Genomic DNA, 60948 nt, shown 5'->3' with positions numbered 1-60948 from the left:
GAAGGCCAGAAATCACCTGCTCTGAGCTGCCTTTCAAAGCCCTTGGCCGGTTAAAGCAGTGCTTTGTGTACTGTGCATCCTTCAGACCAAGAGCTGTGCTCTACCTGAGGAGGGAGAAAAGCAGGCTTATACTTTTGGACTGTTCTTTTCCTCATGAACTCTTAGTTCTTACTTGGGCCACCACCAAGGTGGAGGGCATGTGGCAGCTGCCTGCTGTACATGGAGTGTGAAAGCAGAAGAGATGAACTCAGCTTGGGTCCCCCTCAGTGCAGCAGATAACTGGTCACCATGGACAGGATTTCATGGACTCAGTGTGACAATAATGCCACGCTGTGCCTGCCCTCCCACTCCAACTGGTTAGACCAGAGCATTGTGTTCTACTTCACAAAAGGCTGCAGAGTTCACATCCACTAGCAAGTAAGAAATAAATGTGGTAGCCCTGTACAATCTAACTGCAAGTGTAAATGTTTCTGGATGAAAACTATGCATTTCTCTTCTGCATCTCTTAACTTTTTAACACAGATGTAGTTACTGTTGTATTTATCATTCAGTTTGGTGCTTCAGAGAAGCCACAGTGAGGGCACCTTGTACCACAGCTTTGTCTTGAAAGTAGTGTTTGTCACAAAAATCACAGCTACTCTGGCATTTGCAGGAATTTCTGGGCTGCAGCCGTTACTCCAGAGAACTTGGATGTAGCTGCATCCAAGGGAAGCTGAGAAACTGCAAGACCACCCCTGTCTCACTTAGGCACTGCAGCACCAATCACCTGACTGCCATCTACACTGTTTCCATCTTCACACTGATCTTAAACCTGACCCAGAGTAACAGAAGGAGACCAATATGGAGCTGCCTTTGCACAGAAGTTACAGGTTAAATTCACATTGCTTTCTCAAGGGGCTGATACAAAATTCCAACTCAATGCCAGTAAAAATGAAGAAGTTCAAGTATCCTTTATTCAAGGTTGAAAAATGTACCACACCACATTATTGCAAAAGTTCCTAGGTACAAAACACTTTGCAGCTGGTGAGAAGGCAATAAAAAGTTGTTTTCTTTAAAATCGTTACTATAAATTACTGTTACAGTACTTTGCAAATACAGAATTTCAAATTGCATCATTTGTATTTTTCTAAAATTGCCCACAGTACTAGAAATTCCTGAAGATAAGGCAGCTGTTTGTTTAAAAGAAGAGGTAGCTGGTGTCAAGGGATTTCCATTTCTCTTTCAATGCCCACATACTTAAGGGCATCAGCTTGGCTATATCTGAAATTAAAAAAAAAAAAAAAAAAAAAAAAAAAAACAACAACAACAAAATCACAAAAAGCCAGTATCATGGAACATTTCAGCTTCATTATTCTGACAGAATGGCACCACAGCCTGGAATACTCTTATCCTTAGATTTCCCATTATCTCCTCACCAGCTGGGGTGTTTCCTCTTTGTGTGAATTTGCAGGTGCATAATGCTGCTGACCCACAAGAAACTACTTTCAGAGGTGTTTGATCAAGAGGAGAAATCACTAAAATTCCATACTTTTTCACCTTGGCTCTCACAGTCCTGAAGTTCATTTTCAGTACTGGAAAGCAATCACATTTCTCCAGGTTGACCTACACAGTATTGCCAGTGGACAGCTTACTTTTTGCCAAGTAAGATGATTGTAGGGGGACAGTAAGGACACATTCTTAGCAAGCATTTGTCTGTAGGAATTCTGAAATTTCATTCTCTGAAATTCTTGCCTATTTCTGAATGATGGGGGAGTTAACTTGTACTGCTACCAAGGTAACCCAACCAGAGAAAGTCTATCCCCATTTGTCACTACACTTTGCTCTATGAGAACTGCTTTTCCAAGTTTGCAGGCTCTTAACCAGCTGCATTGCTCAAATCAGTCTTGCTATGGCATCTGCCTTAACAAAAGTAGTGTGGGGAGTGCTGCTTCTCAGCTGCTGAGACCTGAGGCTGCAGGGGCCAGGCAGGCACAGGCATTAACTCTGAGCTGCACAGATACTGGAAGCTAATCCCACCTGAAATCCATCTACCCACCTGTAGTCAAAGAACAGTTCTTCACCAGTCTGAATGGCTCTTTTAGCAAATATTCCTATTCTGTGATCACCATTAACCATCATAACTGTTTTAAAAGAAATTAGCTATGTTAGTACAAATACTGATAAAATGCATGTTAAAGAAATATCTCACAGTATTTCATACATTGATGAAAAGCAAGTAAATGTGAAACTTACCTTTTGCATAGCAGTTGGGATTTACTGAATGGTTTGCAAATCTAATTTTGTTGCCCTTGCGTGTTGCATCAACCACAAAATCTAGGGGGCAGAAAAAAACAACAAACCCCACAAATGTTGGATGGGTCACCTACAAACACATTTTTGAGTTTATTACCTAGTGTGCTTGGATCTTTGCAGCTGGAGAAGATAACTGAACATCTTCCCCATGGAAGAGCTGGCCCACCACCCTACAACAGCTGAACTCTGCTGTTCCACACGGTGCTTTTCCTTTACCTCCTGCCACAGTGGCACCACCTGAGCTGCTCACTGAAGCTTCTCTACCTTTATTCCACAAGGACAAGCTCCATAAATATGCTAAGTCAGCACTGACATAAAGCAGCAGGTTTTTTCCCCATTTCAACTATTTTCCAGTATTTTATGCTTGACACAGTGCAGTCTGTATTTTTCAAGTGGCAGTAGTTACATCATACCACTGTGGCTTTTTTCCCCCAACACAATTATCATCATAAATTACTGATTATTTAATTCAGTAAAATTACTTCAGACAACACTTCTTACATTCTTTAGTCTACTTAATGTCTATATATAATTTTACTCTGTGAAGTTCTACTCCTCTTGTACAATAGGCTCATCACTACATCTAGTTGACTAGCATTTAGAGCAAAAAATCCCAAAGACTAGCTATCAGCAGGATGAATCCACACACTGATAGAGAAAGATGTGTGGAAATAAGTTCTCATTGTTACCTGCTGTGTGCAGAAGAACAGGGCTGAACAAAATGCTAAGCATACATACTTTACTTATGCTGCCAAGGGTTGCAACTGATGCATACATACCATTATTCAAGTTAAACAGAAAGCTGCACATGTATTTGTCGTACACTTTTCCTCTTCTGTCTGCCTCATCCTGAGAGATAATCTGAAAGAAAGACCACTTGTAAAAGAGAGAAGCACTCCTCCATTGTGTAACCACAGCAGCTTAATGTCAACCCCTCCCCAGCCTTCTGAAAGACAGGTGGGAGTTTTTTTATTCTCTGGGATTCAAAGTATTTCCAAACAAAGTGTTGTTTTCAGGAAGCATTTTGCACTTAGCAAACATCCATGCTTTGCTTTTAGCATACATAAACTCTTTCAGAGCAGAAGAAAAGCAAGAATTGCTTCTCCTCTCAAAATCAGGGCTGCATACCGGACTCAGGGTTTTATTGCTACAGAATACAGCTTAGCAAAAGCTCCTACTGACTTTCAGTACTATACTAAATAATTTGCCACCAAATTCCAAGCATGTCTGAACTGAAATTCGTTCTGAGATAAAAAGGATATTCCAGCCTCTCCTTCTCACAAGAACCTGTTTCAAAATTTTTGTGACATTTCAATTGTGTAGCTCCTGGGGTCTGGGGAGTGACAGCAGTCACAGCCTGTGACACTGAGGCAGCCACATGGCTCTGTCTGAACGAGGTACCCGGTCACAGACAATGGCACCCAGGCTCAGTCCCTGTCAGTGCATAACTTTACCAACTAAGCTCATATCCAGTGTTCTCCATCCTTACCTCACCACAGTATTCAGAGATGAATTCATTCTTCTGTACAGGATCTTTGATAAAAATTCCCCAGCCTGCCACATCTGAAGGTGCCAATAGTAAGTGCTGTGGAATAGAAAAACCAAGAAGTTTTGATATGCCCGGCTTAGATTTGAGTTCAGTTTTTTTTTCCATTTTTTTTTGTATCACTTAGTGGAATGTATATGTTGGGACTCCACGAGTGCAGACAAATCCAGAGTCTTCTAATGATCAACACACACTAGAGTTACAGCTTGTGCATCAGAAGATGTATGTAAAAGAAAAATGACCAAGTATTTGAAAACTACTAAAAATTTTAGTTTAACCACCCCAAGACATCTTGAAATGACAGGATTACATAAAAATTCATTTACTAAAGACTTCAACCTCAAAAGGTCTGCAGACAGGAGCCCACTACTCATTATAGCTCAGTAATCAACTATTTTGTGAGAAAACATGCCAGAGTAGAAATAAACTTTGGCTTATTGATTTATTTGCCAGAACTGAATGGGCTTTCAGGACTTTAGTAGACTGTATACAAGTTTATACCTTTGAATCAACAACTGAAAAAAGAAATAGCTTCTAGACTCTGGGATAAACTTCTTTATGCTGATCTGGGGAAAGACTGCTGAGCTCTTTAAAACAGCAGCCTATTTGCAATTAAGAAGCAAAGCCTGAACAGGGAAAAAGAGATATTCTGCTGCTCTCCTGCACAGAACACACTAATTGGTACATGACAAAATGCAGATAGACTTAACAGCAGCACACGAGCAAGCTAACAAGTGACAACTCCTTTCCTTGCTGTTTGGTTTGTTGTTTTTTTTTCTTTTCCAGTTTGACAGTATGAAGGCAAAGAAATTCCATTCTCTGGCTTGAAAATATAAGAACACCTCTAGACCCAGGCAACAGGCCTGCAGTTGTATAACTCTGGACGTACTTTTTTGGATCCTCTCTGAATGCTGCAGTTCTTGCAAGAAACATTTTTGCTGTCCCAGTGGTCAGCTGCTCCACAGGTCAGGCAGAGGTCAGGGTCACACTCACGGACAGCCAGGTAACAGGGGCACTGCTTGGTGTTGCACTGTGCTTTACAACGACACCCAGGAAAACGATTTTGGCCTACAAAGGAATGTGTGGAAAAGAAAAACAGCAAATATGAAAATATACAGTGTAAAATTAAGACTGTGCAGATTATAGTGTATCAGAATATTGGTAACACAGCCACTGATATCTGCATTCAGGAGTACTGCAAATTCTTCCCTTCCCTGATTTTAATAACTCTTCCTTAATTTTAGGTCTGAAGGCTGCTTCTGACTTCATGCAATGGCCAATTACAAGGGCCAAATTGAACTGAACATGCTCACACTGTTGGACACAATTTGCTGCTCCTGGAACTGCCTGCAGCACGGACAGACTGGTAGGACAGAGCTCGTGGTGGACAGTGAGAGAAGTTTATGGATAACTTTTAAATGTTTTACTTACATTCTGAGCTGCACTGACAAAACTTCTCACAGAAGTTTTGAGCAATTACACATGGGCATGAGCTATCACAAGGCTGACGTGGGTGATCACATGGCTGATAGTTGTAAACGTGATTCGATGACCCATCTGAATAAAAATAGCAACATTTTGTAAAGTTGAAAGTTGCAGACAAACAACATACAGTTCCCTTCACTCTAAAGCAGAAATTCCCTTTTAGTCATTTAACTAAGAAAGCCCAAACATGAACAAAAAACCCAAACCCACAACAAGTGGGGCTGAAAACCCAAAAGACACAAAACCAGAACTGCAACATTAGTGAGGTGTTTTACACCATTAGCTCCCTTCCTAGTGCACCTCATTCTTCCACTGCTCAGCTGCTTTGAGTATTCAGAGCTGAAAGCTGTTTATGTGGAAAACTGAGAAACGAAACTACAATGGTATCATTTCCTGTCTGAACATGTTTTGGAATAGCACTGATATTATTCAGCAAAGTAAATTTGCTTAAATACTGGAAGCAATTTTTAATGTGGAACAACAGTCAACTTTCAAACAGGTAACACTGGTAATGTAATTCCATTATTATCATTATTATTATTACTATACCACTGTGCTTTCCCAAGTCAATTTTCCAGTACAGACAATGCTGAAGTCTTCTAGGCAAGAAAGGAACTACCAGGGACAAGTCTAGAGCTTTACCTATACAGCAGCTAGGAGAATTTGGTGCTATATAAATTATTTTTGCTATTAATACTCTTGAGCTTGTTTTGGGTTTGCATGAATTTGTAAATTTATAAAAATGCTCAAGCTAGCAATCAGCAACAAAAAATGAGAGAGACAAACAGATCAATTATTTAGGTTGCTACAAGTCCCAACTATTCTTAACAACTTTTCAGAGAACTATTTCTAAATTAAACTGGCTTACAAAAAAAAAAAAAAAAAGGCACTTTTTACTGCAGCTCTTATCCTTAATACCATTTTTATCTGTGCTTCAGTGAAGCCATACTGGAAAGACAGCAAACTCAGCCTCCTTTCCTTTTTATGTAATTATACAGAGCTCTTCCAGCTATGTAAACCAGAGAGTACCCTTTGTCCCTACAATACATGTAAGCAAGAGTTTACGTTTTTAATTTTCATTCCCCTAAAATCTCTAGCTCCCCACGGAACATACATAATGGCCTTACATTAGAAAAAAAAAATAACCAGCCCCCCCCCCAAACAACTAAAACAAAAAAAAGCAATAGTAGAATCTTAAAAGTTCAGGACATAAATTGAATGGAAAGATGCTAACCCTTTTTCAGCTGTATCTTTCTGCAATGAGCAGCCCACAACCTGCAAAAACACAAAACAAACAAGAAGGTTGACAGGAACTCCTCCTGCAGTGGGCTGGGAAAGGCAGCTGAATCTTGCTTAAGATGGGAAAGTTTCTGGAGACATGAACACCTGCTAACTGCACACGAGTGAGAGGGGCTGCAGCAGAACCACCCTGTCCCAGTCTAGGGCTGGCCAAGGCCAGAGCTCTGCAGGCTGCTCCCCCCGCTCCCCACACCATTCCTCCAGTCCCAGCATTGCACAGAGGAGCTGTCCCCACCCAGCCCAACCTAGAGATGCTTAAACTCAGATGCCCTTGAAGGAAGCCCTGCCAAGAGCAGCTGCTGGAGCTGCTTCTGGCAGGCAGGAGCAGCAGTGAGGGAAGGGAACGAAGGTGCAGATCTGGAGGGTCATGCCTGAACAGGGGCACAGAAATGGGGCAGCTGTTTGCTGCACAGGACTTGGCCCCAGCACCACTCTGGTTGTCCCCTACAGACCACAGCCAGGTCCTGCCCTTCACCAGAGGAGCTCCAAGTACCTGACAGGAGACAGTGCCTGCCTGCCACAGCCACACTGATGGGACCTCAGTATTCCTTCTGGCTGGACATGTTTCCCCAGTTGTCCTGGCTGGTGGTGCTGCACTGAGCCTTTCCCCTTCTGCCTCACAGCCCACACTCCTCTCTCTTATGTCCTTACAGTTTTCCTTCAGTGTCCCTTTCTCAGGCAGCTCAGCCAAGCACACCCTTTGCCAGAAGTGGTGTTCTTGTTGTGTGGTCGATTTTATTGTTTGTGTTTGTTGCTTTGCTGTGTTTTTTTAAGAGTAACGTGCTTTTTGGTTAGCATTCACTATACTTGAAAGTTCTTGCATGTTACATTTACCCCTTTATTTTGTATCCATTTCAGATTACAAGCTCTTCGGCCAGGGAATGTCAGCTATTCCATAAACGGTGTGTCAGAAACAATCAAGGAAAAACACCTGTCTGGACCTTTAGTACCAAAAGGAAAACCAGACTTTTAATTTCAGTAGCCTTAAAATTAAAGGAGAAATCAGTTGTTTTATTTTTCCTTCAATTCTATGCATTTTAATTACTACTTGTATATAGTAAACACACATAACAAAAAAATTAGATTAAGAATTTTCAAAGTTTATACTTCTTGGACTTCCTTAGTATATCATGTAACAACATGAAGACAATATGGGAGAAGCCTCATTCCCTGGCCAAGTAATACATTGCCAGCTGCGTCGAGCAACCTCACTTTCTCTGCAGATTTACCGAGCTGCCCAAAACACTCATGAGCACAGGTACTAAAAGATCCCCAGCACAGAACACCTACAAAAGCTATTCTGCCTTTCAGTGAATGCAACACTCCTCAGAAGTCTGCACTCTGAAAAAATATCTCCCACTGTAACTACTAAAATAGGACTTTTTAGCTGCTACTTCTTTCATAAAAGCATAGCAGCTTTTACTTCAACTAAATGGTGTGCAGTGCCCTCCAACAGCTTCAGATAAATAAGATTCTCTATAAAATTGCCCTTCTAAAGCATTACTATGAGATTTAACTCAATAACCAATTTTCTTACAAGCACTGAAGGAACCCATACAAGTTAGAAACTCACAAAGGCAGACTTGTCCAAGTAACTAAGGCTGAGAGGAAAGAAGAAGCCCAGAATTACAGAGTACTGTAATAAATAGATGAGATTCCTATTAAGAGTGATTCATGCTAGAAGAAAAGGCTACCAACATATATTTATGAATTATGAGACATTGACTCTGCAAGAGGACACTTCCCATATGCCTGAAAGGAGTGCAATTTTGACTTAAATTACTCTTATGCACACCAAACGACTTTCTTTCTTGTCTACCTGGTATTTGGAAAACATAACACGCCATATTTTTGAACCAGTCTTTCATAGAAACTTGTCTGTCACTCCAAGATAATAAGAACCTACCAGCACAGCAAACTCTTAAAAGCATTCTGTGGCCAGACTTGTTAAAATACTCTTTCATTAGCAATTAGCAGCTTCACATTTTCTCCTAAGGTAAGCACTCTCCTAATACTTTAGAAGCACACAAATGTGCATACACATCAAGAAAGCATTAATAGTAACAAGGCAAAGCAGAAGGAAAACTATAGGTGGCAGTCACAATGGGAAAGGCATCCATGTGCTCTGCCCCTCTTTCTTTTGGAGAGATTTTTGTCACAGGAGAGAGAGAGGGGCTGGAGACACAGTGGCAGCAGGAACTGTGGGCAATGACAAGACAACAGGGAGCAGGCTGCCAACACTGACCAACAGGAGTTTTCACTGGCACAATCCAAGAGTATTCACTGCCTTGTAACTTCCAAAAAACTGCCACAAAGCGCTCAAGTTCCGCCGGTTAGTGCACAAAGCTGGAGCCTGAGCAAGCACTACACTAAAGGCAGAGTCATTTTTGTATCTGCTCTATATAAATCTGCCATCTCAAACAGAAGCAAAAGGCAAGACCTGGTCCCATGCAGCAGGAAGCAAAGGCAAGGAAAAGACAAAGTTGAGAAAGCACTCACAACTTGAAGCTTCATTACAAAAAGCCAACTGGAAACTGCATAGCAAGTTTCCAAACAAGCCAGTGGATTTGTATGTCTGGTTGCTGACATCTGCAGGAGAGCCAGCTTAGAAAACAAGTGTTTCCAGAAGCATCATGACAGCAGCTGTCAAAGATATCATTCTTCTCTCCTGACAACCTACTAGACCTCTAAACTTTTGCCAGTGGTTCTGGGCAGCAGCAGTGTCAGCCAAGACAGCACTAAGAGCACCCTTTGGAAGAAGGTGCTCCAGGATTTCTTGCTTTGCACAGGGATACTCTGCTATCAGAAAGAGCACTAAAAATTCAAAATACATGCCAATTATGTCAAATATGTAGTTGAGTCTTTGCAGTGTTTGATTTTCTGGCATCACTCAAAGACTTCAGTCTCCCAGATCATCTTACCCACAGCCTCCCCACCACTCCAAGACTCAGCCTTCCAACTAGGTAGCACATCAGAGAATCTGTACCAATGCCTCAGCTGCACCTTTTGCCTGATAACAGTGAGACTTTAAATCCCTACAAAAAGGCATCCTGAACTCTTGGCAGAACTACAAAAGATATTCAAACACATACAGTGAACAGCAGTCCAGCAGAAGGAGGAGGAAAATGAGAAATTGGGGGGGAAAAATAAATTATTTTCAAATAAAATTACTAAGTGGCCTCTGAGTAGGGGATGAGGGAGAAGAGGAAAACCAAAATTATAAAGAAGCAGCTTTAAAATCAGTACCAAAATAGAGGAAGGAATGCTGATTAGTTAAAGCAAATTCAACTCAGCTCCCAGCAATGGAAGAAAAATATACACATGAAAGAATGAACAGTACCAAAGTACACTCTCCCTCCAGCATACACCCATGCTTTTCAGAATTCTTTCTTCATTCAGGTTTTTTACTGGCTTCTATGCAAAGTACTCACTTCTCATCAAGGCAGAGTTTTCTCAAAGTAACAGGTAAATCTGATACACAGGCCAGGCTCTGACACTTACTGGTTCTCCAAAAAGCAACTATATTAGAAGTCTACTTCTCCCACTGATCAGCCTTATTACAGCTATCTCAACAAAAATGTCACAGGAAGGAGGGGGACAAGACATTTCATTATCCAAGAGGAGTGCAGTCTTGCCAGCTAGTTGCTCATTATGCTCATAGGGCACCAAGATGATATGGGAAATAGGCAAAGTTGTGCAAGAAAAGACTTTATCTGCTCTCAAATTGGTTACAAGAGGCCAGCAAAAGCAGCTTTTTGCTGCTTTTCTCTCTGGTGTTGCTGCTTTAGCTCAAAGCCACATGCACACATGGACAACCTGCAGACAGGTAAGAGCCCTGCAAGGGAAAAGGGAAAAGGGCTCTAGGACTGGATTTACTCTAAGAGTGAGTAAACTCAACTAAAGAAAGGTAAGAAACAGAGAAAGTTTTCCAGATGGTTGTCCCAATTGCTGATTGTGGGAGAACTTCAACAGCAGGATGTAGGCAGGCTAAACTGCTTTCCTTTTTAAAAAGGCTACTGCCATAGAAGAATGGAGACAGCTTGATTGCCACATATTCTGAGACATTATATTTGTAAAATTATCTCCTTCCTTAAATATGAGTTTAAAGAATTAAAGGGCATTTCAAAACTAAATTGCTACCAATAAAGTTTTCAAATCGGCAACTAATAAAAAAGCAAATAAAGTCAAGAAACCCCATGCAATGGAGAGTGCTTTCATTTACTTGGGGAAAAAAAAAAAACTCCTAAACTAAAAAAAGTCTGAGAATTCTTCCAAAACAATGTCAGCCTGGTAATCATACAATCCATTTCAGCTGCAAAAATACGTTTGAACCTTTTAGCTGTTCTTTTAAGTAGATGTAGTGGCACCATTTTTATAGCAATTTGTGTGAATCTGACAGCAAGCTAATTCTCAGCTACATATTCCAAACTTGCACCATGGCTAATAACCTAAATTTAAACAGCCAAGCCCACCAAATGCCCAAACACTTGAAAACTGTGCCAAGAGCATTAAAATCAATAGCTTTTGCTGAGAACAAAATCTTTTCCAGATGCTCACTCAATCTTTTCCCAGCTCACGTTGCCTGCCTCTATGTTACTACAAAGCAGAAATATTCTACTCCACATCAACAGGATCTTTGAACCAGTTCAGGAATTTCACTAGGCCTGGAAATAATAAATAGACAAGCTAAGACAGCAGCAAGAAGAATTGATGGGAGAAGAACTGGAAGGACAAACTTGTGGGAAAATAAAGCAAGTTAAAGGGAGAAATAGGAAATTACATGGGAAAAAGTGTACTTATTGCTTGCTAAAGAAATGTTTTTGCTAATTTTCAGTCAGCTTTTATTGCTCCTATGTTCTTATCTCTCAGAATAAAAATAATCAATGCAGAGCTGCATTCTCCAAACCTCAGAATTCTAAAAGAAAAATGCATTTCACTGACAGACAGCAGCCACAAAGTTTTGCAATTTCAACAGAAATTGTGTCAAAAAATCGTTTGTTCTTCATTGCAGCTTCACTTCAAATAACAACCTGTTAACCTAGTTCTTTAGTTGGTGTTCTAGGTGCTAATGAAACTGGGGTGCCACAAAGGAATAGTCTCTCCTAGAGAAAAAGAAGGCAATCCTACTAGCTTGCTATCTGAAGCTTGCTAGAACACATTTCATCATTTAAAAAAAAATCAGTTTTAATTTTAAAATATTATATAATCATTACTCAATCCTACTGAAACACTCCTGAATTTAATGTTTATTGTTGTAAAAAATAATTATTCTACACTATCTTAAATGTTGCAACAAGCTGCATAGGTGATTTCTAATCTAAATGGAGTTTTGACAACTTGCATCAATACACCTACAAGAACCTGCCTGTTAAAGAACTTAAAAAGAAAGGAAAGGGAAAGAGAAGAGGAAGGTTATAGTTGCCAGTGCAGTAAAATTTTGTCTAAAACATCATTTTGTTTTATTGCTGCAACTTTTGGTTTTGGAAGCAAAAGAAGAGTTGCACAACTTTTCTTTCAATATACTTTCTGTTCTGATCCCCTGTATCTCCAATTTATTGTTATGCTAAGGGTATTTAGTAACAGATTTACCTGTGTTTCCTTTTCTTCTTTCTGGGAGGAGTATCAACATCTTCAGCAGGGACTGGTGCAATAATACTAGATTCCTTTACTCTAAACTCATACACCTAACAAGAGATACCATAACACATCCACGATAAATCTCTCACTAGTACAAAGTTGCTCATATTCTAAGTTAGTATGATTTCCTCCAACCAACAACTTACAGATTATATCCAGTCATAGTCTCTTTTCAATACATTTAAAGTTGATTATTTTTGTCATTTAAGAATTGATACTCTAATTTAAACCTCCTGTAAATTTAATTTTAAAACAGTTTTAAAACTAACTTCTATGTATTTGTGGTATGAATTCTGGACCATAGCATTCTTGGGAAAACCAAGAAAATTAATTATTTTCCCTTTTAGTAATCAATACTAGTATTTGTATACTTTAGCTTTAAAAGTAAATCACTTTGACCCTTAGCAAGTATCTTCCCTGCTTACCTGTCTGCACGTTTTGGTCCCAATCAGTCTGGCAATTGCACAGAAGTTGTCATAGTAGGTGCCAATAAGAACTCTAAACATTGAAGCTTCTGCACCACTCCATTCCACGTTCTCTGGAGGCTCAATATTCGGTTTCATCTTTATTGGTGTTTGACACCTAGAATTTGCTTCTGTAACAAATAATTGAGAGTAAGGCTATGTATCAAAATTTACTTTGCCCTTCACATTATGATTAACTGCAGTTAAAAAATCCCAGGTTTTTTGTTGTTTCCCAAGTGCCAGAAAAAACAAACATTTTCACATGCCTCTTACAGAAGCTAACAGCAGCTACTCAAATTAATGGCCTACATGTAAATTGAGACAATGCAGACATTCTCTTACAGTTTGACTAAACTCATTGTTCCAGATTGCAAGGCAAGATGTATTCTATTACCATCTGTATGGCAGTTGTCTTTTGTCAAGTGGACAGTTTGCCTTATCTCTCTCTCAGTGATCATAATCATCCCTCCTTCAGGAGGGGACATCTGCTGATAATGGGCTATTGAATGTCACTGCATGGCTGATAAGAACTACAGCATCCCATTGGGAGATGCTTCGCCCAGAGGGAGGAGCCAAGCATTCCTACCTGGATATAGTCTTGAGATTCTGGAACACCAGCACAGCTTCTCCACTGGATTTCCCAGAGGAACAGCAGCTGACTCTTCTTCCACTGGATCTTCAGAGGAAAACTACACCCCTTCTACAGGATCCCTGCTCCAACAGAACCACACCTGACACTCCAGGAGGACTGCAGCTACAATTCCAATGGGACTGCTACCAACACCCTGACCAACAGGGTGTCAGGTAGTGTTTCTAACTCTATCAGTGTTGTTTTGGTTTTACTGCATTGTTTATTTTATTCTTTTATTTTCTTCCCTATTAAAGAAGTGTTATTTCCTGCTCCCATAATTTTTGTTGCCTGAGAGCCTCTTAATTTAAAATTTATAGCAATTTGGAGGAGGGGGGGTTCATTTTCTCCATTTCAGGGGAGGCTCCTGCCTTCCTTAGCAGGCACCTGTCTTTCCAAGCCAAGACACTCATATTATTATTATTCTGTCTTTTCACTCAGTTCCATACATTCCAAACACACATTTTCTAGGATTGCACGGCTTGACTTGTTTTGGCTTTGTTGTTTTTGTAGCATTGGGTTTTTTGTAGTTTTGGTTCTGTTCACCCTCCAAGCACCGCAGCTCATTGAAGGAAGCAGCACTGACCATCCTTACCAGAGGAACTGGATGTTTCATCTTTCTTTTCTTCCTCCTCCTTGTCGTTGTTCTCCCCGCCGGTTTCGGTGCCGGCCTCGCGGTCGCTGTCGGTGTCCTTGGACTCCAGGACGTTGATGGTGGGTGTGCTGGGCCTGCTGGTGTTGTTGGGCAGCCGGCCCCGCCGCCGCCCGCCGGGGCGCTTCGGCGGCGTCTTGATGCGCTCCGCCGTCAGGGCAGCCGCAAACTCCTTCGCACCCTCCTGGACACAAAACAGCACAGTTTACAGCACAGAAATCCAGAAGTGGTTCCACTTGTGGGTCAGCACCTTCTGCTTGCATCCTGAGGAACTTCCCACTGCTCTACAAAATAATCACGTGCACCAAAGTTCCAGTTAAAGGCACACCAACCATGAACACAAGTACTTTTGATGCTACCATGAAAAACATCTACACTTACAAAGTACTCATGTCAATATTTCGGTTCCCCTTTTAATTTGGCTGCCAAGAGAAAAATAATTCAGCAGTAAATTGCTATTTTCCCAGATGACAGAAATAAATAAGAATTTCCCTACAGAAAACACCCATAAAAATACGAGAACTCTTCTTGCACATAGCACTTAGACAATATGTGTTCTACATTTTTTAAAATACAAGCATTGGTAACTTGTTTTCTAGTGAAAAGGGGAATGATATAGTGTAGCAAGTTTTCAGACAGGGAAAATTGCATAGTTTCTCATAGTAAAACACTTAGGGGCATTATGAGAGAGATTTGAAATTATATTACTAAAAAGATTTCACTTTATTAATTTCCATCCTATTACTTCTTAAGAGCAGAAGTCCCAGATGGACTCAGCCTTTGGCAAACTAAAAAAAAACTTTATAAGTAAGTTTTAGTTGTGATATAATTTACAAGAGCAAAGTCTGCAGTTCCTTGACTAGATTGGACAGAATAGCAGCAACACCATTATTAGGGGATAGTAATATTTCTTCCCTACAAATATCTCAGGCTACATCTACAAGTATTCCTACTTAAGATGATTGAAAGTTACTTTTTCTCTTGCAGCAGCTGAAGGTAACATACTTGACTGCAAATGGCCCACAAGCAGATGCACTATCCTAGGTCCAGCATGCCCTTAGTTTAAGTATCCCCCTATACTGCAGCCAGCACTAACACTCAGCAAATTGTGACATATAAAATTATCTTACCAGATGCTGATAACAGTGAGGTCCACAAGGCTTATTATCTAATGCTGTTTCTGTATTCTTTCGCTTATAAGTATTGGGAGTTGCATGGAATGCTGTTGAATCAAAACATCACATTTTTTAGTTTTCATATAAAATACATTAAATATGTAACCTCAAACTCTACCCAAAACACAAGGTTACCAAGACTTTACCAAAACCAGAATAAAATACTAATAAAGGGAATAAACAAATAAATAAATAATAAAAGAAACCCCATGTAGTGACATATGACTTACCACTTAAATACACAAAGACAGCACATAGGTAAGTTTCACATATCATGGAATGGTTTGGGTTGGAAGGGACCTTAAAAATCAACTCCTCTCTGCCATGGGCAGGGACACCTTCCACTAGACCAGGCTGACTAAACCCCATCTAGCCTAGCCTTGAACATTGTCAGGGATGAGGCAGCCACAGCTTCTCTGGGCAACCAGTTCCAGTGTCTCACTTCCCTCATGGTGAAGAATGTCTTCCTTACACCAAATGTAAATCTATCCTCTTCCACTTAAAAGCCATTCTGCCCTTTTACATCAACAAAGGCAGTCATCACATTTGCTTCATGTATCAAGGAAGATTTGGTGTATCACCCTTTCCAGCAAAAGAATAGATTTTACTTTGTTGTCATGTTAAACAGAATTATTCAGGGCTTCTCCTATTAGCGATCATCACTTCAATGTGTAAAATTCAGTTGTTAAATTTCTATCATGTCAAAAAATCCGACCTCATGCACGCTTTGCAAAGGTAATAGGACTCACTTTACATTTTCATCAGTGAGAAGGACACATAAGCATTTTTGCTCTATTAGTTTACCAGCACTCCAGCTAAGCTGGCAGGATATAAGAATTCAGTTCCTGTATCCCAGCTGCAGGGTAAAAACAAGTTAGCATTGCACAGTCACTGGATAAGTGAGCCAAGCCTGCACCTTGCAGAGAAGTGTCTGCTCCTGTACCTGAGGGACTCTGTACAGCTCTGAAAAAGCTGTAGAACAGTGACTCAAAAAGGAGCAGAGCTGGGTATGTTACACATGCAACATGAGCACCTTGGTAACAGGAGGGCAGAGTTTCCTACCTACTGTCTTTGCCAGAGCCAGCTCTCCTCACAGGCAACCCCTGTCTCCCAGCAGGGTGTTCTCAGGGAGACTGACTTCTCACAGCTTTCTGGAAGTCTCAGCAACTACTCTGTACCCCTTACAGAGCTTTTCTGAAGCCTGGAAAACCTGCCATTAGACTCTCACCAAAACTCATACATTCATCCACATTATATTCGGAGCTTTTTGAGATACTATCATTATTGTCTTTTTAAAAACAACTTGTCTGTGCTCAAGGAAAAAAATACTTTGTTTTTTAGAGAGAGAGGGAGAGAGAGAGATAGATATCAATAAATACTTTTTCCCTCTAAATGTGTAAACAGTGGCATACAGAACTGCAAGGAACAGAAATGAAGAATGGACTGAAATTTAAAAAAGAAGAGCAGTGCTAGCTGTCTGTTTGCTAATGCTCCACAAAGGCCCAGAAAAGATGCTCAACTTAAAATGTGCAATTTCCAAACTATGCAGAAGCACTTATGCTGCAGTTTTAGAGCAGCTGTAGTTGGGTAACTGTAACTTACAGTAAAGGTTATAAGAATTCAGTGAATAAAAAGCGCAAATATGTTCAAAATTAAAGAAGAAATCCCTCCCCTCCTTCCCATGTTAATCTAAAAGGGCTGTTCCACACCACCACTTCACACATCTCCTTCATTAAGCCATTTGCTATTCATTTTATTTCCAGATGAGGCTCAAGGCTTCTCTCTCTGTGCCCACTAAGCCTTAAAGACTCAAATTTTAAATGGACTTCCATCCCTGTTAAAGCACGTGGGCAGAGCTCATGTCTTCCCAGACAAGGCTATCAAAAGCAAACTTCATTTCAGTGGTCTGGTGTGCAGCAGCAAACACCTGCTTTGGCAGCAGTTGGGAGGGTGACCAGTTCCATCTTGGAACTTTGCAAACACATCATGTTTCCCCTCCCATAAAGGGGGGTGAGTTGAAAAATCAAATAATAATTTCTATAATATTGTGCCTGTATTAATGATAGCAGCAGGTGGGAACCCCACAGGAAAGAAGTGCACTCTTTCAAGGCTTTCTTAAAATGGTACAAATAAAATAAAAGTAACAATAAGTAAATATTGTATCCCATTCTCCAGACAAATATGTTATATTTTATAAATCTGGAAACACAAAAAAGCTTTAATTTGCTATATATGGGCATATAGATATGGGAAAATTATTTACAAGCAAGTATAGGAATGTAATTTATGTATATTGTTGCCATTAGTGCTCTTTCTTCCCCCAGATTAGTTAAAAGCTTTCATTGCTATGCCACTTCTCATGTTTCACATATCCTTCAAGTGTTCATGTATTCGGTAGGTAAAATATGTTACACTTTGTTACAGTAACAAGAAACCATGCAATTTAATGCCAAGTTATTTCACTTTTTTCCATCTTTTAAGAAACAATGAGATAATGGGAGCCATTTACCCAAAAGTGAAGGGGAAAACTCCCATGTTTTTCAACACTGCATCTTTAAATTTGCACAGTATACCATTTCATTCAAGATTTTTTTCCACTTAACTGTTTTACCTTCTCTTCATACCACAAGGAAAATAATTTTTCAGCAATGCAAAAGAACACTTAGACATTTGCAAGCCATGATCTATACCCGACTGCTGCAATGTACAGAAATCAAAGCTATTCTTCTTACATGTCACTTGCAGATGCAATCATTTCTCTCACAAATTAATTTGTGCAAGGTCCTAAAATGAGTGTTTTTTTACAAAGTGTTTTCCTTCAGAAAATGAAGAAATGCTTAACTTGTAATAGAATGAAACAAACCAACCTTTATTTTTTATTTTTAAACTGATGAGACCTCAAAAATAGACTACATATGATACTTAAAATTAGAATCATATATTTGTTCAACTATTTTAAAAACACCCAAAATGGTACAGTAAAGACAACTACAGTCAAAATCTACCACCTCTATTGTGAGGTATTTTTTTGGGAGGGTTGTTATAAAAAATGACCCAGAACAAGAATAAAACTATTTGTATCACTGTATTATGATTTTTTAAAATATCAGTAGTAATCTTTTTCAAATGAAAAATCACAGAAAACTTTGTAGAATTTCCTAATACCTAAAGTCTGTATTTCTTTAATGATTTCCTTAAGAGAAATCATTCTAAAATGGTGTCTCTGAGCACGTTTTCTGTCTTTGAGATTTATTATCTGCCTCATCCCCAATAGGCTCAACTCTCATTTTCAATAATGTGAAAGTACACAGGCAACAGTTTAGCCTGAAATGTACATTTGCTTCATAGTCAAGCTATTTGGGAAATTCTCCCTACCTGATATTTTTCCTTCTTCTAAATTCTTTGTTAGTCCAGACATTTAGGCATAATTCCTTGCTGTCAGCAAATGAAGTCCACAAGTACACAAGTTTTTTCAGTTATGTCATCACCTGCACATAAAGGGATTGCCAGGTCGTCAAGGGGACTTGACACGTTAAAAATCTAATGATAACTTTTCCTATATTTAACTCAAATGCTCTAGAACAAAGATTGGAAACTCCACAAAATAACTAATTGTTAACTAATCTTAATAAAAATGGAATCTAAGAGGGGGAAATATAAAAAGCAAAAACAGACCCAATAGAATTCCTGTTGTTTTTTTTTTAGTTCTCTGTTCCTTCTCCAGAGATTTACACCTTTCAAAGTACCAATGTGATCACTGTAGCCCACCACATTACCAAAGTAATTCATCAAAAATGTCATCTGCAGAAGCCAGGACATCATCCCACAGCACTTGGCAAGTGCATGAAACAGAACATAGAGGCAACTGTAGAAATGTAATAAAAGTTAAATTGTTGCAGAGACACTGAAAATTGCTACTACAGCCTTCCAATAACCAAAGCATTCTTTTTAATTTTTTTTTTTTTTTTGATGAGTTACTTATTCCAAGCTATGAGCTGGGTGAATTTTGACCAACAGTCTAAAGATTTCACAGAAAACACAGAGGCCAAACAACTGACTCTCTCCATTTTTAACAAAAAAATTCCGTGCTCTAGACAGACACGCAGACAGACAGACACGCAGACAGAAAACAATCCTCTTTCCTTGGTGTAACTACAAACAAAAGGAAAAGGAAGCAATGCATCCAAAGCAGCAGGCAGTCATTGTTGCAGTGGAATTTGGGTATGTTTTCAGGGAGTGGCAACTAAAGCATCAGTTGATGACATTCAGGGTCCAGCGTTGAGCCCACACAGCGAAGGTCAGAGATCTCTTTGCAGTGATTATGTATCAAACACATCATCATCAGTGACAACTGCTAAATTATCATCAGTGACAACTAATGAGCTGCACAGGCTGTCACAAAGAGCACTGTCATAGCCACTCATTGCACCCTCCACCTGACACAAAGTCCTAAATGCTACCACACTGAAAGTGCTACTCATCCCTCTTTCTGTCATGGCCCTGAAATCCTGAAGGGATGATTTAAAGTTTGGGCACTTTTAAGCATGAGGGACAGTTTAAATAAAGCCTTGGACATACACTGCTTTGGAAAGAACTGCAGCTTGCTTAAGGGACATATCAAAAGTCACCAGCAACAAGAACTTAGGCAATCTTTTAGTATAAACACTTTGTCTTCTATCTCAAGATTATGAACACAGAAAAAGAAGGCACAGAGCTTCTGGCTTAAAGGATGCTGCTGGTATGAGAGCTGAGGTCCTTCAAGCAGTGACATGGCTCAGGACATTCTCACCCAAGAACATGAGAAAAAGTCCAAGACTGTGAACCCATTCTTCACAGCACTTTTATAAAAAAAGTCTCTCAGAATTGGTGTCTGAAAACTGTGGTCTGGTAATGTAGAAGGTACCCAACAGGTAGTCACTTTTCAGTTGTTCTTCTATCAGTCTGCAAAAAGGACCATGAAAGGCAAATCTACATAGACTAACAAAATAGAGTAGTGAAATATATGTGTGTTTTTGAGGAGCAACCATCTCGACTGACAATTAAAAATTTATAAAATCATTGAGAAAAATGCCTAAAATCACTGCAGCAGAAACATTTCAAGTCTTCAGAGGTGCTGCTAGAGTAAGCCTGTCCTCACTATGTCCAGACAATGCTTTTTGGTTGACTTAATCAAAATTGGCATTCAATATCTCTGCTAGATACTATTGAGAGTGTCAAGAACTCCTAAAACCCCTGCCAGACAAATGGATTGCCAACAATCAGCATACAGCTTCATTTACCTGTCCTACAGACTACACACAGCACTTCCTGGAATGAGTGTCCAGGCAACTAAGACACCACAAGCCCTACAGCTTTGCAGAACACACTGTATTGAAGCTGGCTGGTCAAGGCAGCAGCTTACTCCAGAAACTTACTGTTCTTGAATATTATGCAGAAGTAACAGCTTCCTTTTATTTTTTATTTTGCATTTTCTAGCAAGGCCTGTCAACAGAATATAAGGAGAAAGTGAAACTAACAGACCTAACTCCAAAATGCTCAAGTACTAAAGGAACCAGGAACATGAAAAGCTTCCCCCCTCCCCACCATCTGAGAACAACTCCAATTCCTCCTCAAACTGAAAGGCAACCAAGGGATATGAAAAAGCAGCAGCACTGTGCAAAGCCTTCAGTGTGGAGTACAAACACAGGCAGATTGCATGTGTGCTGGATGGGGAGCTGCTGACAAAGCACAAGGATTCCCAAATGAACATGCATGAGCACTCACAGTGGAACATGCAAATGAACAGCTAAGTCAAAAGCAAAAATTAATTTGGTATATCACAGTATACGGCTACAAGTTGAAACCACTTCATATTTGGCTGTTAGTTTGCCCTTTACATTTAACTCTCTGTCCAGAATAATTGTCTCAAGTAGCACTTCAGAATCTCTTCACACTTTGCAAGTGAAAGCCAACATCACTGCTAAGTTCTTGTCAGCTTGTTGGCCCAAAAAGACAGGGCAACATGAAAGCAGTTATGGAGAATAGACATCACAATTTCTAAAACTCAACTCTGAAACAATTCTTCAAATAACCAAGTACAACTAATGTGGCTAGAAAGTAACATGGCAGAACAACAAAGAAAACTGCTCATGAGTGCTCATTCTCCCCAGTGGAAAATGAAGCAAGTCTGATAAATAACCAGGATTTTTTTATAGAAAAATACATCCCATTCTCCATGCACAAACTGAGAAAGTGTAACACAAACAATAGTAGAAAACAAAGTCGTTTTCTTGCAGACTATATAAAAAGAGAAGTGATGTTACAGATTTGGTCCAAGTCAGGAATTCTATACAAAGTCCTAAATGCAGAAAGGATAACAAACTACCCACACAGGCACATTCAGTTTTCTGAGGTAAATTTCCACTGCAAAATAATGTCAACATGTACAAGCTGTTTTCATAAACTTTAGGGATGTTCCTGGTTTTATTTTTCTTCTCTTTTCCTTCCCTCTGCATTGGATCCTATGGTACTTCTAAGTCTCCTGACTTACAAAAAAAAAAAAGTAAGACATTTAGGAGCACACTTTAATGGTACTTACGATGTAAGAAGCAATCATATTTAAAACAGCGCCTACAGAAGAGTGTGTGAAAGGAGTGCAGGCTTTGCTCCCTCTGAACAGATTTAGCATTTGGTCCATCTATGTTCGGTGTGCACTCAGGAGGAAGAGCTCCAGGAAGCTGCTGCTCAGTGAGTTCTTTGTATCTTTACAGCAAAATAATAGAAATCATTTATTGAATATAATTTTTTTAAATGAAAGTGGTTTTTATTCCAGTACTACTCTGCATTTTGAATGACAACTTTAAAAAATCCCTAAGAAATATGTGTCAGCTAAAAAGGCCAATCTGTTAGTGAAATGACAAATTATTAATTCCATACTCATTAATACAAATTGACTAGGAAATAATGCATTTGTTTTCAAGACCATCACAACCCCGTACATAGTATCATTAAAAAGGAGTAGTACCATCATCATAGTATCATCCAAAATGGAGATAAGATTTTTTTTTAGCAGTAGCTTTTATTTTGCAACCTCAAAAAATAACAGATTATTAGAGATATATAAGCACCCACTTTTCAATATTTTAAAGGGAAGGCTAATAAACACTTCTGTATTGTTTGACCTGGGGGAAAGAGCCAAGTCCCTTTCAGTGTCACTTGCAGAAGTTACACAAATGCCACAGAACTAGCTGCAAGGGGAACCATTCCTAATCAACCAATATTTACTGAAGGATTTATTTTATAGAGGAACCTTTGTTTCATAAAGCAACACAGCAATATACTGTAAGAAATACATTCTTACTTCTCTTTCAATTCTTCTGCTGTACCCTTGTCTGGAAACATTGAGGAAATGGCTTCAAATATCTTGTCAGAAGGAAATCTCCGAGGTGGGTGAGTTTCTTTCTCTGTCAAGGAAGCAAAAACATTTGGAAAACAAAAAAAATATATTTCTGCTTCTTTGCTACCTCAAGAAGGTGTTCAGAGAAAGGAGGTGTTCACCAAAATTCTAATGTAAAAAAGAAGTAAAGATTTTTATTTACAAATCACTTACAATTTTAACTGTGTTAAGTGATCTTTCCTGATGAGAAAAATCTACTAGTAAAATTTGGAGAAACCATTATTTCACCAGCAGATGGAGATGGAAATTCAGAACTCTGCCTGCTTTAGAATAATGATACATCATTTTCTGAGGAGTACCAAATCATTTATTAGACAGATACCTGACTGATTTTGGGTGTATTTGACTGTCTCAGTATGCCAATGAACAAAAACTGGCAAAAGTGCCTTTCATGGTGTTCTCAATAGAAATCTTGAACTAAATGACAAAGGAAATTAGGAAAATTATGCTACTTTAGACCTTAAACTATCACATAGGAAGATGGGTTTGAACAAACTTATTGAGTGGTTAAACAAAATGTTTTGGGTTTCATTTCTAAAGTCTGCAGACAGACGTACCTATCCTGTTACCTTCCCGATCTTTTTGCTTGTCATCTCTTTCATCAGGATTGTCATCTCCATCATCATCATCTTCATCATCACTATATTGACCAAGGGCATTGACCAACTCAACAAATATTTCATCATTGATAAATCCACATTCTGAAATCCAGCAAAAGTGGGAATAAACAAAAAAACACAAGGTGTATATCAGGTTTTTTTAATCCTCCCTACATTTTAATTAAACTAAGGCAAAGGCTGTCATTTATGAAAAGCAATTTCATAGTTTTCCCCTCTTAAATAGCAGTGTATAAACCAAGACCAGTTAAAAAAAGCTCATTATTCATTTCTTAGACTAACAACAGGGAATGAAAGAAGAAAAATTACCACAATTTTTTTTCCCAACTCCATGTGCTACATACATATATAAAGCTCTCTTCCTTGTAAGATAAAAAAATACTACCAGCTATATTATTTAAGAGATTTTATGCCAGAATCCCAGTTCCAACATGGTTAGGGTCAAGCCAGTCTGGAAATGCATGCTAACAGTCTATAAACTAATCCTTAGCCAGCTAAGGAATCTCCAGAGAGATTTTTGGTTGATTGTTCCTTAGCATCTACTTCCCACAATAGACCCCCCCCGGCTGAGTGATAAAAAATGAATACATTTATACACAAAAAATTCAAGAGAAAACTGAATTTTATATAAATATATTTATATTTATTATATATAAATATATAATAAATCTATTTATTAGATTATATTCTGCATATATCTATTTATTAGATTATATTCTGTTTTGACATTCAGATTGCAAAACAGATTAAACAATAAGGCATTTCTGCACAAAGGAAAAATCATAGTTAGTGCTGACAAGAGACTATTTTTACAAAAAAAAAAAAAAAACAAAAAGAAAAAAAACAACAAACATGATGAACTGTGTGGGAACTGTAGTGCTTATTACCATCCTTTTGAACCTGGACTGGGTTTGCATGTCAAAATAACTTGACAGAAAATAAAGACTTTTATTACTATGAAGACAATGAAAATACCACTCGGATGTTTTAAATAGACTCTTTATATACAGACATAGGTTAGTATAAATTGTCTCCCAAAAGTGCAATTACAGAGCTAGTTTAGAATTCTGACTCTTACATGGGAATGCCTCTGGATTACAGATTCCCACAGTATTTACATTTAATTACAGTCACACAATAGTTTTTATTGGGAGACTTCTTTTAGTCTCTTTACCTCTAATATATTTTACATATTATGGAGAACCCGTAGTAACAGTAATTGCCACCATAAACTTGCATCTCAGGATGCTCAAACAGGATTAATTTTAAAGCTAAACTCCTTTAATAATAAATTAAGTCAATAATAGAAGACATTTAGTAGTAACGCCATCATTTTGACATAACCAGTTTTCTGACAGGGAAATCAGCAATCAGGAAATGTTTAAAAATATCCAAAGGCCAAAGCCCATGAAACATTACATGTTTCTTATGAAATACAAAGGCACTAGCTATACTGAGGACATTAACAAGTCTCGTAGGGCTGAGTAGCATTTATTATTGAATCACAGGTTTAACTTCATGAATGGTACACGGTGAACTCAAAGTGTGGTTCTCTTTCTCAAATGCGTCAGCATTAACAGTAATATGACTCATTTTAAGAAGCTATTCTCTGTTTCAGAGAAGGGTGGAGTGTGTGGGTAATATCTCTGACAAGGGGGAATCACAGTAGTCAATAGAAGGCTCTACAAGGGAAGTTGAGGCTTGTGTAAGCCAGTTCTGAGGGAGCCCAGAGCAAGTGTAAAGTCACCACTTCACTGAGACTTTAGCAAAGTAAGGGACAGATATTACACTGCAGGTAGCCCAGCTCCCACACAGGAGAACAGATAAACTACACCTCAGAATAAATACATGTAATGCTTCTGTACCAATAGAAGGATACAACTTTGCTCTATAAGCTGATTTACAGAGAGGGGGTTTTTAAATAGCTGGCAAGTTCCTTAAAGAAAAGAAGGAAATAAAACCCCACAAACCTACAAGAGGTTATTCTGTTGAATCACATTTGCAAATGTTGTCATTATCAGAGTTTTGCATAATCATCCTGCCACTTTCTGCTAAGCAGGATACATACACACATCACAATATCATATTCCAATGCTCTGAGCACAAAATTGAATACAATCACTGTATGGCATAAGGAAAAAGTTAATGTGCTTAATTTTTCCACACTACTGCTTAAAACTTTTCAGCCTAATGAAAATGCAGAACAACACCTTTAAATAAGGAAGCCTGTTATACCCAATATTTACACAAAACAGTAGTATCTCTACAACTTCTGCAACAATCACACATCAAGCCTTAAGCAACACTACAACAATAATTTATATAGGAAAAAATGATTAGTATACCTGAGTGTTTGGGCTCACCTCTGTCTCCATGCACCTTCCCATCATAATTCTTGATCAGTTCTTCAATAAAAGTACCATCCTGGTCAAGCACTTCATCTCCCATATACGGAATGTTATGTAAAACAGTTTCATCCTCTACCTAGGAACAACAGTGATAATCAAATCACTTTAAATTGTGTTGCCAAGTGACCATTTCTGCATTGTTTTTCACTATCTAGAGGAATCTGCCTACAACAGTAAATTAACTAGCTTCACTGCTTTAGCACATTTACCATTAACTAGAAAAACAAAACAAAACCCTCAACAATTTTTTGCATTCTCGGTGGCTGGCTCAAAATATTAACACCAGCTCCTAATCTTAAGGTTAGCAGAGCATTTCCAAGAAGTTTCTAATATGGAAACTCATTAAGTTATCTGGCTTTGGGAAGCTTGCATTTGGAAAATTCATTTGTCCTCCCTCAGTTCTCTCTTACAGTATTGTAGGAAAGCACAATGGGAACCACCCTTTCATTGTTTGGCCAGAGATAAGAAAATATGCTACAAAAAGACTCTAAATTAAAGTTGCCTAAAGAGCAAACAGAGAAACATGCCTGAAAATTTAATCTGAACTCCACTGTTCTTTTTTTTTGACTGTATATAGACTAAACGCATTAATACTCCCATGTTTTATAAATAGAATTTACGGACCTTGATACTCAGCTGCATCTTCCAATACTACAAAAGAACCTTCTCTTGTTAAAAAATTAAACTTTCCTCCTGATCATGATTCTGTACCCACCCAGAATATCCAAACACTCTTGAATTGAAAGCAAGGAGAAAAAGGTGTGAAAAAACTGTGTATGTATACAGATTAAAAAAACTGTTGTTTAACCACTTCATAGTAATTATTACCAAAATAACTAGTCAGCAAAGGTGGTCATATACAAAATGATGTGATAAAGATTTGCAATAAGCTAAGATTTTCAGAAAGTCAAATACCTATATCAGAAATATAATGCTATGGCTTCTGCACACAGTGAAATTAATCTGGAAAAAAAAAAGCACACTCAGATATGAGAATGACCAAGATGTGGGGGAACTATTTCAGGATTTAGTGCCCTTTATTCCACAAGAATTACTATTCTGTTACAAATATGCTGGTTGATTGTCTTATAGTAAAGCATTCATATCCCTCAGAAAACATTTCTCACTACACTAATTTGATACTTTCAAATAAAACTACATTTGTTAACGGCCACAAAAGACAATAGGTCACCTGAATTAAATAAACTTTACAGCAAAGATAATAAACTTTAAAGCAAGATTTTGGAGATACTTAGGTACATTGAGGACAGAGATTCAGTTTGCAAAGTTACCTTTCTATTTATTTTATTTGGAGGAGCTTATTTCTGATGATTACTGCCCTGTTACCAACATCTAAAGTAGGGAGGGTAATTGGCAATAGATTTTGCTGGCATACTTCTAAAATTAACACCTCCCTTTTCTCCAAACTTTTCTTCTCCCTACACTTGTTTAAACTTACCATAAAATTCTGTTGAAGGGGAGACCAAGAGTACATTATAGGCACAGAAGCAACAGCATTGAGAGTCTTCAGTGGGATGACTTGTTTTGGAAAATCAATATCACTGGTAACAGAGCACTGAAATAAGAAGTTGAAGTTACACTTACATAGCAACATCAGGAAAAAACCAAATAAAAATAAATCAGAGAACACGCTACAATGTACAAAATTCAAAGAGTTCCTCAAAATTAGCCATATCAACCTTTGAAAAATACATCAATTTTTCAAGGCCTAATAGGAAAAAATAGTTTTAGCAAGAGAAAAGAACCTCAAGAATTATTTCTATGTCAATATATTCATTCATAGATCATGATGGCATTCTTCCACTTATTATTAAGTGGTTGTGATAGTATTTTACTCAGACTATTCAACCTACAATACAAATTAGGTTTGGTATCTCAAAACTGATTTAGTACCTGTTGCTGCTGCTACACTGATGTTAGTGTATTCACTCAGGCCATCTGAGGGGCAAGTGAATTCCCCTGGCTTCAGATCAATACACTGCAGAAATCATGTATTATTTATGTTATAAAAATAAATAAAATTTTACTTTAATGCTAGCTAGACACCTTATAGAAATAAAAACTCCATATGTCTTTTTAATTCCTGCCTTGTTTCCCAATTATTGTCTGTTTATCCTATCCTCAAGTCTTTCATTATGCTCACTGCTTGCAAAGGAAAAATGAAAATTAATTCTTAGTATGGATACATCAATGAATTTTTCAGCTACAGGACTTCTGTTTTGGATAGTCAGAGACTTATGTAGCCTTCAAAGGATAAACAATCCATAGAAATACAGACAACAATTAGGTTATTCTTGCATTTAATAATCAATGGTTAACAAACATAGATCAACTTTTCTCAAATACTTGGACTGCAGTATGAAGAACTCTGGGAAAAAAGTTACAAGTAAAAGCAGACAGGAACAGAAAAAGCTTGGGGAAGTACAACAGAGAAGATTTGGAGGTAGGTAAAACAAAGTTTAGAACAGCTATCATAGCTACCTGAAAGGAAAAAAGGAAGTGGAGACAAAAGATCTTTCTCCTTTCCAGAAGGGAAAGATGAACAGAGCTTCACATTTCTAAAGAAATACACAAAGTAATGTAACAAACAATATACAGAAACAGTACCCCGGCAGAATGACACAAGCCAGGTTTATTTCTTTTCTTTTTAATCTGCAGCAAATGAAATCAGATTTTTGCTGTGTATATTAATATTCTAGACACCATCCTATGCTACTGCTTCATTCCCATTTCAGGTTAATGTTAAATTTTCTAGCTAGCAGCCACCTAGCATATTTTTCATGTATTTTTAAAGCAAAATACAAAAGTAAAAGAATTAATTACTTTTATCTTTGGAACTAGAAGTCTCAGGCTGACAAATGGGCTACGTCAAAGTGCCTCAGTTTGGTACTAAGCCTCAGTTACACTGCTCTGTTGTCCTGGTATGGAACTCAGGTTGATGTCTGGGGGGCATGCAATGGTCTCCATTTGATGCTGACTGTGACCAGCAATGCCCTGCACTCTTCACCAAACACAGGGAGGCTCTCACACAACCTTTCTATTTCTAGCCAGTGTCTTATGCAACTCTGAAGAAATTCAGTATATTAAGAAGATTTTAAAGTAATATTTTAAAGTCCCCAGCATTTTTTCATCTCGCTTCTCTCACTATAAATTATGGCAACCTTAAATGAAGCATTAGAGTTCTGATTCATGAGACAGAGACTGGATTGAATGTAGTAATTAGTGTGCTCTATCAATACAGGCAGGAAATTAACATAAAGAATAGTGAACACCACGCTTGAAAGAAAAGAAAAAAGAAAGAGGAACAATCTTCTACTAACAAAAAAAAGTGAAAATTGGATGTGTACCTGTGTCAATTATTATCAGTTCTGATCCCAGACAATAGCTATAGAGCTGTACATGAGTAATTGCATATTCAAGCACATTTAAAAGATAACACATGAAGGTCCTCTCCTCCTTGCATTTGAACATGCATGCACACAAATGCACCTGTGTGACACACTCCCACTCCCCAGTTCTCCACTGAAATTTTAAGGAAAAGAAACTCTGCAAATTTATTTGCAGATGAAGTTCTTTGGTTTGCTTTTTTTAACCTATTCACAGTAAAGTCTTTTCATTCTCACCCTACTGAAAAGAGTTCGCTTTTCAGATTATTACAAACATCTTTAAACTTCTTGAGTGTGAAGAAGTGCCTAAAGAGCAACTTAAAAATAAGGTAAATTAAGCTGGGATGAATATAGAGAGCTGGAATGGGCTTAAATCACTGTTGAAGCTACCACAACACAGAATGCAAGCTCTAGGACGACCCTGCTTGACCAGGAAAGCTGCACTAGATGACATCCAGTGGTCCCTTTCAACCTTACCAATTCTGTAGAAACCATTTTAGGTTTAGGCATTTAGCTCAAATTATGCCACAACTATGGAAATGTTTTTCCCAAATTTAGCATCCAGTCTGCTTGTGCAACACAAGAATTCAGTAATGTAACTCCAACAGGAGCAGGAGTAAACTCCCAGTACCACAGAGACAGACCAGTTTTATTAAAGGATGCTGAGGTATGGTCCAGTCATTATAAGAAATAAAGAAGTTTCACTTTTTTGTGTCATTCAGAGCCAGGTAGCCTGGTACATATTTATTCCTTTGCAGAAGTCATATGATCAAAGTACACAATAAATAAATCCTTTAAGACACTCATACAAAACACATTGGGCTGCCAAGTCATATCATGCTGAAAAAAAAATACAAAGAACAGCCAACTTTACAGCAATAAAATGAAAACGTGCTAACAACCTTGTAAGTGGAATTACCACAACACATGTTAACCAACCTCCCTGGTCCCGCGCAATGAGCTCACAGAAGTCATGATGTGGACAGGCTGTATCCTACGTTGTTTCCATTCTTGATTTAAGATTTCAGTTCTTTCCAGTATCTTCTGACGATTAGAATTAAACATACTCTAAAAATTAACCACAACATTATAAATAAATGAAAGACTCTAAATTCATCTGCTAGCATCTTAAGGCATTCTAACATTTAACCAGACATGTTATAACAAAGAAAAGTGCTCAAAACATACAAATTTAGTTTAAACGTCAGCGAGCTTCAATATAGTTCACTGTCTCTTTCTTCAATTCATACCATGTTCTCACATTTAGTCACACATTTAGCATGGAACTAAATTCTAAATTGAATTTGAAAGAATGTGCAGCTAAAGTTGCCATATTAGCTCTCCACAACCTCTTCTGATACTTAACATTCTTGACCCAATCACATATAAATGTATCATACATGTTTATAAGACCACAGAGTGAAGACAAGTTCTCAGTAGGTTGACAAAGTATTCAATGAAATTGTTATAGCAAGTGTTAACTGTAGGACACATACTACAGAAAATAATCAATACTTGTAAAATTTAATAAGCAATAGAAGCAAAAGATAAAGTACCTTTACTTCATCAGCACGTCGGAACCTCTTGAGCTGCCTCAGTCTCATATATTCTGATTTTACACGTTTTCTCCAACAAATTGGTCCCTTCTCAGATTTTTTTCCGGTTTGACCCATGATTATCCTACAAGAGACGACAGCATGTTTGTATTACCAAATCTGACACCACTGCTTACAGAAATTAGATAGGAAAGCAACATTCCTTTAATATCTTTCATATCTAATTCCTTTCAATATGTTTCATATCTAATTCCTTTCAATCACACACTTGCAATACCATCCCAATCCAAGAGAAAAAAAATTAAAACATATTTAAGTGATAGGCACCAGAAAACAGTAATTTTAATTGCAAATCAGTGGACCCTTCACATTTGCACTTCTAATGCCTCGATACAAAAAGGCATCTGATGGATTTAAAAGGGTGAAGAGGAACAAATCCAGATTCCAAGTAGCCTTGTAAATTAACTTCTGGAGAACTATGTTCACAGCAGACAAACCTTTTCCTCCTTGCAGGCAGGATCATCTTCACTAAGACACCAACTCCTACAACAGACTTCTGCAGTTGACCTCAAGTACAGAGGTACCCCCAGGAGTACTCAGTCCCCCACAGTCAGCCACTCAAGCATGAAAAAATTGTAGAAATTCAGGCAACAAGCTTTGAAACAGCCAAACACTTGAGAAAAGAGACTTTGCTCTTTTCTCAAGTATTCTATAAGACCACAAGCTGCCCACTGATTCCACTTTACTGATCACCCTCCTAGTGCCAAGTGGTTCATTTTTACATTACAGGACTGTTGGCAATGAAGTTGTATTTTTATGTTATAATCCAAATGCCTTGCTAGAATATGCCAATCTGCTCCGTATTTTTCAAAATCAAGGACCGTATGCTACAGCTATGCTGGCAATGACTATTTTGACAGCATCCTGAAACCAAACCACTACATCAAAGACTGGCTTCTTCTCAAGAGCTGCATTGTAAAACCTACAATATTTCACTGAATAGCTCAAAATATCATTCACATGGACTGAAAGGCTGAAACATCCGGTTGCCCAGGGCTAAAACATTCTCAAGCAAGCAAAATCAGTTTGAGCAGAAACAATTCTAGCCCTTCTAATTATCAAGGCAGGTCAACGTGAACACAGGTGTCATCTCTGGCCTCAAATGCAATGCCCAGTGCTACCTTCATGGCACACACTAGAGCTCCCGTAACAGTCATAAGTACAGCTTTATCCAAGTTACTGGAAGCTTACTGCTCTATCTTCAGCAGTTCTGTAGAGGTCAGATTTGAGTTCTACCAGACTTTATGATGATGATCAGAGGTAGAAATCAATACAGAACCTGTTTATTCTCAAGACTATGCATTCATTTACAGTGAACAAAAAGGTAGTAAGTCTATAAAAGCCTGAACCCATTTTCATGCAAGACTTAGTAAGATTTAAAATAATATTTTGCAAGAAAAAATGCTGGGGTTTTAGATTTAGGATGAAAAAATAATTGACAAACAGATAGCAGAATTTCCAACCCAAATCATGGAAAACATCCTATGAGGAAAAAAGACGCAGGATACAAATAACTACATGATGCACCTGACTAGACAGAGGGTGAGGACATTTATCTCACCATGGGGAGATAAATCTAGAACAAAGCATCAAACACAGTTACCTTGCTTCCATGCACAAGACAGCAAGTAAAAACCACCTGTACCTCATTCACCACAACCCTAGCGGTTACAAAAGACAAAAAAATAAAATTATACTTAAAAAAATAATCCTAGGCCATTCATGTTCGAACACAGACAAGATAATCAGTGATTCAAAGTGCACTATGATACTGATTAAAGAGCAGCATAAAAGCATTATGAAGTATAGAAAAAAACACTATCATATACTAAACTAGGCAAAGTAAAAATACTGAAAAACAACCTGTTAACTGGAAATAAATTAGACATAGAATAAGTACCATTAAATAACAGACAACCTCAATTTGTAACAGTACAGAACATCAAAATTGCTTCAGTTATGATTTAGCCAAAAGACATGGAAAAAACATCAATGTACTCAAAAGATAAATGAAAGCTCAACTGATGATACTGAAATAATATAGCCCATAAAACTGAAACACAAATTACATTTACTTACTCTAATATTGCCCCAACCACAGCTCTTCTTATTCTAGTTTCCTGGATAATAACAAATGACTCCAGCTTTAAAAAAAAGCTTTCTTAACTGAAATTAAATTGCCAGATACGCCCTGCTCATCAGAAGTAGATCTATACAGAAGTCACATATAATTGGATTAAAAAGCAATAAACAAACAAACCCAACAGAATTTCCATCTTTCTTTCACACAACTTAAGTACAGTCCCAAGAAGACCTGAGAGAAATACAACCCCATTAAAAAAATTTAAAAAAACAAAGCCAATATATTCAATTTCCCAGTAATGAACATCATTGCTACCTGTTGTATTAAAATGGTAACAAAATAATATTCTTAAGATTAGTAGTTCCTTTCAAAACAGCCTAACTTACACTCAGGTTATTCATCTGAAAACAAACATAACTTTTAAGAATACTCTCCTCTTGCACTAGCTTCAAGTTGCTATCTGGGGTACAGCACAGACAACCTAATGGTCAAGGCACCAAAACATGTGATAGAATATGAAAAAATCTGTGCTGTTGCTTACATCAAGTTACAGGAAGAAAAAGTTCTCCTACATAAAGCCAAAATGTTAATGTGCAACAGTCAGTGGGATATACATCATACATTCAGTCCAATGTGCATAAACTACAGAAAATACATCTTAAATGGTAAATCCATATTAAGAGACAAAGCACTTAGTGGAAAGGAAGCATATGCACAGAAAAAAAAATTATAGCTAGGGAAAAAAAAGTGTCTTGGATGCATGTTTGTAAAAAATTTTCAGAGATTGTCAAAATTAATATATTACTGGTCTCTGAGCAGAGCCAAGTGAACCGTGTTTGTATGTTTTTGGCAGTCTAACGTAACCAAAGTAGAATTACTGTGTTGCTAACACATGTACTGTGGTAGGAGACAATTAATTGGTTTTGTGTCCCAAATCTCAGAAGAAAGTACAGAATAAAAATAAACCAAGGCAGGGGGCAGGGCAGGAAAAGCGTATTCACAGAGTTAATACTCATACTGCTATTGATAATCTTCACATTAGGACTACAGATAAATGCCATTGATGATTTCTCATGTCAGTTCAAAGGTCATCCCCAAAACTTTAAATTTAAGAAGCTAGACCTGAGAAACAGGGATAAGAAGTTTCGCGGGCAAACACAGCCAGTGTTGGGGAGCAAAAAACAACAACTATGAAAGCAGGGTGCTGTACTCTACTTCCCATCCCCGAAAGCAAAAGTAATTTGGAGAATTAAAAGACTTCAGGGAAACATCAACATAATCTCTGGGGCAAGTTCAGGGTTGTAGATGCTGTCTCAAGCCTACTAGTGGTCTACTTGCCTAGAGCCTGTGTGTAAGACAAACCTCTCCCAAATCACTTTCTTGTGCACATAAACAGTAGAACTGGTGAAAGAACTCTGAACTGTAACACACTACACTATTCCCACTTTGCTAGGTAAGACAAAAATTGCACATTTTCCTTAAACTGTATTGTATGGGAGTCACAGCTAGGACTGCAGAGCAGAGAAACTTGTCAATGTTAAGCTCAATTTGTCAGAACTAGCCAACTTTTCACATAAAGTTTCAGAATACTCCCTACAGGAGCCGAAGTGGCACAAGCTAAATCCCATCTGTCTGAGAATAGTTAAGTCGATCTTAAGACAGCACAGTTTGAAACAGTTTCCATTTAATAAATAAAACATGATACTGATTATCTTAGTGCAATGGTCCGACTCCGAGAGCCCTTAGGCCTTGTCCCTCTTCTCCGTTCCCATTTCCCCTTCTGAATCCCATCAGTTGTTTGTATTGTTTTGAAATCTTATTCTTTCCCATTTTTTTTTAAATCCTTTTGATTAAAATGGTCCATAGAAACCATCTAACTGCCAAAAAGCCAAGTCCTGAGAAGTTCTATCCAAAAAACAGAAAAGAAAAAAGTATGTAGCAGCCAAGTAAGTTATTTATGGGCAGAGTATTGCCTCTCCAGAAGAGATACAAAGAAAGCAAGCATAACTCCACGGCAGTGATACTGTTTCTAGAGAAAGCTCTTCTCCCAAAGTGCACTAGGACTTCCACGCACAACCTCAGCTAACCCGGACAGATCTCACCTGGCATCACAGTAAGGAGGGAAACCTTGCCATAACTCCCTGGACCCTCTTTGCAGAATAGAGAATGCTGTGGGCTGTCTCATTCCAACTGGGCAATCACCCCAATGCCATGACAAAAAAGGAGATAATTATACTAACAAGAGGACCAATGCTATTCCAGACCCCCACCAAGTACAAAATATAACAATTGTTCTCTTAAGGAGAACAATAAGGGGCTACTAGGAATGTGACATACTAAAGCCACCTAAACAGAAATTTAAAAGAAAAACCTACAGGAAAAACGAAACAAAGACATAGGTGTTCTTTTCAGTTTCTACTCATTCTTGCATAGCTGGAAATGAAAAACAAAAAAAGGCAGTGTCCTAAAGCATATACATTTATTTTTTTAAAGAAACCCTGCTGAGCATTTCATAATTCTGTACAAGACCCACATCTTTACAGTAAGTTTTTAAGAAAATTCATGCCTATAAGTTTAAATCAGGCAACCTTTACTTTCAGCAGACAAATTGTATACAATACATCTAGGATTCACAATGAGACAAAGAAGTGTAGAAAAATTTCAGCTCAATTTGCTCCTGTTTTGCCTACAAAACATAGAAATAGCCTTATTTAAAGACAACGTCCTATTTTTCTTTGATCATTTTGGCAATATCCATCAGTAACAGACAAGCACACAGATAATTCTCTAAATTAGGCAGTCTATTCAAACAGTCATACAGCTGTCAAAAACTATATTTAAGCTCCTCTGGCTCCCATGCCAAATTTCAGGAAAAAAGATAAATTAATGAAAATTTTCAACTAAGAAGCATGGGAGAACAAATGAGGGGGTCTGCCCTTTTAATAGAACACTATTAGTTTGCAATTGCGCTTAATATTACACAATATTTTAAACTGTATTTGATATTACATTATCTTCCCACTACTTGTATATGATATTACATTATCTTCCCACTACTTGTATATGATATTACATTATCTTCCCACTACTCAGGATCCCTATTTGGAGATTATTTATGAATCAAAACATATTTTGTACAGTACAGTATAATTTACAAGTTCTTTATTTGTGAATTAATCTACTCATATGGTTATTCACATACTTTAAATATATGGTAATATAATACAGTACTTCAGAGCACTCTTAACTACCAGTTTCAGTGCAAGGGGTGAGGGGACAGTGAGGTTGGAGGAGAACATAAAACCCACTGGAGAAACTGCATTTGAAATCTGATGCAAATAGAATAATGAAAGAAGTAATCATGGGGTTGTGATGCCTGGAGTAGTGGGAGAGTAACGAAGGTATAAAATAAATCAGATGGGGCACGGGTAGGCAGGGGAGAAGTACTGCTTCTATCTCCCACAAAGCCAAGTGCTTTCACACTCAGAAGCTGAGGTCCAAAGGAATGTATTTAAGTGCAGGACCCAGCTCAATGCTGCTTGACAACACAGTGCTGCTTGATCTCCCTTCCAGCTCTCCATCAGCACTGCCCACTGGAGCCCTGTGTACAGTGACAGTACTGACACTGCTGGAAAAGCCGTCACTGGCTCCAGGAGCTGCCATTTCAAATACCACACCCTTACTAATCTAGAGTCAACACTACATCATGAAGGTCCTCACAAAGTAACTTCCTCAGCAGCAATGGCACCTTACCATCATCTCACCCTTCCCAACTCTTTATTTTCACCCCCGTACAGCTCATTAACCAGATACAACTGACTATGGATAAACAAAACCTCATGATTGCACTTGCTTTCAGAAACACAGATGAGTTTCACGATCCCATCCACAGCTGTGGCATCCTCTGCACAACTATAAAGCAGGAGGAATTTTATAGAAAATCAGGCCAACACTAGACAAAAACTAGAGCAGGCAGTGAAACCACAAACGGGCACTGGTTTCATACATCAGTGTGCTCTGGAGTGGCAGGCATGCTCTTTAGCTGTAAGCTGTTATCAGATCCAGACAGCATACAAGTCTTTCAGCCTGAGCTTATGCAATCTTACTAATGGACAAATTATTATATAATAAACCCTACCTGAAGCCAACACACAACTCTTTCAAACATCTACAGAACATAAAGAGAAAGAAGAAAAAAAAAACCAAAGAAAACCAACCACACCCTATCACACCCTTCTATGCTTATTCACAAACCAAAAAAAACTTTTTACTTGGGCAGCAGAATTTAGGACAACTTTCACATTCAACCCAAAAATGCAGGATTTTAGCAACAGAAGGGATTAACAACATTTTTCCACAAGCCTGCAGAAAAATTCAGTACTTGCTAGAAAAGAGGAAAAAAACAAATATCCCCATTAAGAATGCATTTCAAGTGTCAAAATTCAATGAGTTAAGCTTAGACCTGAAGTTGTTAACTTTACCAAACTACCTCATAAAGAACTAATAAAATCTTTTTGTTACAGGATTTTACACAGCACAATACAATAAAATGATTGTTCAACTGCAGCTAACTATTTTTCAGATATGTAAAACTAAACTTTACCTCTTAGAAATTTCCTTTTAGCATTCTGTTTCAAGCACCCTAAATGCCAAAACAAGATAATACAGTCCATGAACCTATCCTAAATCTTTCCAGAGTAAACAGTTTCCAACACTCTAACTACATCTACCAAGCACCTGAAAAAAAGAAAACAACAACAAACCAATAAAACATACACATATAGCCAGACTTCAAAAAAACTAACTTGAAAATAGATTATAAATTAATGTTTTAATCTACCAGATCTGTCTTCTACATTTATATCAAACTTTTTTAATAGCACAGCAAGATTCATAGAAAAAAAATATGTTCAAATCCCAATATTCTTTTTTTGGATTAAATAAGAAAAACTGTTCAGTTGTGATTTCAGAGCTGCTAAGTCTTTCACATTAAGTTATGCAAGCTGTACGTGGGTGGGGGGGAAATGACACTCACAGAAACTCAAAGGGCTTTTTACCTGTGCTATTACAGCAAACACAAAAAAAGATATGACCAGAAGTTTTATAGTTGCCACTCTGCTTTCTGGATTTTCTAAAGCAAAACAAAACATGGTTTTCTTTCAAACTTATCTATGTAAAATACCACATTCTCATTTCCATGGGAAGAAAAATATTCCCAAGGCCACTGTCAACTTGGGTATTTCAGAGCCCAAACTAGACCAACTAACAAGAATCTCTGAAATACAACATAGGAAAGATTAATACAGTTTATTAATAATATTTTATAAAAATAACTACAGTACATTTAATCTTTTACAGAAATAATCAGAGAAATAGATGGGAATAAACTGTAGTGTGTTTTTACTATTTTATATCACAGAAATGTGGTATTTAAAGTCTGTAGTACAGTTCAACCTATTTTTAAACAAGAAATACCTAAAAATATTTATATATTAAATTTATATCATGTTGTTATTCCATATGCTGAAGTACTGTGTCATTAAAGGCTGTTTACATTTCAAGAAATAACTTACATCAAATGCTACCATCAGTTCAACTACCTTCCTCAAATGCTATTTGGTGTCAGTTTGACCTGGAAAAGACATCATCTGTCCACTGTATCAATGGTCACTCATTTCTACTTCTACACAGCCTTCTCTACTGTGAGTGCTTAAGTGCTTATGATTCTGTAATCAAACTAGGTCAGGCAGGGGAAAAAAAATCTGTCTGAACAGCCCAGAAAATGAACATACTTGGTTTTTAAATACATTTTTTCAACAAAACCAGCTCCACATGCTGGTTTGTTCAGCAGCCACGGATTTGTTCAATGTGTTCAAGCCATGAATTCTTTAATCCACGCAAGGGACAGAGGGGTGACATAGGGGCAAAAACAAGAGGCAAAGAACTAAAACAGGAGAGGGCAACAGCTCAGGCTTCAACACAAGTGTTTGTGAAACCATGTCATCCCTCTGATACTCAGTTTTCCTGGTACAGAAAAAATATTCTTAAAAACAGAAACAGGAAGCATTTATTAAGGTATCCATGCCAGCTGTGCCACTCTTTGGACAGATAAAGGCCAGCAGCTTGTATTTGCCTACAAAGGCTTAACCAGTACAGGTTCTCTTTGGGAGTATCTAAAAGAAAAGGATCAGTTAACTGATCTAAGCAGGTAACTCCAAACATGTCATCTTGTTTTCCTCACTCTGACAGGCTTCAGTGGTTGTGGATGATGTAGGTTAACAAAACACTCATGGTCAGTTCTGACAAGATCACATGTTCTGCAAGAATGTTCTTGATCACTCAGGAGATGGAAACTTCTACAGGCTATTATCAAAGACAAAACTATTAACTAACTAATCTGATGGAAGGAGGAGAACCATCAACAGCCTCAGATGTACCAATGACAACCCCAAACTGAGGAGCAATGACTGTGTGTGAATATTCAGACTATTTCCTCTTTTTCCTCCTCAAGTTAGCAGAAAACTCCTGGCTTGCAAGCAGAATTAAAAACCTATTCTGTAGCATGGGTAACAATCACATCCAAGACATTTCAGTGTCAGCCCTTACACCAACACAGACTGATACTGGCTATAGGCTTTCCAGGTAATATGGCAGCTCCAAAACTAAAGGTCTGCTGCTATAAATAGTCATGCTTTTATTATAAGCAGTCTCATTATAAGTAAGCGCCTATTATTGTGACAGCTATTTATTTGTAATTACTATTTGCAACACTAAAATACACTTCAATTAGTAGAATCCCTTTTACACTACCCTGTCACTACAATATTGTAGGGTTATGTACCACCAACCTGAAGATTTTGCTTCCACTGAAACTGCTGTTAAAACCAAGGCCAGTGTACTTTTTCCTTCCTGATATAAACAATGGTTACTAGCTTATTAGCAACTACCTAACAGAATTTCACTTTGAAGAACAACATTTCAACCAAAACTAAACAGCACATACACTTACACATACACTTACCTGTTTGCTTTTGGAAGCTGATAACAAATACATCCTAGTGCACTGCTCAACTAGAAGTAGGAAAGGAAGTGGGATCTTAAAATGGCATTTATTTCCTCTCTTCATTGTCTGTCTACACTACCTCAGCATCCCAGACAGACCTTACATAGCAAATATGGTAAGTTTGATTGTGCTGATCAGTTACTTCAAATTACATATTTTCTGCACTCAAAAGCATAGTTTTCTAACTGGACCAGAGCTGTTCATGCTGGCATCATAAATATCCAAACTGGCAAGGAAGAAGCGGAACCATGAAACCAGAGTCAAGGGAAAGCAGAAAAAAACCTCTCCTCTTCAATGCAAGCAAACCATTCCAGCATATCATCCACTTGTCTTAGACTAGAACATTTATCTTCCACATCATGTAAAACATATCATTCACACTGTGTAGTTTTTTGTTCTTTACAGCACTTTGCACAATCAATGCAGTTAATGTGTTAACTACTTCTGCAAGAGTAGCTTTCAAGAAGCTGCTTCCTGCTATCTCTTGATCAACGAAAGATTGCTCTGAAAAGATGTAGTCAGTGGCAAACAATAGCAGCAAACTTGTCTACATCACTTGCCAGTGCAAGACAGATGAAAAGCTTGTGTAGGTTCCTTCAATTGCATTCTGCCACATACATTTCACATCCCACTACAGCCACTCAACGAGCATTAGCACAAGGCAAAGGCTTCAAGGCACATTCTATTTATTCCCACAAATACTCTTTTACAATATCTCATGTAAGCTCCCCAAACTCCTGAGCACACTCTTAAGAATGTGTCATACTTCTGTCTGTTTCTGGGCCTTATCAAAATTGAACAAGTCACTCTGAGAATTTCAACCACTACATAATGGAATTAACTCCCTGAATAACTTGCTTTCCTACACAAATCAGAGCTAAACCCAGACAATCACAGAATTTGAGCACTGTTCTAGCTCTTCTACTGAAACATGCTAATCTATGCTAAAATGAAAATACAAGAGACAACAGACAAGACTCAGAGAAGGGATTTCATTTTAATATAGCAAGAAAATTCTTCCCAGTGAGTGTGGTCCAGCATAGAAATGTATTAAACAGAGGTGTCAGAATCTCCATTCTTGAAAACATCTTAAAAGTGATCTAGAAAATATTATTTCAGTGTTGGCCTAACCCAAGTTGGAGACTAGATCAGAGGACTTCTAGATCTAAAACTATTCTACAAGTCAATATATCTCTCAGCTGGGCCCAACATCTCAAAACCAGGACCACACTATTTCTAAAGCTCATGCCAGGGAGTTTGTTTGCCTTTTAAATTTCAGTTAATATTCAAAAGATGAAAACAATGAGCACTAACACTCTCAGTACTTCAATCTGTTACAGACACAATGTGAAAAACACTATTCTTAAAGGAACAATAATTTGTGAATTAAAATGCTTAAGAGCTTAATTAGACTAAACTCTTAGGTTTGGTGTACAATCACTGATTCTTATAATCAGTAGAAACATTAGTCTCCTTTAAAAACTAGCTAGTTCACACACTCTTTTCCACTACTATTCCATGTGTTGGTTCATTTGAAAGATGCCTTGTCTGGTTAACAGTACAGTTAGAACTTTCAGCTCTCTCTCTTAGAAACTGTAATTAAATGAGATTGGAAAACTCTTCACTAATTAAGAAAGCAGTCCAACTAGAATGCTTAAACTGAACATTATGTTTAAAATAAATAAAAGACCACATATAAGGGCTGTTATTTTCAAATTAGTTGTCTTCATATCCTAATGGGGTTCTGCTTCTCTTATAGCCCAATCTTTGTGCCTTTGAAGTGTCACTTCTTTCAGACCTTTTACTTTCTGCCATTTAAGTGACTACAGCCTTAGCTTGCACTTGACACACTTAAGATCAGAAGGCTGATCTCTACCCTGGTATACTAAATGGCTGGTTGTCTTCTGGTTCAGGGTTTGTTTTGGCTTTTTTCCACTTTTTCTTTTTTAACTTAAACATATTCTAGAAGAAATCACTGAGTCAAGTGGTAGACACATTCACAATAAGCAACTATTCTATTTGCTTCTCCAAAATATGTTGAAATATGTGCCACCTCAACTATTTCTTCCCAAACACAGTGTTTTGTTGGGCCTTGTTACTACCCCACTAGCTCTTTAAGTTAATAGCCACCAATTCATATTTCAGGATACTAATGAGATGATTTCCTGTATCTTTTGAGTAAGAATTTCAGCTAATTTTAAAACAGGCTTATAGAAAAAAAAAAAATCCCCATTTTATGGCAATTTCACACCTGGTCATGATGTGCTACCTTCATCTATGATATACAAAATGACTATGCACAGCCTTAGCCACTTGTACATAGCTGTAAGAGCAATCTCAGTGAACTAAGAGTACAGTTTCATGGCATATTTAATCCAATTAAACTACTTATTTGTAGTAGTACTACTATGAAGCTAACTTATTACCTATTTTAATGACTATATTTTTACTTGCAGGATTATTTCCCAAACCAAAACTAGTTACCACTGGAGGGATTATTAAAATATTATAACATAGGTAATACCTTGAATCTGAGCTAAGCAGCGTGTCAGAATTTCCTCTAAATGGTTGACTTTTAGCCTTCTTGTGATAACAAGGCTGATGAACCCCTCTGCATACATACTCTACAAGAACTTCTGATGCAAATGGTAAACATAAATCAAATGTGACATGGTTTACTGTCCTGTAAGTTACATATATGTTCTGCAACAGTTTCATGAAGGACTACAAGTGCTCTGGCATAATGAAAAACTTCAGCATGAACATATATTCTATGAAAAATAACAACCTTAAAGAGATTAGGGAAGTCATTAAAAAGGAAATTACTAGGGGGAAACACCACTTAGGGCTGCAGACACTGATGTGTCAACAGAGAGCAGCCCCTACCAAGCAATGCCACTGCAGCCAACCACCATTCCAAAGACTCACTTGTCACTGCTCTCTACTCCAGTATGTAACATAATTACATACAGTATTTTACAGCAGCTACAATCCTGCACTGTACACCTAGATGTTGCTAGGGAATGCTCCTATCTTAGATATTTGTCCAGATTTGGTAGGAGCACCTGTTTGCCCTCCATGTATTCAACTCCTGACTTAGGCTTGCCTAGATCATAACACATACTTTCCTTCATCAATTACTGTTTCCAGTCTGTTTTTAACAGTTGAAGTAATCTCTCCAAACACAGCTCCTCATTACTGCCCAAACATATCAGACAAAAACTGCCAGCTTTGACTTTCAAGCATCACCCCTACTTTATGCTGGCATTGCTACAAAAAGAAGCTCTTTTACTAGCACCTGTGCTATCATTTCCCTCCTGACAGCAGGAGCATTTTTGCAGCCATTGACAGAAGCAAGGAAGTTCTCTGGCTGAAAATATCTTGCTGCTTTTGACTGAAGAAAGTGAGCATCCAGCCATTCTGGCCCCACCTAAGGACACTGAGCCATGGCCTTAGGCCTTCCAATTTTCAGCTCCTTGTGACAGTATTAAATGCCTGTGTCTGCAGATCAGTTTCTGGATGTGCTCAGTTCATACCACTTATTTTTGTAAATGCTCTCCTCACTTAGTAAGGCAGAGTAGTTCAGTTTTACTGACACACAAGACAGGAGGGGAACATGTCAGCTCGAGGGCTCACAGAATTCAGGTTTTCTTCAATGATGCTCCCCATCTGATTTTTTTTTAAATTATAAATGTTAGTTTGCCTGCTACAGCGTTTTGTTTCTTGCCTTCTCCCCTAACAGTTCACATACATAGTTTAACACTATGCTGCATTAAAATCCTCTCAGGAGTTTCTACCATTACTATATACTGACCAGGCAGATACTAAAAACTCCTTCAGACAAGGAAGAAAGAAAGGAAAGAATGAAGTGTCAATAAGCTCTTGGATATTAAATAGAAAGAAATGGTCCTTCACTCTCTTTTGCTTCCTGGAAAAACATGAGAAATCTTAATTTATCTTCTTGCTCTTTTTAAATGAGACTCTTCTATTTTTCTGCATTAGAAAACTAACAAAGCAAAGCAACTGCCAGTATTCAACACCCCTTACTCTATCTGCCAGCATGTTAAAAACTTTGCAGCTCAGAGTTTACAAGTAACTCTCGATCTTCCAGAAGCATTTCAGAAAATAATCAAATTCATGTTCCTTAACATCTAAAATAATCTTAAACAATCTGCTTCAGAAATTTAAGTAAAAATCATTAAGAAAACCCACAAGAACTCATCTGATCATGACAAAACCCCCCAACAATTTTAAAAGTTTTTGTAACTAATTATAGGTTGATTAAACATGAAGTGCCTGAGCAAGATCCCACAACAGCACTGGCCTAAGCTTATTTCAGATTTTCTCTGAGACAAGGAAGGAGAGCATCAATTTGATCACTTCTTTTTTCCTAATAGCAAACTGCCTTCAGATTTATTTTGACATTATCTCATTTTGTGGGAGTTCTTCATTTAGAACATTTACTCTTTCAGAAACACTGGTATGGATTCTTCTCAGTTTCATTCTCTTCAGTAGAGAAAAACAAAAATGTTATGTCTGTTTATAAGAAAACAAGATTTCGATACAAATAATTAGTTTTTCAATACATTTCCCTAAACAAATAAAACAGTAGAATACAAAAAGTAACAGAACATAATTTGTTTTCAGACAGCCCTTAAAGAAAAAGATAAATCCGTACTGGAGTGTTCTATCTGAATAAGCAAGCCTGCAAATTTCAAAGCTATTCTTCCCTTCAAAAAAATCTTTCTGTGTCCCCACTTCAGGATTTAGAGAAGTAAAAACAGACATTAAATCATTACTGAACACCACTTAAGGAGTAAGAGTAACCCATTTAAAAGAAAAAAACTTCTGAATTCCCTCCATTACCACTTTCTTCCAGCATATTTCAACATTTGATACTTTTAGAAAAATACTGGTTTGGAAATAAAAACAAGAAGTTCAAGTACTTGTCCACTTGGGTGGGGGGAGGGGAAAGGGAGACCAGGGAGATCATAACCAAATATTTTATATTAAAGACTGAACCAAATTGGCAGTAACTGAAACTGACTGACATCTCATTTCACTTTGGGCAATGTGAGCCTTACACCGTGCACCAGGTAATGCAACTACTTGCTTTTCACTTGGATATCTGCATCTATAAATATTTCTAACATTTGCATGGATGAGTAAGATTATTTGGCTCAAAAAACAAATAAAACATTTTAAAACTCCAAGTAGCACCGCAGCAACAAAAAGTTTCAAGCCCAAATTTGATCATACTTTTTACAAGTCACAATTAAAACCATCCCACGTTCCTCACAGCAAACCAAGCCTGGCTAATTGTCAGGAGAGAGTTTTATGCATCAAGCTTGAGCTTCACCTTTGAGTTGCTCAAATGCATACCTCCAGAATTACTCTTTTCACACTCATTCACAGACACCCAGAGGAGTTAGATGACTCCCACACACATTCCAATTAACCTCTATTGCCTAACACCTCCAACTCTTAAAAATTTAGCTTTTTGATATCCTGGATAAATCTGGCAGAAAAAGTAACACTTGCTAGGAACACTTAAGACATGTCTCCACAAGCAAAATAATTTATGATGAGAATTTGAAGAGCATAGTCTATTCCACCTGAACTTGTTTTGTGGACACACCTTTTATACTCTAAAAACTAAAATAGCCATAGGTTCTTCTGTTCAACCCATACTTGCAAAAGCAACGTACATTCCACACAGGAAAAATCCTGAAGCACAACAATTCAGGTTCAATAGTTATTCCCTACTCCTTCCCTGCTTAGGCAAATAGCCTAAAAGCTTAACTTTGAAAGACATTACACTTCCATGTATGCAGAATTTACTGTAGAGCAGTGTGGCAAACTGAAGCTGAACTGGTATTTGCCATTTGCCTGAATAATTCCAAAATGAGTTTCAAATAATGAAAGTAACCACAAGAGTTATTTTAAAAACAATAATTTAAAAATTCACAAAATAACTGGGTCTAACGTATGGCATCCTTATTCTGTAAGGTATACAGCAATAAATCCACCTGCACATTATATTAGATGTTGCTTAAAAAGGAAAAAAAACCACAGATACAGATACTGCTTTTCCAGAAGCTTGACTTAATACAGAAAACTAATTAGAAACAGTTTATCTTGGAAAAAAACACAGAAAAAAGGTAAAAGAAAAAAAAAAACCCAACATGCAACCCCCAAAAATTCTACCAACCTTCAGTGAAAAACATCTCCCTTAGGCTGTGGAAGAGAACTGCAAATACTAAATAAGGTCTTGGGACCGTATTTCTCCCCACTTCAAAGCAACCATGTACATACATTGTTTTATTCTTAACCTAGTTTAACCACCATGAATGGTTAAACTAGGTTAAGAATAAAACAATGTATGTCGACCTCTTCCTCCAATACTTACTGGATTTAGCTTTGCACTAAACACATTGGCAATAAATACTCACTAGAAACGTGGCACAAACTAGTCATACAACAGGAAGAAGTTATCACAAAGGACACAATTTACACTGTCCTGGTTATATACTGTAACACTAAAAAAGAGACTACAATACCGACTTTAATCCCGTAATTTGCCATGGTACAGTTCCACGGGTAAATCAAGTATCTATAACACACATCCATACGACTTCTTACAGAAGCAGCAAAATTAATTCCAGCTCTGGAATTTTTTCTTATTAGTAAAAACGAAATCAGACTACACACCAAAAATATAAAGCTTGCCAGATCCACTCATGCTAAGAAACACGGAAAGGAAACCAGCACACACTAAAAAAAATTAAAATTATATATGGGTTATAAGATTTGAGTTTCCTTCCTTTCAAACGCTTTGTTTCTTTAAATTACATCTGATGGCTTTGGGATTTAAACCGAACATGCAGGCTGTGAATAGAGAATGCATGTCAGGAAAAACTGAACTAACCATGTAAAAGGCAGAATGGAAAGGAGCCAGATACAACAAATAACTGACAAGGGAAATAGGCCTGGTTCTAGATCAAAAAACAATTTAAAAATATAAAGAAATCATACCCTCCTGTACAGATTTATTTTCAGTTCACATCCAAAAAAGCTTAGGATGTGAACTGCAATTTGTACTACTTTGCTAGCATAATTACACATACAATGTTATTCAAGTAGGCACCATATGTATATACAAAAAAAGAAAACTAATAGCAAATTCTGCAGTATTCTGTAATTGTGTATCAAGGAAGTCTTTATTTGCACACAGTAAGACACCAGTTTTACCTCATTTGCTAATGAAACCATATATATATCCCAATTAGAAGCTTTGGAAGTACTACATCACATTTTCAAGCAAATGACAACACTATGCTGATCCCCTCACATCATTACACTGTTATTTTTATCCACAGCATTCAGATCACGCACAGTATGTATCTAAATGTCCAAATGGCCTTCTTACTTTAAGAATACTACTGATTTTACCACTAGATAGGAAGCAGAGAATGCATTATAAATCATTCCAAGTCAACAGCAGTTTTTACAAACAGAGCAGAGGCACAATAAATGAAAAATCATATGTCCAAGCTTCAGCCAGGTAGCCAAAAGCTTTCTTAAATAAGAGCATGATCCACACTAATTTGAGGGCGAGTGCTGTTTGGTTGGTTGGTGGTTTTTTCTGTGGACACAGCAAGGGCATTCATAGATATCCTCTTCTCTCCCAATATTTTTAAATTACAATCCATTTACAAACCTGTGGCTAAATATTTATTATATATTTAAAAATTCCTTTCTTTTGAAGTATTTTTAAGAAAGCTTAATTTGTCAATTTTGTATGCAAATTACACCTTTCACTCTTCTTCTTAATAGTTGCCTCTACTCAAGTTTAGTAATGTTACTTTACCTTTTAATTCAGAACCAAGTCCACAGCCTGACCCATCTTAGTGGAAATCTAGGTGTATAACCAAACTGCCTATTACTATCAGTTACAGAAAGCAGCATGTTTTAGAAAACTTCTGTGTTTCTTGCTTGGAGGGAAATAGAACCGTCCCTCAATAAATTTTATTTTTAGTTTCACCTCATCCATAAATAGATCTACACACTATCATCCCAAAGTCTTTAACTGATCTCTGTGAGAACAGATAGAATACCTGCTTAGTAATTCTGTACATTGTTTTCCTTTTAATCTTTAGCTCAACAAAACCCTTGGGCATATACTCAGCTAAAAAATAAGCCTGAGCGTTTGACTAACTTGTAACAAGTGTTGTCACCATTCCCCTGTGAAGCACCCCTCTCTCTTCTGCATACAACTTATTACAAGATTTTGCTGGTTTGGGTACATTTTATACAAGATTTTAGTTTGCCTCACTCTTCTCCTCTCAGACATAGTTTAAGGAATAATTTTAGTTAAAGTAGCTATGTCAGTGCAGGAGTAACTCATCCATTTAAAGACTGACTTAGCCACTCCAGAACAGTTGTACAAGTCATACACTTAGGTGTTAAATGTGTAGATACATTTATAGATAGATACATTTACAGATGCTGTCTTCAATCAGACACCACTTCAACAGGCCCAGCACAGCTCTCCATGGACCCTGCTGACGGAAGGAACAGAAGGCTGGAAGCAGCTTCAACTTTAAAATAAACCTCCTGTTACTGTCCTACAGCTCCTGTTAACAGTGGGCTCGTTTGTTAATGTAAGTGTTACGCAAACGCCTCCATCAAATCATTAGGAATTGTATTTACAGTATGCAGCCCATTTCCTTCACTTTAAAAAATCTGGTAAAGTGAATTTTGCTTGGATAAGTAATACTGCCAAAATTACTTTATCGATTCAGTGAACTTCTTTGCTTAGTAAAGGCCAGGTTCTGGTTCTGTTCCTGAGATTTTCAGCATCCCTGCTGGGGAAAATGTTATTCTCCCTAAAGCTTCACAGACACTTTTCCTCAAGTCACCTAAGATCCATCTGTAGGTATTAACAGTGGAATTACAGAACTTCCAAATTACAGCCAACACTAAAGTTTTTCCACAGCACTTGTCCTCAAACACAATGTAAAGCAGACATTTATTAAATGTGCCTTCTGTCAGTATTGCAGCCATTTTTAAAAACAACTCTCACTGTTCAATCACATGAATATAGAACTATCACCTAAAATTGTTATTCAGTTTTACCATTACAGCTGTGAACTTACTAAAATGCATCCATGATCTATACAGCTACAGAAGCTGAACTGTCTCGTGAATGGTGACAGAACACTTCTTTTGACTAATTGCAAGAGGAATTTTAGAGTGCACCAACTTTCCTGGGAGCACTGTTGGCCTGCACTGGATTCTGGATGCAGTTAATTCTGACACAAGCTTTTTTACAGAAAGGGGCTTGCACTCTCTCCATATCTAATACAGCCCATGCATACAATTAATACACTAAAATTCCCTTCTCCCTAAGCCAAAGTTTCTTTGCAGGTAAGAAGTAGCACAGGAACATTTACATCTCACCTATGAAGGTTGCAATGTTACAGAACAAACAAAAACCAATTTGAAAGCATGTCTTCAAAGAAATCACCATATTTCAGCCTGTTGGCAGTTTTAGGAAGAAAGGAAAAAAACACAGCAGGGGGGAAAAAAGTTGAGCTTGAATTTCAAGTCTCTGGCCTAAGCTTACACACCACCTCTTCAGCTCATTTTAAACTGAGCAGTGACATTTTAAGACTATTTGAAGGTGCAGATTTCCAGCGTCTGCCACTTTTCAAGGTGAAATTACATATTAAAAAATCTATGAAAGAACCCAAAAGTTTTTCCCAATTTTCCTTCTAAATTTAAGTCTTGAATCCTTCCAAAGTTCCAGACAAAAATAGCAGTTGGCATCTCATGGAACATTATACTGTCACAGATTTCTGCACAGGTTGTTTAACTTTAATTGTTACTTTCATTTCTCATGGAGGCGGAGGAAGGAAAAAAATATTTTTCCTTTTTTTTTTTCTTGTAAAGGAAACTCCTGAACAAGAAATGTGACTTTTTTATCCAGGACTTTGTAAAGTACTAGCTCTTAAAAATATTCAACGCATCACAGAAAACTTTTGAGTCACATCTCCTAAAATACTGGCAGTGTGTTTTCTGAAAGACTTAGTAGCTTTCAAATATTCACATTTTAATAATCACAAGTGAGACTAGTTATACTACTATGTACAAGTAATACTCACCCTTCTGCAGATGCTTTATTGTTACCACAAAAAAAACATTCCCCGGACTCTCAATTTGATATAGACACTGGGGACAAACAAAGAATGACCTTTAATTTTTTATTAATTGGATAAAGAATCTGAATGTGCCAACCCTAAAAAAATTAACCTTTCTTTGAGAAAAATCCCCACTTAGATGTGAAGATTACACTAAACGTGCTGGTAAAAACTCTTCACTGAAATCTGTATTAGTAAGAACCAAACTCACAATAGCTGAAACTAGAGTTGCTAGACTTAAGCAAAGACAAACCTATCCTGCTAGAACTAAATTAGCGTCTCCAAACTGTTAAATGCTTCTCATCAGAGAGAACAAGAATCTGAACTTCCAGCTTTAAAAATGAAAAACTTTTCTCTTGCTCCAATAAAATCAGTATGGTGTTTTGTAAGTTAGAAATAAGTATCTCGAGTAATGTACAAGTCTGTTGTCCCATTCCTGCCACACATTTGTGCACACACAGCCTTTCTTTCGTGTATGAATAACAATTTTGCAATCACCACGAAGACCTGGTAATGTTAAATACACGTGCATGATGCCACAACACACCGATTTCTTTATCCAGCCACACATTTGTTGCTCATGGACGGCTCAGCCCGGTACTCTCTTTCGCACCTCCCCAGACACCCTAGCTTTATACAGCGCTCCGTATCGCCGTGCTTGGCGATATGGGACCCGAACCCCCACAATTTCCAGCTATCGATGAACTTTCTTGCGGCGCTCTGGAAGATCGGGATCGCACGGAGTTCTCCACGATGGGGAAGTTGGCAGGAGCGGCCGCCAGACTGAGCTCCCCCCCGGCCCCTCCCGAGCTCCCTCCCCGAGCCCGGGGCGCCCCAAAGCCGAGGCGGGAGCCCCCAGCCCAGCCCCGCCGTCCCGCCTGGGGCGCGCTCAGCCTCCCCGCCCGGCCGGCCCCGGCTTCCGGGAGCCCGGGCGGACCTGTCCCAGCCTCCCTCCCGGGAGGAGAGGGACGAGCTGCGTGCCGCGCTGCCCACAGCGGGCACACGGATTTCCCCTCATTTCACACACACACACACACACACACACACAGAGACACGGGCACACACACAGACACGCACACCTCCCTCTGCCCGCGCCGGAGCCGCCGCCGCCGCGTGCCGCCGGCTGGAGCCGAGACGAAGGGAAGGGAATCGCCGCCGGGTCTGCCCCCCGTTCTGCCTCCCGCCCGCCGCCCCCCGCCCTTCGGAGGAGTGACGGCGAGCTCGCCCCCAGCCCGGGTGTGCGCCCCGCCGGGCGGGGATCGGAGCCGCCGGCCGGGCTGGACGGAGCCAACTTAGACAAAGGGCACTCCAGACTCCATGTCTCCCCCCTCCAGCTGTCACCAGCCGGGAGCCCGCGTGTCTGCCCGCCGGCGCCCCGCGGGAAGGGGACGCGGCTGCTCCCCGGGAGCCGCCGCCGCCGCCGCCCCCATCCTCCCCTCCCTTCCTCCCTGCCGCCCCCTCCCCTCCTCCCCTCCCCCATGACAAAGGACCCGGGTATAAATAGCCGCTCCCGGCGCCGCCGCCGCCTCAAGCCCGCGAGGTGTCGCTCGCTCTCCCGCTCACTCACCCGCCCCCCCGCCGCCCCGGCTCCGCGCCGCCGCCGCTCCCGCCGGTGCCGCCGCCAGCTCCGCTCGGCGCTCCCGCTCTGCCTCCCTCCGCCTCCGGCTGCCGGATTCACCCTCCCGGACCGAGCGCCAAACACGCCGGCCCAATCGCCATCGCGCTCATTGGCGAGCGCCGAGCGCCGCCCCCATTGGCCGGACGGACGCGGCCGGGGCCCCGCCGGGCCAATCGGGCGCGGCGGGGGGCGGGGCGAGGGGCGCGGCCTCGCTCCCCACGTGCGGGGGGGGCAGGGAGGGGTGGGGAGAACTCTTTGTTCTCGCGCTGCCCGCGCGGGGGGACGGGGGGCTCGCGCTCCCCCCGCGCCTGCCGCCCCCCGCCCCCCGCGCGCCCGCCCCCCCCGCGCCGCGCGGCGGGGCAGGGCCCGGGGCCGCGCCGCGCCGCGGAGGCTCTGAAACCCTCCGGTCCCCTCACGTGGAGAGGGGCAGAGGGAGGGGACAGCGCAGGGAGGCAGGCGAGAGGATTGGCGGGCACCGGGAGGGGCCGCGCTCCCGCTCCCGCTCGGCGCCGCTGCCGAGTTTGAATCGGTCCGAGAGCGGGAGAGGCGTAACGGCCCTAACGGTCCCGAGGGGCGGGAATGTCCGGAGTGGGTCTTCCGTGCCCGCCGCCGCTCCGCTTGTTGCTGCCCCGGCCCGGGAGCTCAGCCGCCGGAGGTCACTCCAGCCTTTCTCCACCTTCCGCGGGGAAAAATGAAATTGCCAAGATAAGTTTTCTTGGCGGGTACTTAGCCCTTCCCGTGTGACCGCATCCCATGCCACTTCCGAGATACGCTGGAGCCGTACCCTTACTTCCACAAGTGCCGTCATCCAGCCTTCCTTACCAAATATCACCTCCCCTCTTCCTTGTGGCTACCTCAGCGCATCTTCAGGGGAAGAAATGAGCAGCGGCCACTGTAAGGGGGTTCTGACTAAGACAAGTCTCTCGCGGAGGAAATAAATCACAAACGCGCCCACGTTGCCAAATCATGCCGTGGGCTTGCGTGGCTCACAGATGTGACACGTCGGGAAAACGAGGATGTATCAGCCCTGGAGGCTGGGGACAGCCCACGCCCGCGGGGCAGCCCCGCCGCTCCCGGCGGATGTCTCGGCCGGCTGAGTCACCTCGCAGCGCTGCTGCCTCGCGTCCGCCCGCCTGACCTTTGCTCGCCCAAACTTTACCGCCGCCAGCCCTCCCTCAGGGCATCGCACCGGCGGCTTCCTCTGCCTCGCTGCTTCGCATCCAGCGCGGCTTCCCCCTGGCACGGGGGGATGTCATAAATCCCAGCAGCAAAGTGCTCGCTCCGCATCAGGCTCGCATCCTGTTGCTCGCTACGTGGTGTCTCCAGCCTCTAAGGTTGCTGTCGTTTTCCCTCGTTTCTAATCCACGAGCCGTGCTCATCAATCTTGTTGCCGAGGTTGTATTTAAGCCTTGAGGGTTCGTGCACCTTTACTCTGCTGTCGTCCTGCTCTCTGGTCGCTCCAGCCTTTACTCGGCTTCAGCAGGGAAAAATAAAATTGCCAAGTTTTCTAATTATACTCTCCACCTCCCTTGTGACCAGGTCCCTTTCCCATTCGTCCCACATCGAGTGCCACTTCGATGTGCGCTGGAGCAATCGACACATCCTTGTCATCCTTCCTCACCAAATATCAGCTTCCCTCTTCCTTGTGCTTCCTAGCGCTACCTTAGCGCTTCTTCAGGGTCAAAGTCCAAAAAATGAGCAGTGGCCACTGTAATGAGGTCCTAAGTGATAAAAATCTCTTGCGGGGAAATCACATATGCACCTTCATCCCCAAATAATGCAGTTGGCTTATGTGCCAAGTGAGGCTCGGTGTTCTCCTACTTAAAGGCAATGTACTTGTGTGTTTATTTATAGTCTCTTTCTATGTGAAAATGCTTAAAATTTCGGGACTTCATTGTGTATTAAACTTGGAGTGAGGTCTCAAGTGTGGACATTCCTGCACTATATGTTCTTGATTTACCTCATGGCCGTAAAATAGGGTTTCTAATAGTAGCTCTTCTTTTTTTTTTCTTTTTTTTTAATCTCTGGGGTTTCATGAGTTGCAAGCAAAAAACATGCAGCAGAAATTATTTCCTGTTACAGTTACTTATCATATCGTGGTAGATAGCTATAACCTTCCTCTAATTCTAATAGAGTGGCTGACAATTGACAAAAATATTACATTTGAAAAATATTAATCTTTTCTGGAAATTCAGCTATTTTGAATCTATTCTGCCCCAAGATGGCTGCCACCACCAAAATGGCTACCCAGTCCCTTCACAATTTAGGTTTTATAATTTATTTTGATCCTTCAAGTTGCACTTCATAAGATCTGGTTTTGGTCAACAAGAAAAAAATACAATTTCTAGATAAGGGTTAAGTGACTTAATGTAACAGGTACGCTCAGCCACAGGGTAGAAAGATCTGCATCACAGAACCTACCCTGTGAACTAAACCTCAGCACAGATCACATCCTTTTCCTCTCTTGCACAGCACATTATTCACACCTGAAACTGATGCTCACTAGAAAACCGTACATGTTTTGAACTGAGTTACTCTTTCTCCTTTGCACTGTACAAAACAATCTCTCCACCATCGCTCTATTCTAGGCTCTTAAAGCGATGAACTCCTGTCAAGAAACTCCATGAGGTGATGATTTCCTGATCCATAGTTCAGGCTGCCTCAAACATCCTGGAGAATTTTAGTAACAGTTTGATTCTCTACACAGGATAATGTTGCAACGAGCTCCTCACAGACTTTCTGTTTTCACATAGTAAACCAGCCAAGTAGTTTTCTGTTTCTGCTGTATTTCTGTGATTAAAGAGCAACTATTTGAACAAGGATCTGTATTATGCAGAGACATTCAGATTGGATCTTTAGGCAAAAATAGTGCAACAATTTTTGAAAGAATTACAAAACCTGGTATTTTGAGGAGTCCTTCTCAAAGGAGTGAATTCTGGTGGCAGCATGGAACAGTGCTTTTGAGAAAAGTGGCTAACATTGAAGAAATATTCATGTGTTATAAGACAATGAAATAAAATCAGGGTCAAGAAAAAAGTATTAGTTTTAGACCCTTCTGGAACTGTTGAAAGCATTTGCCCTATTTTTATAGCTAACACACTGTATAAGAGCTTTTTCTGTGTTCCCACACATGAATGTAACATGTACGTTCATATTGTATGTATGACTAAAATAGTAGTATAAAGATTTGTCAGTGCTAAATCACCAGCATCAATCAGATATTAAAAAAAAAAAAAACTGTTTGACAGCAACAGAGGATGCTCCTAACTGTGATTGCTTCTGGGGGGAATACTCATGTGCCTCTTTTCCCCCTTTAAAGAGTGACATTTGAGACCAGGAAAAAAAGGTATAAACAAAATTTGGCTACAAAGCAAAATTAACAGTTAAGTGATTTATTTTAGATATTTTTAATATCTCAAGTAAGGTGGTATTTCCAAAGCATAGATTATTCTTTATGCACTATTATCCTAAGATTTCCTTGTAGTTGGAATCATATGGGGTTTTTTCATCAGTCTGGGGGAACCAAGCAAGACCTGTTTGGGAACTACCTTGGCCTGGAATAACCAGAGATGTTGGCCAGTTTTCCCCTTGCCCACCAATTTTTTTTTTCAGGAGAGGCACAGCAAGGCTGCCCCCAGCACCGGCAGCTCGGAGCAGACACGCCGGTAGCTGCATGTGTAATTCTTGTAGATAAGCTGGTGACTTGCTGATGGCAGCGTCGCTTTCCTTTGTGCTCCGGAATGGCAGCGTAACAAAGCTGCGAGCAGCTTTGGGCTGGCTCTCCTCCGTGGCGCGGGCTGGTGGCTCCAGGGATCGGTCACACAGCCTCCAGAGCTTCAGCCTGCTCGTGTCTGAGCTCCCTTGCTCGCTGGAGGGGAGGGAAGGAGCATGCACACCCTGTCCTGGTTACACCTACCCTTACAATCAGAGCCGGTAGCGCTGCAAGTAGAATTTCATCCCGTAGAACGTTTAGGAGCGTGATCTTTGTTTCTTTGTGTTTTCCTAACCTTGTACTTTCCTAGAGACCCCAGCTTGTTGTGTGCCTGAAATTTTGCATTTTGGCCCATGTGAATTTGATGAGATTTTACAAAATGTTTACATACATGGAAATGTAAGTACAATCAAAGATCTAAAGTAAGTAGAGTCTAAATCTGTAATAGCATTTATCTCTTATGCACCGCAATGATTACACAGAAATCAGCATATAAAATGGCATATCATAAAATGGCATATCAGAGACCTTTTTAAAGTATTGGCCTCTTGTAACATTATAAAAAGCGGGGAGTTTATATTAACTTTTAACAAGCAATTAACGACCATGTTTTGTAACTAGCCACTTTAAGATCAGCTATGTTTTTAAATGTTTTACATTAATATCTTACTGGTACTTATGGACCAATTTCCCTGAAAGAAATGTAACCTTATGAACGGTTTTGTGCATCCTTTCTGACCTCTTTTTTTTCCCCATTTGCCATATGCTTCTCTACAGAATTGAATTTAATAATCAGAAAATAGGCCAACATAACTGTGGGTATGGTGCTCATTAGGCTAAATGAGGAGAAGACGAGTCATTGCAAGATATGACATAAACAACTGTGTCTGTCAGTGCTGCCATGTCTCAGCAATGGTGCTTGAGGGTCCTGCACTGTCCTTCCTGGAAAAGTAGGGTGCTGTGGCCCAAAGGCACAGGGCCTGGGGCCTGGTAAGGACAGCAGCACAGACCCACTGCCAAAGGCATGCCCCTGAAAGAAGCACCACACCGTGCTCTAAGGGTCCCTGCTAGCAGAAGTTACTCCTGCTGTGGACTCTTTGCCTGCTGTGCAACTAAAGGAGTGGCTGCCAATTCCCTTGATGCACTTTCCACAAGAGCCAGTACCTGGAAACTCACCCAACCAAAGGAGAGATTCTCAGTGTCAAACATGTTCAGTGGCAAGTGTGGACATATTGTCTAACAATGACAATTAAACAGACTGCATGCATGTAAAAAAAGGTGTAACCTTGCTAAACATAGCCAGGATTTGATGCAGCACTATTAGAGGAAAATGCACAGATTTCTGTGCCATTTACAGGCTGCCCGCATCTGATGCTGTGAATGGTAACACATGCAGCTGGTTCCTAGCTCTGCAAATGCATCAGTAGCACACACCTCTAACCAACATGCCCAAGTAACAGAAAGCTACCTGTCCTTTCACTGAGTGTTTGCCTTGTGTGTCATGGTAAAGGTATGTAATACATTTTTTGCTGGGTATAAGTGTTTTCACTATGCTGCACCACCTCAGCTCTGTCATACTGTGTTCAAGGTTTTACAGGGGATGCAAGACAAATAAAAGTGGGAGTAAGAGTGATACAAACAGCTGACACAAACTATGGTTCTATATTAAATGCAAGACAGTATCCTTTTGGCTAAAGAGAAATTTTGCTGACAGGAAAGCTCCATCGTTGTTTTTATGCAACAACTTGAGCAGCATAAGTGATTTCCCGTTAACTTTTCTAACACGCAGAGATGAAAGTTATTGCATGTGATCATCCATTTCAATTTGTGAAAGGGATTAATTGACTTCCCCTGCCTTCAACTGGAAATGTTTTTAAGACTATCTGTAGGAAATTCTTTCACCTCAAATAATCTACTTCTGATTATTTTGTGGTCACAGGAGCTGATTAAGTTGTGTGAGGAAAATACTTTCTCTTCCTTTCCTTTTCTGCTTGCATTTTCCTTTTCTTTTTTATTCCTTACCTCATATGCATTTACTCTTATATTCAAGCCACTTAAAGGCCTAAATGGTATAATATCACAAAATTGCCACAAAGACATATGCCTGAGAACTTAAATTGCAAAGTCCTGGCCCCATTTCCAGGTGGTTTTGGCAGCGTAGCCTGTATGATACTGCTGAGTGTGCCATTCACAGGGGAGAATTTTGCTGCAAATTTAAAGGTTCAAGTGGGTATTCAATAAGTGTTGATGGATGATGGTCTCCCATCAGGCCAAATCCGAGATTAAAAGCCTGAGCTCTATTTGAATATTGTGTTTCTGATATGTCAAAGTTCTCCAGAGGCAGTGGTTAAATTACCCTAGCAGATGGACTGAGTTCACTGACTAGAATGAAATCTTCATGTTTGGCTGCAGAATGTACTTCCGACAGCCACGTGCAACATACATGTAGAGATAAGTCAGAGTGTTTGCAAAAGCGAATGCAGTTGTGAAATCATTTACCCCTCCTCGTTTTCTCTTTGATATTTATGTCACGTCTGCTTTCAGCTCCTTCTTTGTAAAGGTACTGTCCTGTCCTGTCCTGTCCTAGAATTGCACAATCCTGACATCTAAAATAGTAGGAAGTGTTTGCACTTAAGGCAAGCCTACATGCCTGTTTTGAAATAATGTATATTATATTATGTATATACAAATATATTATATTATGTATATACACATAAGATCGGACATATTCAAGGTTGGTAAATTCATAAATGTAAACATGAAAATAATGTTTATCAATATAGACTTGATTAAACTGAATGAAAAACTGAATGCCTTTATGGTAGAAAACTAGGAATGCCTATAGTCTGAAAGGGGATTTGATAAACTGTTAAATCTAGCCAGGAATGGTAAGTTATATCATCAAAAATCAGTATAAGAAGATGTATCTTTTTACTTTCACTGTAAAGACTTTACAGTGAAAGTAAAAAGATAATGATACTCATCCACCCATTAAGTAAAATAATGCAATTCATAAAAATAAAATGTTCACAATAGTTTAGGGAGATGTACAAAGTACATAATATCTATCACATTTGTACCCCAGGCTTTTTCTTTTCCAGTCTTAGCCCTTGATAAAAACATCCACAAATCAATGCAAATTTAGAAAAGGGATTACCCAGACCCATTCACTATTGTGACATTGTGTCAGTGAGTTTACTTCCTAGGTGTAAGGATTTCCAATTATTTCTAAATAATTTTTTGCCAAATATGCAGTTTTTGTAATATAGACATCTCTGAAGATCAAAATGGTAAAAAAAAGTATACTCTGCTGCTGGTCTGAGAAAGCTGTAACTGGCAAAATAATCTATTTCTAGAATCAGAAGACTATAAGCTTTTCGTGCTTTATGACCATGCTTTATGAAAGGATTGCCATTGCAGTGATTTATATGCATGTACAAATACAGACAGACCTGTACATTAAACTCTGTCATGCAGTGATGCAAGACTTGGTCATGAGACTGACAGATAACATTACATTTTATGTGTCAGCTGAAAATGCTGGGCAGATATCTAATGGAAAGAATGACCAATTTGATTTTGTAGCCATCTTGTATCATAGAACAAAAAAGGTCATTGGTTTAACAATTTAGAAGTGTTACATATCACTTTCCTCTCTGAAGCCTTCACGATGAGTATGAAACATACAATTAAGAGAAATTAAGGGAACTGGACCTTAGCCAAGAAAATTATGAAATAGCTGAGTGTCTATGCTGACTGATGCTGGGAAATGTTTTTTGAAGGATAGATGGCTGACAACTACATAAGTGTTGAAACCTTGTCTATAATTTACATTTAAAAAGTCAGATTTTGCTCTCAATAGTGCTTAAATAATACTGAGGGCAGAAACCCATCTTTTGCTTTCAAAGCAAGAGAGTTAAAGATGAGAAAAGGAGAAGACTAAGCAAGGCCTGTGCTGCACTAAATTTCTGCCGAAGATCTTAAAATACTCCAAGTCACATTGAAGGATTGCTTCATGAAGTTTAGTATCTGTCAGACTGAGGGTGTAATTCTGATTTTCTCAATCTATGTGGGCCTTAAGTGAATTTTAATTGGCATTACTCACTGGGAAAGCGAGATGAGATTCTAAGGCTGTAAGTAAGAAGGACTGAGTCAACCAAGTGAGTGAAACAGTGACTAACTAATTAAGTGAATGAGTGAGCACGGCATTGTTTGCTTTTGTGATCCTTTCTATGCATGAGTGAATGGCAGGGCTATTACATGTGTGTGAATGAGCGGGTCAGGCGTGCTGAACAATCCATACATTTGTGTGGTCTTCCCATCCCTTGATTAGACTAATGAGCCGAGTGTTTGGAATATTAATGCATGTAGACAAGAGCTAAACTTGTTATGTAGTTGGGAGACAAATTAAAAAAAATATGATCCATAGCCTGTCAAAGTCTGTTTTCAGTTTCATACGTGTAACTCTGGATGGGGTAATCAGCTGCTCCCTGGCAGGTTGCTTCCAGCTCGTTGGTTGGCGTCAGGGAGCTGAATGCTACACTATTGCTTCTTCCAGGATTATTGTTGTAAGTGACATTAGCAAATCTGTTTGTAGTTTATTGCAAATCTAATTGTGTCGTATAAACTGAAGCATTATCTGACAATGAAATGATTTTCTGTCTTATTACACTTTCATAAAAGAACAGATTTGGCTATCCTTATGTCAACTATTTTGCTTCCAAAGTAGTTAACAAGGCTAGCAATAATTTTGGCACCCTAAAAGCTTATTCCTTCAAATAGCACAAACAGAAGCAGAATAAAACCTTGTTCTCTTATGTCATATATAAATAATTTTCTCTTGTCACTTTTCATTCAATAGCTGCATGCAATTAAGAGAATAGGAGTCAATACTAAGCTGAAATTCAATCAAATTATAGGTGTGATGTGGAGATATAAAAAAATGGTGTAGAATTTTGAAAAACTTAGTAGTTTTTCCCCCAATGGTTTTTTTGTTCTTCCTGAAGACTTGCTTATCCTTCCATTTTTCTAAAAAGAAAAATTTAAAAAAAGAAAAAATGTAAATTCCAGTAGCAGAAAAGGTCAAAGAAAATATATCAGGCACTAGTTAATACCAGTATTTCAACAACTCTGATGGCTTGACCTGAGTTGGAGAATGCTTTTAATTATTGTAAATTATTCTAAATTTGAAAGTCAAGTTTATAGGAAACATATGTATACTACATCATTAATCCTACAGTTTTTGTAGGCTCTTTCTTGCATGTTGGCTGATTGTTCCAGTACAAGATATTTCCTGATCTTAAGCCAATTTCTGCCCTCTCATCTGCACTACACTCTCTCAGTTTCAGTAAACTGAGCAGCTGGTAGTATTTTTTCATATATCTTATGATCTGACAACATTTTGCCATTCTTTAAAAAGCATGAATCCTTTGCTTTTTGCATCCTCCAGGTTTGGATGGCAGTCCTCCAGAGAAGGACATGATTTGGCGAACAAAGTGATTTAGCAAAATGCTGATGTTCTGCATATGCTGCCATCTTTTCCAAGTGTATTTTGTCTTGGATTGAATGCCTTAGACTACATGGCTAGTTTTACAGAGAGTAACAGTTTT

The 60948-nt window shown here is 39.0% G+C and overlaps 1 protein-coding gene across 5 annotated transcripts; it reads right to left on the bottom strand.

The window, feature by feature from the left end:
• Positions 1 to 925: 925 nt before the first annotated feature.
• EZH2 (enhancer of zeste 2 polycomb repressive complex 2 subunit) lies at positions 926 to 51674 on the bottom strand. Of its 5 annotated transcripts, none has more exons than XM_071429753.1 (20): positions 51577 to 51674; positions 30602 to 30725; positions 29985 to 30113; positions 27098 to 27214; positions 25576 to 25714; positions 23171 to 23314; positions 22518 to 22620; positions 21756 to 21919; positions 15134 to 15225; positions 13947 to 14187; positions 12685 to 12854; positions 12212 to 12306; positions 6558 to 6598; positions 5270 to 5395; positions 4728 to 4906; positions 3782 to 3877; positions 3072 to 3153; positions 2233 to 2313; positions 2036 to 2120; positions 926 to 1260 (listed from the first exon to the last, which is right to left on the bottom strand). In XM_071429753.1, the coding sequence occupies exons 2-20, from the start codon at positions 30716 to 30718 to the stop codon at positions 1200 to 1202; spliced, it is 2262 nt and encodes a 753-aa protein (XP_071285854.1). In that variant the 5' UTR covers positions 30719 to 30725; positions 51577 to 51674; the 3' UTR covers positions 926 to 1199. The 5 variants fall into 5 exon arrangements, with proteins under 5 accessions (XP_071285854.1, XP_071285852.1, XP_071285850.1 ...); XM_071429751.1 differs by lacking the exon at positions 51577 to 51674 and adding an exon at positions 31099 to 35438 and having other exon boundaries at positions 30012 to 30113; XM_071429749.1 differs by lacking the exon at positions 51577 to 51674 and adding an exon at positions 31099 to 35437.
• Between the last annotated feature and the right edge of the window lie 9274 nt (positions 51675 to 60948).

Source organism: Agelaius tricolor, unplaced genomic scaffold (genome assembly GCF_023055355.1).
Source record: "Agelaius tricolor isolate 1412-34295 unplaced genomic scaffold, bAgeTri1.0.p SCAF_6, whole genome shotgun sequence".
Classification (NCBI taxonomy): domain Eukaryota; kingdom Metazoa; phylum Chordata; class Aves; order Passeriformes; family Icteridae; genus Agelaius; species Agelaius tricolor.
The sequence above is the reverse complement of the archived record's forward strand: the minus strand, read 5'-3'. Positions and strand labels throughout refer to the sequence as shown.

Bases quoted from the DNA above. Each gene is read 5' to 3' on its own strand.
- EZH2 (XM_071429749.1), bottom strand. From the start codon at position 31,124: ATGATCCTGCCTGCAAGGAGGAAAAG. The intron at 23,315-25,575 runs GTATACTAATCA...GCTGGATTTCAG, and splicing joins AGGTGAGCCCAAACACTCAG to AATGTGGATTTATCAATGAT. The intron at 3,878-4,727 runs GTACGTCCAGAG...TCTATTCCACAG, and splicing joins TTCAGAGAGGATCCAAAAAA to CACTTACTATTGGCACCTTC.